Consider the following 72,089-nt stretch of genomic DNA (forward strand, 5'->3'; position numbering starts at 1 on the left):
AAAAGAAAACACTTACATAGAAAAAAAAATCCAAAATATATCAGAACAAACCCCTGATGCTTTAAATCTGCAATTTCTGGTAGGACAGCCCAAGATGGTGATGGCTTCCTCCCACAGAGGACTGGCCTGAGGGCCCTGCAGTATGCGATGATCTGGCCACCACAGTACCAGAATGCTCAGCAGGACCTGAAGGAATGAATGAGTGAATGACAAGGGGACAGATGAGCGGCTCTGTGCTCACAGCCTGAGTTATCTGTGACTCTAGGCTGAGGGTAGAGAAGTCAGAGCCAGGCAGTTCCCAAAGGGAATGAGACCTGGTGTTTTCCCAGTCACTGATTCGTAGCTGTTCACACTCAGAGGGATGCTTGCTTTGTGGTAGTCACTGTCATTTTTCCAGCTAAGGAAAGAGTCATTAAGCACAAAACTACTAGTGCTGGCCATAGGGCTCTGAGCAGAGCAATACTTTCATAAACTGCACCCTTCCTATTCTCCATGAAGGAACTTTGAGAGGATGCCTGTAGTGTTAAGAGGGGATACTGGGAACACAAGGGAACAAGCTAGGGAGAAGGGCAAGGACACTGGGAGAGGAAAAGGCCAAAGAAAAGCTCATACCAAAATAAGCACTTGTGAAAACGACCAAAAGGAAACCAGTGCATTTGTATGCAAATTCAAAAATGGCTCGCCTTGAAGAGCAGCAGGTTGAGAACAAGGCTATTTTTAGAGGCTTGCTGCCCTCTAGTGGCTGATTTGCAAAGGGACACGTACTGGCAGCCACTTGGTGAGCATGATGCTGTGGACAATAAAAACAAGTCCACAAATACATCTTTCAATCTACTATCTACCTCTCTCGCTCTCGCTCTCTTCCTCCCTTCCCTCTTTCTGTCTGTTTATCTATCATCTATCTATTATGTGTATGTGTATGCAAGAGACACATGGCACGGCACGTATGAGCAAATGCAGGCGTGTCCCATGTGCCCAGTGATAGGTTCAAGGGCTTGAATTCACATCATCAGGGTTGCACAAAAGACTTCTCAGTGTTTAGTCATCTTACCAGGTTGTTCACAAATACTTTACTGAGACAGGTGGGGGTGGAAGCATTTAGAGCTGGACATGTCCCAGTCCTTATCCTCCAGGCTGGACAGTCCTAATCCTCCGGCTTTTAGAAGAGTCCAGGACTGAGGGACTTTAAGGAAGTTCTGTTCCTATGCATCAACCCACTGAATTTGTTGGAGAGGGTGAGGGCGAATGGGAATGTTGACAGTAACATATGGAAAATAAACTGATCACCATGGAGACAAGGTGCTACACATAAGTGTTATATACCTGCAATCTCAGCACTGGGACATAAAGGAGGAGGGATTGTGAGTTCAAGGCCAGCCTCCACAAGTCCTTGATTACAAACAAATAAACAAACAATAAAAACAATCGGATTGAGAACTTTTTCAGTTAAAGTGCTCTGTGATGGTTTGTATATGCTTGGCCCAGGGAGTGGCACTATTTGGAGGTGTGGCCCTGTTGGAACAGGTGTGGTCTTGTTGGAGTAGGTGTGTCACTGTGGGTGTGGGCTTAAGACCCTACTCCTACCTGTCTGGAATTGAGTCTTCTGCTAGCAGCCTTCAGAACAAGAGTTAGAACTCAGCTCCTCCTGCACCATGCCTGCCTGGACGCTGCCCTGCTCCTGTCCTGATGATAATGGACTGAACCTCTGAACCTGTAAGCCAGCCCCAATTAAATGTTGGCCTTCTAAGAGTTGCCTTGGTCATGGTGTCTGTTCACAGCAGGAAAACCCTAAGGGAGACATGATCCTTCAGTATCCTTTTCCGAGACACCAGATGTCTGCACTATAATAAACAAGGGACGATCAGCTGTCTGGGAAAGAACCTCCAAATGCAGTGACAGATGTATACACTTAGCCGGAAAACCCTTCCTTTGAGGACATACTCACTCTCTACAGTAGGTTCCTCTTGCAGTTTATGGCTTTACTGTGAAATGTCCCAACTAGGGCTGGGTCTTTGAAGGCTATGCCGGCCAATGGCTCCTGTCTAGCTCCCTCTCTCCTGGTCTGGTAGCCATGACAGACTGGAACTACAAGCCAATATGGGATCACTTTCCTCCCATCTTGTTTCTCCTAACCATCTTGTCCCAGTGCTAAGGGAAGCCGCTGACACAAAGGTATATACATTCATACCACATATTCAAGTTAAGATTTACTGGTGGGAGACTTGAAATAAATCCTACGTCAGAGGTCACTAGATCAAAGCTGTGGCTTCATAAGGCCTGGGACCTTAGCGTCTCACCTGCCAGAGTACTCTGTGCAGGGCCTGCTTATGGGACCTCACGGCTTGGTGCAGTCATCATAACACAAACAGACAGACAGACAGACAGATAGCCCAACAAAACAACAACAACAACCAGAACAAACAGCAGAAGCCAGGAAGCCCAGGCTGAAGAAATCAAACTTAGACTGAGGTAGAATCCAGCTGTATGAGTGTGTATCGGGAAGCAAATTGTTCTATTTATATTTCAATTGTTACTATAGACATCTTGTAACTGCTCACACTTCTCTCTTAGCTCTCTTTACATTATCAGTTATGTGTGTCTGTGTGGAGGTGTTTGCCTGTGAGTGTGGGTATCTATGGAGTCCAGTACAGAGCAAAAGGGTCACTTGAGGTTGGAGTTATAATTGGTTATGGCCCACCAGACTCAGGTACCTTAGACTAACCTCAGGTCCTCTACAAGGGCAGTATGTGCTCTTAACCATGGTGGCATCTCTGTAGCCCTACACATAGGCTTTCCTTAACCAACATTCTGCCACTCATTGGTTTTTCTGATTGATTGATTGATTGATTGATTGATCGATTAAGATAGGGTCTCTTATATTGCCGTGTGGCTTCCACCTTGCTATGTAAAAGATGCCCTTGGACCTCTGAGCCTCTCCCTTGGGAGTAGAGCAGTTTTGGATGTGTGCCGCTGTCACGCCCAGTTTATATGAAGCTAGAGATCAAACCAGTGCATGTTGGGTAAGCCCTCTCCAATCTGATCTAAGGCCCAGCCTCTCATACTTCCTTGATTTTTGTGCTTGTCATTTCGCTTGCAGCAATAACAAAAGTACTTGTGGGGAGGGTGTCCATCTGGAAATGGTAGTGTGCTTTGTAGGGTCTCCTCACTGTACTCAGGTCTGAGACTGTCTGCTTCTGCCTCTAGTTACTAAAGGTTGGGTAAGAAGGGCTCTAGAGACACTTTTGGACTAGTGGTGTCTGTGGAGGCATCCCTGTCTGTCCCTGAGGCGCCCCGATCTAACCTAGGTACGGGCCGCATTGATGTTGCCTTTCTGCCTGTTCCTCTATATGAGTTCTGAGAAGAGCACAGCTCTCAGAATGCCCTCTCTCCTCTCCCTCTGGTGCTAGTCCTTACTGTGGCTTCCTCCTCAACTCCATCTTCCCCTCGGGAATTTTGGATGGCTTCAGAGGATGAAGCTTATCTTGTGTGATGTGCTGAGGCCGGGGTTCTGTAGTTACAGGGTGTTCTTGTGGGGAGCTGCTTTTTTACCACTGTTTTCTCAGGATGCTCAGTGGAGCCCTTGGATAGATTTGCGGGCATGGTTGTGGGAAGCCCTCACCTCTGCTCTCAGAGTACAGTGTAAGTACCCATCTCACAGTCACAGGGCTCCATAAGGGGCTTCTGTCATCTCACGCCGCTGTATAGGCATGGGAACGAGTCGACAAGGCTGCTTCAGACTCTCACTGTCTGTTCCTGCCCTTTCTCTTCTTCCTTTGCCTCCCGTCTGCCTCTTGAGCAACAGGACCACCTTAATGCTTTTAAAATTTACTTAGTTCTCACGTTGTCCCATCTCTGGATCATCTCTCAGCTACTGTTCCAGTGTCCTGCCTGCCTGCCTGTCTGCCTGCCTGTCTGATGCCGTGCTCTCTGCTGTGATGGTCATGGACTCCAGTCTTATAGAACTATGAGTCCCAAATTAAATGTTTTCTTCTGTAAGTTACCATGGTCGTGGTGTTTTGTCACTGCAATAGGAATGTATCAGCAAGAGGATTGACCTCTGAAGTCATTCAGATGTGGAGACAGTGAGCTCTACTTCCTTCTCATGTTTCCCCGAGTCCAACCATTCCAGTGAGGCTGTGTGGATGAGTCAGCGACCTAGAGCACCTCAAAATAGATTCATAGCGGGAAGTTTAGGGCTTGGGGAAGTAAATACAAGAGGATCACACAGGTTCAAATAGACTTGAGGCCCCTGCATGGCCTATTAGCTTCAAAGTATGGGGCTAGGCGTGACCATGGTAACATTAGGAGGGATCTGTGGACCTGTGTGCCCTATAGTCCCCTGTCCCTGCCTGCTGCTGTTTTATTAAACATTCCTTTATTGTAACAGCATTTATGAGGATCTGTTTGCAAAGAGGAAAGGGTTATTTTCACTGTGGTTTCAGATGACCTTAGAATAAGCATTCTATTGCCACCCAAGAAAGGACTTAAGACTCAAGAGAAAAGCATTGCTCTACACAGGAAGGATTCATTATTACGAGCCCAGACAGGCAGAGGAGACAGGGGCAAACACATGGCTGGAGGCTGAAGCAGCTGTGGACTGTGTTTGTGTGGGACATCAGCTAAGGCGACCGCTAATTGACTTCACTTCATTATGATGGCATCTCCATGTCATTAGCCTGGCAGGTTGTCTGTTCCACCACCCATTGGATGACACACATAAAAAAAGGAATACAATCTATTCTAGAAAAAGCCAGTGTCCCTAGGACTCTGCGTGTGCCTCCAAACAGAACCTCTCCTCCTCTTAATTCATGGTACCAGTCACTTGATTCCCAAGATGTTTTACTTTGGGGTCAGATATTTTAAAATTTGTTTACTTGTCTACTTATTTCAATTAACTAGCTACAGCCCTCCCCGTTAGCTTTCTAATTTGGACCATAAATAATGCTTGATGGAATTTAATAATAGTGACTGCCTTCTGTGCATCTATGATCCCCCTTGACTGTAGAGCCTGCCTGAATAGTGAAGAAACAAGCAGTCACTTCTGTTTGTGAAACACAGGCTAGTGCCTTGGGTGGGAGAAGGAAGGGTCTCCTGTTCTTATCAGGCAGAGGCAGAATGTCTTATGAGACCCTTTCTTTGCCTCCTTCTATGCTCTGATGCCCTGGGTGATACCCCAAGGTCTCTCCCCTATACCCTATAGCTTCCCTCACAGTGATGTCTCCTATACCCCAAGCGTCAGAAGCACTCAGGATAAATATTGGAATGGCTTCATATAGTGGGTGATCGTGTCTGCTTCAACTCCAGGGGCTGCTCATATCACATTGGATTTGTAGGATCTCTTAGAGAAAGAGAGCTAGAACTGACCTGAAAACTTCTTCCCTGCCCGTTAGCCTTCACGGTGTTATGCAGGCTTCTCAGGGGAAAAAAGCCACCTGTGGTTTTTCCAGTAGTGGCCCCGACATCCAAAATGTTCTCACTGGTGCAACGGGGTATGAAGGTTATGGGGTAAGCAACTGCTTTCGGATTGGATGTGAGGCACGCTCCGCAGGAGGAATTCACACCCAGTACAGTAAATCTGGTCAAAAGCCCATGGCTTAGGAGATGACAGGCTCTAGAGGAGACCTATGGTTGTTTTACTAAGTTGACGTATTAAAAAACTGCCTTCTAAGTATTTATAGACTGCCACTGTTGTCAACCCTGACCAGGGAAACTTTGGCTAAAGTGGGCAATGGTTAGAGCAGAGGAGAGTCAATCCCTCAAAGTGCTGAGATTGGCAGTCCAAGTGCTCAGCTTTGAGTGAGATGCCTATATCAATTTCACCAAGGCTGAGGGAACACCGCAGAAGAGAGGATAGGAAGAAGGTAAGATCCGGAGAATGCTGCAAAGACTAAACCCAGACTCCCTAGATCTGATCAGCCAACACACTGGTCCGTAGATGACACTTTCATAGGCTTCAGTGATAAGAAATATTTCTCCAGAAGAAGATCTGGAACCTTCCTCACAGTGCCTGGTAAAAACACTAAGGGGTCCAGAGCAAGAGCATCCAGACAGTTACAGGCATAGCCTACAGGTGTCCCACAGAGTGGAAGAACGGGACAGCAGTGGAACTTTTAAAGGACCAGAGGGCTCAGAAACCACCTTCGTGTAAGCTGTAAAAGAGGGATGCTTGAAAGACAACCATTTCCAGCCATGGAGCTCCCTTCCCTGCCCAGGGATTTCAGAATTAAGAAAGGGCTGTGTTTCATTCAGGGTTTGAGAAGAGTTGTCAATCTTGTGGCTGCTCCACCAGCAGGCTCCCCCAGGAGTCAGCTGCAGTGAGGACGGGCTGGCTTCGGTTCCCCATTCACTGAGATCATTGAGACCTACCGCCTCCTTCTAGGTTCTACAGACGAGGAAGGCGGCCCAAAATCCACCATAGGTCCCATTCACCACTGTTAGACACTCTGAATACTGGAGCCATGGTAAAACCGGGATGGATGTTTACAATTTATGATTTATGACATTCTAGGGAATTATGGGAATGAAAAAATACATTGCTGAGCTGGAGATGAGGCTCAGCTGGTTAGAATGCCTAGAATTCAATACCTAGCAGGACCGAAACCAGATATGAAGGCCTTTAAGCCTAGTATGAAGAAGTGGGGGTGGGGGGCAGGAGGACCAGAGGCTCACGGCGATCTTTGGTCACACAGACAGTTCGGAGCCAGTCTGGTTTATATGAGAACCTGTCTAAAACCATGAAATAATAACAAGAAAGTAAGTTGTGGAACTTCTTTGGAATTAAATTGCAAGGCAATTTATAAAATTTCTGGGTATCTTGACTGGAAAGTATCCAGCTAGTACACAGCTGAGGGAAGCCTCTGCCCTGTACACACAGTGACTGGCACTACCTCCATTGTCACCTGACCCATCTACATCCCACTGTTCTTGTTACCTAAGAGGCAGCCACTCTTCCTCTATCGCCCAGCAAATGGTTACTGTATATTCTTCATGCCTGGTACTGTGGGATCTGAATACAATGACAAGATCCCATTTTCCTCCATTTGACTCACAGGACGCTAGAGGGAGCCAAATATGTAAGTTGTCTGTGGATGGTGGGGGGTGGGGGGAGACAGAATTGGTGAGGCGAGAGAAGGAACAAGGCAAATCTCATTCATGGGTCTCAGGTAGTCACATCCTCCCGAAGCCCCTGGGGCTGCCCTGGAGACTCCATTCCAAGAATGAGGAGGTTTTAGTGAGGCACTAAATCGGGTCAGCCCAGAAATGACCTTTTGTCCAATTGTCTGGTTCACACCTGTGCCTGGTGGCACACGCTACACACTCAGGAGAAAAAGAAGTAACAGAAACAACCCTGAGAGTCTATCAAAGATTCCTCAGGAAACAGCACACGCCATCAAAGCCCGAGCTCCCAGCAGAAACACCTGAGCATCATGGTTATTAGAAATAGTCTCTTCTTTATTTCGTATAAAAAGTTTTGAAGTATTTGGGTTGGTAAAAGAAAAGCCACGGTAATATAAAGAGAATTATAGGAAGTTTTAAACAAAAGATGTTGGTTTGGGCGTTTGAGAAGGCAGTTGTGAGATTGCTTCTTGGTTTAATTATCCAGGCGGTCAAAGGTCTGGATCTGGAACTCCTGGAAGTCCTCTGGTATGGTGTCTGCAACAAGAAGGGTGGTGGTTAGGGAGGCTCCTTCCACACTGGAATCACAGCCCACTGCAGGCCACACAGGCCTCCTGTAGGGGGCGCTGTCTGCTCGCACAAGACTCTCACAGGCTTGCAGCCATTTTCTATTTCAGGTTGCTTTGTTGTACATTGTTGGCTTAAAGCCCAGCGGGGCTTATTCATAGGCCTAGGGAAAATTAGCAGGCAGAGTGCCTTTTCAGTCTGTGATTATGTTTGAGTCTGATGAAAAGAAAGGCTGCCTGTAAATTAAACTGACGGAATTTCTCGCCGAACCCCTAACTCTAAACCATGCAGTTAAATTCTATGGGTTTCAATTTTCAGATTTGGCATGTTAACAGGAAAGCCCGGCTCTGCCTTTCTCTTATGTTATGCAGGGAACATCAGGTTTTAGTGAGCACGTGGTGTGAGCTTCAGGCTTTGGGGAGGATGTGTGTTACAGAAATGAGATCCCGTCCTCTCCTGGCCATTCCCTGTACTGTCGGTAGGCGCTAAGCGTGAAGGCTACCTACCGTTACAGCGGTACTTGAGGTTGGACCAGATGATGTTTTCCTGAGAGAAGCAGAACACACCCAGTCGGCCTCCGCGCATGGTGGTGTCTATAGTGACCCCGGAGTCAGCCACCAACTCTGAGCCTTCATAAAACCGCACCCTACAGAGAGCACAGGTATCCACGGTGAGGACGTGAGGACGTGGCCCCACTGCTGACTACGTACTCACCTCTTTATTCAGGCGTATTGTTTTCCACTGACTCTAGCTGGTCCCTCCCCAGTGAGATTAGAAGCTCCCCAGGAGTGTCCTCGCCTCCCTAACTTGGTTTTTAATAGGCCCAGCATGGCGTCCAGTGCATAGTTCCTGGATAGGTACTTGCTGGTTCCAAGGGGGTGTTTTTGCTGTCTTCTGGTGTGGCTGTGCCCAAGCATTTCCTATTTGGTTGTAGAGCAATCGATTCTTAGTTCTCTGCACTTTTAGGTTCAGATTGACTTTTCTAAAATTATATACATAGAGAGGTCATATTTTCTGTGGTTTCATTTTGGGACAGAAAAGGTACATTGAGCTCAATCAGGTAAGAACATGGTCACCCCTGTGGGCAGAGTCAGATGACACAAGACCACGGAGAACAGAACGTGAATTAGCTCTCACCACCTTATTTTCACTAGATGCCTCAGCCCATCTGGCGCCTTCCTGCCCTGACTGGCAAACCGTAATCCATACCCCTGAACACACCACACAAGCGCTGGCAAGTCTAGGGCCTGAACACTGACTGCATTTCAACAGGAGCACTTGATCAAACAAACTAACAACAGAAACAGTCCTACAGAGAAACAGAGGCCTTCACTCCAGTCGCAGGATGGACAGCTCATGCTGTACACACACTGGGGAACTCAAGCTGGGCTGTGTGATGAGCACTAGTTGAGGCCCAGACACTGAGGCTGCCCTTTTGGAACTTATGACCCAGGAGAGAAGACAGACTGCGAGGGGCTCTTCAGTCAGTGTGTTCTGCACATAAGGAGGGCTCCATGGGGCCGGGAGGAGTCTCGGGATGTCTGGGTACCATCTCTTCTCTGCTGATCCCCCCACCCCACCCCCGCCATCCCTTCCCTCATCAGCTCCTCTCTCACACTTCCCTAAGAGCACACCCATCAGCTCCTCTCTCACACTTCCCTAAGAGCACACCCAAGGCATGGCGGACTTGGCTCTGCAGCTTGGTCCTACTGTCTAGGGATCAGTTAAGCCTGGTGCCTTTGCCCCACCTGTCTTCTGGAAGTCCTGCCCCGAGGACTCTCAGAGGTTGGAATTGCTCAGGGAAGGGGAGATTCTGGTTTGCAGAGTATACTGAGTGCTTCCCTCCCCACCCACAGCAGAAGGGCCCTCAGCCTACCTGATGTAGCCCACCTGGGGCCTATGCTGCAGGAACCAGCGGTAGGACACCTTGTCCTTCCAGCCCACATTCCTGGAGTCCTTCCACAGCAGCCTGACCTGGTCGCTGGTGTCCCCTGTGTGCCACAGGGAGTTTCGGAGATGTTCCCCTGGGCCAGTTTTAGACTTCACGGCCTGGACAAAGACATGAGGAAAGCGTTAGGTCAGGACATGAAGAGCCTCTGTGCTTCAGATGTCTGAGGTAAACATGGAGGTGAGTTCATGCTTACTGCAAGGCTACATAGTTTTGTGCTGGCAAAAGCATAAACCTTCAGTGTCATTTTTACTGAGCTGGCCCCAGCTCTGTGGAACTTAGCAGTGGTTGGTGGCGTTATGCTATTCACCGTACCTTTTTCCTGATATAAGTCTGTAGCTCTATTTGCCTACTGTGGGCTCCCAATAGATGTCACACAGAAGTGTGCTTTCTGTCTTAGTGGGAGTGACAGAAGTAGCTAGTCGTTCATGTACAGCCCATCTCTTTGATTGAACACGTTGGCTAGCTTTTAACATGGTCTGCCTGAGGTATGCCTTAAACCTTCTCTGCCTCTTTGAGCCCACTCAGCCTGACATTTGAAGGCAGACAGGGTTGTCGCTCTAGTCTCCCCGAGCCAAGCATCACCATGACTGTATCCATTTCAGTGACTTTTAGGAGAACTCTAAAGTTAAAGGGAGGTGAAGGGTCCAGAAGCAAGAAGGCATGGGAATCCAAACCATTACCTTGAGCTGAATACCAGGTTCTGCTACTGCACGGAATGGCGTAGCCTGCCAGTATGTCTGCTCTGTCTGTTTCCACATGACCACATAGAAGCTGGAACTGTCTTGGTAACCAAAAATAAAGCCGGCATAGTCGTCATCTGTCTGGGTGTTTACGTGGAAGGTCCCTTCAAAGTCAACTCCATTAAATGCCGTGTACCCTGCGGAGATGAGGTGCAATTAGAAAAAGCTACTCTAACAGCTGGCAGGATTTCTACACACGCAGTCAGAGGCCCAGGACGTACCGACTGCTAGGCCAGGGTCACTGTTCATGGTCTGCACAATCTCCATGCCCTGTGGAGAGAGGGGAGGGAGTTCAGGACTTGAGGGGGCTGAGAGAACGTGGGGCAGCCCAGAACCTCAGGCTCCGAGGTGACTATGTACAATCCAGTCCAGAACAAGCATTGTTCTGTTTGATATTGACTTAAAGGAGGTGCATGTGTGGCAAGAAGTTTTAAAGGAAGATGAGTGTCGTGAGGAAATACTTTTGCTAATACTGTCATATAAGCTGACTTGATAATCCTCAAACCAGGCAGGATGTGACATACATCCTGATGGACACGGTGATAACTAGCTTGTTTTGTCAGTTTAATGCAATGTAGAATCACCTGGGAAGAGACGCCCAATGACAGACTCTAGATTAGGTTGTCCCGTGTACATACCTGTGGGGTAACTGTCTTGATTATGTTAGTTGATGTGGGAAGACTCTGCCCACTGTGGGTGGCACCCTTTGCTGGGTTTGATCTAGGACTACATGAGAAGAGAAAGCAAGCCGGGTACTTGGCATGCACACATGCATTTCTCTCAGCTCATGGCTATGGGAGTGACATGAGGAGCTACTTCAAGTTCCTGCCTTGACTTCCTCCAAACAATGGACTGTAACTTGGAATTGTGAGTGGAATTAAACCCTTCCTCCTCTAAGTTTCTTTGGTCAGAATATTTTGTCACAGCAACAGCAATGAAACGAGGGCCACTGTGGTGTGCTTTGTGACTCTGGAAACTACTAGCCACTTCTGTGCCTTCTTCTTCAGTGGCTTACTTAGGGGCACGCACGGAGGCAGACTGCGGAAGGATGGGAACCATAGCTCATGGGTCACACTGTCAGAGCTCCTATTCCAGCCATCTCAGCCGCCTCCTGAATTGCCACAGAAGTTTTGGGATGAGTCAATTTCAACATCTATGAAGAGTGTAATACCTCAGGGCCACGAGGTGGAGCATATGCCAAGAGAGTAGAGCCATGTGTGAGTCGATGACCTCCATATGGAGCCCACCATTCCCAGGAGGTCCTAGGCAGAGGGCTGAGTAGAACTGATGCCAACATCGAATGCATACCTGGTTCAGGACCACCCAGTTGGGGTCGATCTGGGCATCCCCTTCAGGGTCCAGGACCACAGTCTGATAGGCCCTGAAGTCAGTCAGGGTGATCTCCGCATTCTCAGGACACACATCAATGCGATCAATGACCTTGTCCTGGTCGAAGTCAGCTTCACAGATATCTCCTACTCCATCATCTAAGGGTGAAGGGAGGAGGCAGGGGTGCTGAGGCTCAGTCCTCAGTAGGGAAGGGGACTGGGCAGGGACCACACTCCCGCCTTCAGGCCAGGGATTTTACAGTTAGGAGAGGAATGTTGGGTTTGTTGAGTTATCTGGGCCACATTCTGGAGCCCTTGTGACAGTCAATCAGGCCACTCAGAAACCACCTGGAGTTTCTTGCAACATCAGTGGAAAATTTTGCCCCTTATGCTTAAGTTTGGCCTAATGCTACTTGTATTCTAATGCTAATTTGGGGCGCCTAAGACTGGTTACCCCAGAGAGAGTCTGCAGGACACTGATTGACCTAATCCCCAATTAATTGTGATTGGTAAACAAAGATGCCAACAGCTGATAGCTGGGCAGAAGAGACATAGGTGGGGTTGAGATTTCATGGGCTCGAGAAGAGAGGACCATGAGGAGGAGGCACAGGAGGAGGAGGAGGAGGAGGAGGAGGAGGAGGAGGAGGAGGAAGAGGGAGAGGCACAGGAAGAGGAGGAGGAGGAGGGGGAGGCACAGGAGGAGGAGGAGGAGGGGGAGGCACAGGAGGAGGCACAGGAGGAGGAGGAGGAGGAAGAAGAAGAGGAGGAGGAAGAGGAGGAAGAGGAGAAGCAGCAGCCACAAACAAATAAAAGAAAAACATGCAGGAGGAGAAGAAAGGAGAGTGGCCATGGGATAAGAGACAGGACAATGTGGTCCTGATGCTGTCCAATTGGAGCTACAAGCAGTCCAGATGAAACGCAGTAAGCAGTAACTCAGGGTGTAATCGTTAGAAAAGTAGATTCTAACAGCATGGAGGGTAGGCAGCTGCACAGCTCTAGTGATGCTTAGCTTATATTGTAATTATAAAGGCTGTGAGTGTGTCTTTCTGCTGGGAACTCAACAACCAAAGACAGGGAGAAGCCCCGGGCTGGGATTTCTAATATTGTTTTTACTACAGCCCCCCACTCTTTCCCAGACAGTTCTTACACACAGTTAGGCTTACCACCTGGTAGACCTTAAGCCTGAAACAAATGTCTAACACGTGCACAAAATCAGAATTATCATCACCAGAATATCACTACGACTAACTTTGGTGTCCCCTACAGATGCCTCCAGGTACATTCTGCTGGGCTCAGATGACACCTGAGAGACACTGCAGTTGCTTTGCTAGCATGAGCCCTCTCTACCCGTGTCAGTTCGTATCTGACTGGATGCAAGCGTCTTTACCCGCCTAGCCCCCACACAGGTGGGAGAGTTTGTGCATCTCTTTCTGATGGTTCCTTTCCCCATTCCCAGTGGCAGGAGCAAAGAAGACCAGAGCTGTGCTGAGGGCCTCTGGGGATCCAGCTCTAGCATGCGACTGGGTCACATTCTATGTGATCTCATCCCAGGCCAGCTCAGGAAGCAGCCAGGCGAATCAGGTCCAGGGCAGTGGCAGACTGCTGTCTACGGATGTCTACTGTCTATGCAAGCTGGATTTGAAGCAGAGGCAGGCGGGGAGCAGGAAAGTGAAGGTTCCCCTAGGGAAGTATGCATCCCTTCATGTGGCTACAGGGAGTCTAAGGCTGTGTGTCTCAGGCAGCCCTGGGCCAAGCATGCTCACTGTTGCTATCTTCCTGGGCTGGGTTGGGAACAAGCCTGCAGTTGTCTGGGCCAGGGGGAACCAGGTCTGGGATGCCGTCATTATCGTCATCGTCATCGCATTCATCGCCAATCCCGTCCTTGTCGGTGTCCAGCTGGGCGCTGTTAATGACGGTGGGGCAGTTGTCTGTGCTGTCCTGGTGGCCATCCCCATCACTGCAGAGCAAAGATTAGTTTAGTAGGAGACTGAAGCGTCTGCTCCCAGGCAGGAGCCTGGGTGGGCTGTCAGCAGGCTGGGTTTCAGCAAAGCCTATCAGGCCTTTCTCTGATAAAGCAGCTTCAGAAACGACTCCCTCGCTTCCTCTGCGTCCTGAAAGCAGCCAGTCGGTTCCGGGTTGGGAAGATAAGAGTCTATTTCTACAGTCTGTGACTCTCTAAGGACTGCCAGATGACACCTTGCTCCAAGGAAGTGTGAATGTGTAAGGTAAGGGGTGTGGAGATGTGTGGGTCCTGGCTCAGGCACCCGGTGAGCTGTGGCCTCAGGCACGATGCTGGGCCAGGGAGGTACACATTCCTCATCTCTTAGATAGCAACACAAACGCAGCCCACCTCAAAGGGCAGCTTGGAGACTGAGTCAACTCTGACACCCGTAAAAAGCATCTTCTAAGCGCCTGGCTCTAATGGTTAAGTCCTCTGATGCTTCCTGTTACATTGCTTTTCACCGTTGCCATCTCATGACCCCATGAGGACTCTGACCTGAAGAGTCTTTCCCCAAAAATGGGTACCCTAGAGCTAATCCAAGAAACCTCTCAGGAAGCTCTCTGCTCTGCCTCTCGGAGGACCATATCTGTCTTCAGGGACCTTCTATGGCTACAAGGGATCAGAGGATTCTCTTCTCACTCTGCCTCACTCAAGACCTTGCTGGCCTAGAGACTGTGTATATCCTCTAGGGAGGTCACAGAGGGAATCCCTCCTTTTCATACAGGAGGCAGAAGGGCCCCAGAGACAGTGAGTTCGACATGGACACTGGAATACTGCAGAAGCTGAATTTCTGCACTTCTCCTAACACAAGAGTGAGCTCATTGGATCAGCACCATTTGCAGAACCCTGTCACCTATGTGGAGAAGCAAGCAGTTCCCAGCCCCCCTCCTGGTAAGGCTCAAGTTCATGGGAATTAAAATGTGGCAGAATGAGTCATTTGTTTTAGGCAACTATCTAGAGGCTGGTGGGATAGGCTATTTTAGACATTTCTATAGCTGGTAATCAGAGTACACGCTGGCCGGGGACTGGGGATGTTTCTGATGCACACCACACATTGTTAGGGTAGTTGTGAGAGCACCAGTCCTACCTTATGCTCTGAGGGACAGACAAGCAACATCAGACTGCATCACTGACAGGCTCTCCTGTGCTATGGTACCAACAGCCACCATTTCCCCAAAGTTGCCCAAAGGATGGCCATACTGTGAGTTTTCATGTAACCTAGGAGGTGTGGTAATTGTCTCTGCTGTTCTGATGAAGCAATGAGCTTCGAAGGGATGGAGGAACTATTCGAGTTCCCTTGACGAGGATGCACACAGCAGTAAGGACAGAGCACAGAGAAGATGGGACCTCGAGGGAGCCGCCCTGAGCAATGCTGGGTGAACTGACTCTGCTACGGTTACTAGAAGTTGAACAGTGCTGTCCTGCTTTGCTTTGGGGGATCCTTACCCTTTCAGGCCGGTCCTGACCACCTTTCTGAGAAGCACCCAAGGAGGAATGGGGATGAGTAGAGGGTAAGAGTGCAGACGCCTGGTGCCGAGGGCATGTAGCTACACTTTACTCCTTCAGCGCCAGCTCCACTCTGCATCCTGTTCTGTTTCCTTCCTTATGGTGCTGCCCATTGCACTCCTGACCCAGCAGTGCTCGGTAAAGCATTAATGTCGAGCTGGGTCCCCAGCCCTCCCTGGTCCTCACGGAGGACTCTACACGGGGCTTGGAAGATCTTCGGAATGTTCTCGCATAGAATACCCTCTCACAAGACAGAAAAAGCATCAAGGACAAGGAAAGACCGGTGTCCCCCAGCACGCCCCTCTGTTAGGGGGTGATGGACTTTTCCTGATATGATAGCAAAGGGGTTAACATCTAATGAGAGCTAGCTATGTAACAGAAACCACCAAAGGCATGCTTCCTGGGCTAACTCAGTTTTATAACAGCCCACGAGCTATATATCTACATCCACTCCCATTTTACAGGTAAGGAAACTGAGGTACAGAGAGATTAGGTTATGAATGACACCTGGATGTTTCACTCCAAAGCCCTTCTGCAGGGTTCCATGATCTGATTTCTCTGAAAATGGTGTAAGTGCTGGGTGGGGCTGACATCGCTCCTCCTTATGTAGCACTTTCAGGGAGATACAGGGGCCTGGAGCAAAGGTGGACTGACTACCTCCCTGGAACCCGATCCATCCACAGATCCTGGGCACATTGCCAGCAAAAAGTTCTGATAATTCCCACAGTCCCCAGATTCTACCTGTTTCCCCACAGTTGGGATGCATGCCATACCTGTCTTGGTTGGTGTCACAGGAGTCCCCAACCAGATCGTTATCCACATCCGACTGCAAAGAGAGCAGAACACATTATTTACCACTGGGCCTGCATGTATGGACTGTTCCCAAGAAGGCAAGCCTGCCTTATTGTCACTGGGTTTCAGGAATTGTTTCTCGGGAACTAGGCTGGCATAAAGCTGCAAAAGGACAACACCATATTGGTGTAGGCACAGTGCTGAATTTTCAAAAAAGCCCTTTAAAATATCGAGCTTCACGGAGGGGCTGCCCACACACCAGCTGAGCTGATCGGGAAGGGCTCTGGGTGGCGCACTGGCAGGCAGAGCCTGGGTGCTCTGGCTGGGTCAGGAGGGAGCCAGGCATAGGCATGGCTCAAAGCACATCGACCCTATGTTGCTTCTGCCCTTCGGAGTTGAGACAGGACAGGGAGTGAGTGAGGCACAGTAGGCAGTGGGGACTCCCATCTGTTTCAGGCATTCAGAAACAGACTGCACACCGCACCCAGGGATCCCAGCAGCAGGTATACGGGAAGAGGAACAACCTACCATTGACTGAACTTAATCTGCAGTGCCCACACGTAGACTGAGGAACTGAAGGGCCATGTGACTAGGCTCATACCCATGTTTCTGTTTTCTTTGACAGCAGAAACTTGTTTGTGGATTATTAAGCTCATGCACCAAATGCCATCAGTGTTGGGTGCACGTGCACTCCCAAGGGTCTTGGGAGTCCCCATCCTGACACATCAGTGTGGTTGTCAATAACTATCTCAACTGGATCAGTTTAGTCCCATCCTTCTAGGCCCTAATGCATGCCGTTTCTCCACCTGAGCCTTGACACAATAGCAAGGAACTGGTCAACAGCAGGGCTGAGTTTCTCTGGATGCTGAGGAGTTCGGTCTGCAGTGTGACCCCTGTCTTACCAACCTGGTTAGGGTTACTGACATCAGGACAGCTGTCACAGGCGTCTCCGACACCATCGCCATCCCGATCCTGTTGGTCGCGGTTGGGAACTCGGGGACAGTTGTCCAAAATGTTTTTTATTCCTGTAAGAATGCTACTTCGGGTCAGGAGACAGTCATAGGACAGGGTGGAAAAGAGAGACTTGAAGAGCTGAGAGGTCAGGCTGTGGCGCCTTACTATGGCTGCACCAGCTGTATCGTGTCTTTAGTAGAGCCTGGAGGGGATTTCAAAACAGGGATTCTGGGAGCCTCAAGCATGTGCAACTCTCTAAGGCACCTATCCGATGAACTCACTCTTAGTTTAGCTCACCCAAGGTAAGCCTGCTTTAGGGGAGATGTGTATATCATGGAGGAGTGATCATGTACATTTGAAGGGATAGCATTTTTAAAAGGAGTTTCTTCTGGTGGTATGGTATGTTTTCAGAAACTCGGATTCTAGGCTGCCTTTTTATTCTATAGTTGTCATATGTTATGGACACAGTATTGAATAAAATGTCCTGCCTCAAGCTCCACGAGACTTTCATAGCTGCTCCTGGCATGGACCTCCCAGAAAGCCCCTGTGGTAGAGTCCCAGAGAAGGGCAGTATATCCACCATGACATCCCAACCCTTCCCAGAGCAGGCAGGGGCTGGCCACATCTTCCTGGCCTGGTGTAGTGTTTGACCCTATGGAAAACTCAGTTCTCTGTTCCCATGATGAGGGGTGGGGGTGCGGGAGGAGCCAGGAAGGCAGACGCCCTATAGAAACAGCTCTGGCAAGACACTAGTGAAAAGCACGCTCACAGTGTTCCTGCTGGTGATCTAAAGCACCAGAGACCTCCAGGGTTACTGGACCACCAGACATAGTCCGAGTGAACGATGGGGTGGGGGGTTCTGAATCGGCGTGTCTATTCCTGCATGTGGGGAGGGCAGAGGACAAAGGAATTCCAAATAAAAGACTGAGCGAAACAATCCTACCGTCTCCATCCATGTCGTCATCACAGGCGTCTCCTTTCCCATCCCCGTCAGTGTCCTTCTGGTCATTATTCAGGACGCCCCGGCAGTTGTCACAGGCATCCCCAAAGATATCTTTATCAGTGTTCCTCTGGTCCACATTGTGAGTCAGGACACAGTTGTCCTAAATGACGAGAAGATGGGATACTTGCTCAGACTTACTGACGCCTGTCCCACTGTTGTGGTTGGCCGGGTCCGCCTGTCTCATATTTTTAAACACTCATGACAGGCGTGTTTAGGAGAGGACAGGACATAGCTGCAATGGTGTGGGGACAGACGGAGGTCTGGGGTGATTAGCATCAGCGACTGGCCTCAAAGGCTTGCTTCCACCGTCCACGGTGTGTTTCAGTGCACGTGCTGTCCTGACAGAGCTGGTACCTGCTCATTCAAGATCCCGTCTCCATCCGCATCCTCATCACAGGCGTCTCCAATGCCATCTCTGTCTGCGTCTTCTTGGCCGGAGTTTGGCACATACTTGCAGTTATCCTGACGGGGGAAACAGTTCGGAGTCATGTCCCATCCATCTGCCTCCTGTCGAAAAGTACTTCTGCCCTCCAGACTGGGTAAGGCTGCCTGGCTTGGCTACTGGCTCTCTCATTTGCTTCACGTGTGAGGCGGCTACTTCAAACATTTTGAATAGAGTAAGAACAACCTTCCCAAAGCCGTCTAAGACATGGCTTTGGAGGTCCACAGGGGATCTCTTCCTGGAGATCCTGCCTTCCTTACCTTCTTGCAGTTCCTGGCTGAGCACGGCAGTTCTTCATCGGGGTAACTGTCGATGTCCACATCCTTTCCACAGACATAGCCGTCGCCGGCCCAACCAACACCGCACTGCGAAGGAAGAGCCCGTTAGAGCCCTGAACAAAACACTCCCTAAGGAGGCAGAGACCGATTCCGTCTCTGTTCCCCTGTGAGGGTCCGCAGGGGAGGTCCAGGAGCCTCACATCCTGCTTAGATGGGATTTAACAACTCAGGTGTGCTGAGTATGGTGGACCACGCCTGTAATAACTATCAGGAGATGTAAGAGGTACAGGTACAATCTGCTCAAGGTCATCCTTAGATACACAGTGAGGTGAAAGCCAGCCTGGGCTCCATGAGGTCCTGTTCTGCCCAGAACAAGGGCTGGAAAAGATGCTTCAGTCTTTTAAAGAAGATTTATTTATTTATTTTATGTATATGAACACACTATCGATGACTCACCAGAAGAGGGCATCAGATATCATTACAGATGGTTGCTGGGATTTGAACTCAGGACCTCTGGAAGAGCAGTCAGTGCTCTAACCACTGAGCCATCTCTCCAGCCCCAGATGCTTCTGTCTTAATAAAGTGCTAGCTTCACAAGCCTGAGGCCCTGCTTCGGTCCCCAGTCCCCACGGAAAAGGATAGGCAGAGCGGCTCATGTCCATATTTCCAATGATGTAGGGCTGGTGACTGAAGCCTCCTCAGGGCCTGCTGGCCAGATAGCAGACAGTCACTGAGCTCCACATTCAGTAGGAACTCTGCGAGCCCCCTACACCTCAAAACAAACTAACAAACAAAGCAAGGAAAACCCAAAACAATACAGAGTTACATGGGAACGGATTAGATTCTGAAGTCCAAAGGCTCGCAGGGAAATGGGCCCTCTGGCTCCTGTTCCATGGCTCAGCCAGGCACTGGATGTGCCTTGATGGACTCGAGGGGCTTTCCACTGGGATGTTGGGCTCCTCATGGCTTTGTTATGGCTGGCAACGTTGCCTCAAGTCATTTCCGTGCATTTGTCCCGAGTGAGTACTCGGTTAGCTCACGGGATACTGGCTTCGTAGGTTGATTTATTGGTTTAACCTGTGTGGATGTGTGCCAAGAGCATGCATGTGGACCATGCATGTGCATGTGCCTTAGAGGCTGAAGGAGACATTAGATCCTATGGAACTGTAACTAGAGGGACCTGTGATCCACACAAGATTGGTGAAATTTTAACTCAGGTCTTCTGCAAGAGCAGCAAGTGCCCTTAATTGCTGGGCCATCTTTCCAGCTCCAACAATATTTTGGGGGGCCGATTTCCTCCCAAAGAGGGAAACTCCAAGGTGTGTTATCTCTATTCTAACCCTTTCGGTTGAACAGAGGTGGCTCCCACTGGTGCTGTCAGTGCCGGGCCTCTGGCCCTCCACCCACCCCGTCACCCCTAATATGTCCCCTGAGCATCCTGCTTCCCAGAAAATCAACAATCACTGCCAACAGGTCAAGTGGGAAGTACGATTTTGTTTCGGTTTTTAAGAAAACATTCACAGTATTACATGAAAGGGCAGAAGGTGAAAAGTGTGTGTGTGTGTGTGTGTGTGTGTGTGTGTGTGTGTGTGTGTGTGTGAAGTTAGTGGTTGGTACTTTTACCTGCTGAGTCATTTTTCTGGTCTATCTGCCAATGGTTTTTCTAAAGTGGATTTTCCTAGTTTTCTTCAGTCCTTAAGAAGACGCTGCAAGGTCACTGCTGTCCCGTTTATGCGAGAGTCACATGACTCTCGCTGTGCGCCTGGGTCAGCACCTTGCTCAGGCTCTCAGAATTGGGAGCATTAACCTCATCTGTCCTCTTCCGACTTTTACCCCTCGCATTCAGCTAATGTGCACTTCTGTGTTCTCCCTTGTGTAAAACTCAGATCCGAAGGTGCCCGTCAGCCAGGACGTCTGATTCACCAAGGAAAGAGGAAGCCCTTCCTAAAAGCTGTTGGGTGTGAGGTGGGTCTTGAGAAGCAACTCAGGTGCAAGGAATGAGGGCCGGGGAATAGGGGTGGGGAGGTGGGAACATGGTTGTGGAGGTTGGGAGGGAAAGACAGAAAGAGAAAGAGAGGAGATGCAGACCACACGGAAAGCCAGGGGGTGCACCGATTGCAGGAGAGGGAAATCAGACTTGATTTTCGACTAGAACTGAAAGGAGAGAAGAGGGAGGAAGCTGAGGAGACCAGCAGCAGAGGACCCCCCTGGTGCTCCCCACCTACCCTTCCCTCCCGGACAGCCTGAGTCCTTCCCACTGTGCCTCAGGCCAGAGGCTCCTCCCCGAGTCCCACTCCGCAGCTTCCACAGCTCGCCTTCGAAAGGCCTGGAAAGTTCAGCTGTGGGTCCGATTCGCTACTCATTTTAATGAGGAGAAAATTTCCTTTAGGAACAAATACATTTTTAATGAGCCATTTTCTGGCAGATTAAATTATTTTAGTAGTCACACCGAGTTTACTAATCCTTTACCATCTGTCGTCGTGCCTTATTACAAATTCAAAAACATATTAAGAGCCCCATCGCCCACCATCCCGGAGGAGCCATAGATTTGTTCACAGAAAATGAGAATTTAAGCATAGATATATACTTGCTTTTCAATGACAATATATATATATATATATATATATATATGTAATAACATGCCCAATCATCAGGTTTGGGGAAAGAGAGGTTTTTTCTTTTCCTCTGTACTGCCGTGGAGAGCTGGCATATATATATATATATATATATATATATATATATATATATATATATATATTTCAGTCTTATTTTCCAATTTGATAAGGATGATGGGGGAAAAATTTCCAGCCAGAAAGATAAAGAAATATAAGTTTGAGGTGGATGAAATGCGGAAGAAGAGGAGTTGTTTTTTTTTTTTAAAGCAGGGTCTCCCTGTGCTCTGGACGGCCTAGAAGTAACTCTAAACACAACAGGCTGACCTTAAACTCACAGGGATGGGATTACAGATGTGTGCCACCACACCTTGCTCAGAAGAGGGGAGACTTACTTTTATGTTGCTCAGAGGGACGCACCACGGTCATGGGAGCATAGGCTGAGGCTCTCCTACTGTGCACCCGGCGCCCATAACATAACGAAGCAAGCGACTGAAGCCAGCTGAGATGTTAATGCGTAAGAACCCTGAGGACTGGGATCCTGGGGTTTGGGAACGGGTCACGTGGGAAGAAGGCTTCTTTATAAAGGGCTCAGCTAGGAGCCAAGGCACCGGGGATGGGAATGGGTAGGAAGACTGACCATTCATTGAGCTGTGCCTAGGTTAGGGTCAACTTAAAAGTTCCAACTAAGACAGGCACAGAATATGGCTCGGTTAGGTTTCTGAGCGACAATCCGAGGCCCAGCTGACCCTGCTCTCCCCTTTCTCATCTCTTGGCTGAGGAGTAATCAGCCACTTTGGCACCTAAATGATGGAGCCCTTATGGGGCACCAACTCCTTATGACCTTCTGTGGAAATTTTGCCTAAAACGCCAGCAGTGGAGATGTCCTGCTTCTATACTCTCTGGCACAACTATTGTTATTCATAACTGTCCCCACCTTCTAGATGCCCAGTGTTAATCTGACCCGAGGGTAGAGGCGGTCTATACTTTGAAGCTAGAAGAAACTGGGGAGGGTTGTGCTTAGAAAGAAGAGGGAGAGCAAACCAGGCACTTACCACACACGTCACATCCCCTTGCCGTTCCTCAATGCACTGCGCATGCACACTGCACGGGTTCTGCTCTGGGTTCCGGCAGCTCCTTTCGGTCCTGCATCCCCTCGTCTGGTCACCAGTGTACCCTGGCTTGCAAGGCCCACAGCGGTAAGAGCCCTACCGAGACAAAGATAGGATGATAAGGCGGAATCGAGCAAAGATCATTGATCTTCGCTCGGTGGTACGACTGAGCATAATGACCAATAGCTCTCTGCGATCGGGCGTGCCTCTTAACCTCCTTCCTGGGCATGTTGATGAACCTACCACCAGGCCGGAAGGGCCAATTGGCTACACAGACTGAAGGTGGAAGGCTACATAGTAACCAGCAGTGTTCTGACTTACCAGCTCTACCCTGGAGGGGAAGCTGGGAAAAGCCGAAGTTTACACTGGGCATAGAGAAATAGCTTGATTAAAAAGTTAATTTAAAAATAACAGTTCCTCCAATTTTTATACACACAGAGATGTGGTGATGGCTCACGCTGGCCCGTCCTGATGAGGTGCATTACCAGGGAGGAGGCAAAGAGGTTGCTGGCTCCACAGAGCTCTTCACAGGCTGGGGTGGGGGGGGCTCTAATTGTCTTCAAAGTTAAAATATATCAATACAGATAGTTTTTAGACTTGTTTTTAGTATTCATTTATTTATTTCATCCATACGAATATTCTGCCGGCATCTTTGTGTGTGTAGTGCTCCGACTTACCAGCATGCCTAGTGCCTCCAGAGGCCAGAAGAGGGTGCCAGAAACTCTGAAACTGGAGTTCCAGATTGTTCTGAGGCCCCATGTGGAGGTAGAAACAGAACCCTGGTCCTGTGCAGGAGCAGCAAGTACTCTTAACCTCTGAGCCCTTATCAGCATCTCAGAGAGCTTTTACACATCATTTCTGCTTTATTGGGATTCAATTAGCAAATAAAATCATATATTAAATATAACATATCCAATCATATTATATATGAATGAAGAGCTATAAGGTGGTCACAGGTGCCATGGAGTGTGTGTGGAGGTCCGAGGACAGCTTGTGAGAGTCAGTTCTCTCCTTTCACCAGGCAGGTCCTAGGAACTGAACACAGAATGTTGTTGGCAGCAAGCACCTTTACCTGCTAAGACCTCTCTGTGGCCCAGAAACTCTACACACTTAAACTATTCAGTGTGATGGTCTGATATGTGTCTGCCTTGTGAAGGAGTTTCCACATTTAATTTACATAGCACAGCTATCGCCTGACTGTAATGACTGTAATTGCTTGTTTTGTCTTTAGATAAAGTGTCACTTTATAGTCTAGACTATACAGATTTATGCCTAGGTAGCACAAACTAGTCTTGAACTTAGGGCGATCTTGCTGCCTCCGCCTCCTGGGTGCTGGTGTTATAGATGTGACTTTCCCTCTTTCGGCTCAAATGTTTGTTTTACATATATAGTGCAGCACTGTAAAATATGTCACACTTTCATGACAGAACGTCAGAATGTATTCATCCACAAAGCTTAAGTGATTGAATCATTTACATTGGATAACTGTCACCAGCTACAACTGGATGACTTTGGACCTTTCCACTGGCAAGGCCAAGTTTTGTTTGCCAGTATTTTAGAAATAATCTCTCAGCTCTATCGGAGATGCTGTCAACTCCCAGGGAAGAGGCTAAGAGTGTAAGTACCATCGTGTTCCAAAGCAGGAATAGCATCAGGGGGATGTCTCAGGTTCTGCAGCAAGACTGGAAACCCAAGGAGCTGTGTGGCCTCAGAGTAATTGTACAGCATCTCGGTGCTGTAGTCTTTTAGTGCACAGACTGGGCACCACATACTGCTGGGAATTCAAGGGTATCAGGAGACCTACGAAGACTTTCACTTGTAAGGACATGGGGAAGTTAGGAACTAAACGGCTTTCCCAGAGAACTGTGGTGAGTTAGAAACAAGACTTTTTGTGCAAGTTATAATGATTGAGGCGAATCGGAGCTTCTTTTGTTGGTATTCAGTTCTATTCCATCCCCTATCTTCACAAAGTTAATACAAGTGTCCAGAAAGAAAGCCTAGACCAGAATATTTAAATCACAGAATCCCCTAAGCGCTAAACATTCAAATTTAATGCAAATGTGGTTCGAAAAGTTTTTTCTTTAAAAGCATGAAGACGACTGTTTGATGACCTGTTGTCATCAGTGAAATACGGAGCCGTTTTTCTAACCTGATAGGCTCCTCTGCTGAGGACGATGCTGATCTTCACTGCCAATTTGGAATCCCCTAAGAGAGCCAGCCCTTGGTGTACCATAGTGTGAGGCATTTTCAAAAAAGATTTAACTAAGGAAGGAATACCCAGTGTATGCTTCTGTGACTTCATCCACTAGGCTGCAAGAGGGGAGCTTCCTGAGGGCCAGCGTTCATCTGTCCTTGCTTGCTGCCTGTGAGCACCTAGCGACCAGCCTCTCCACATTCACCGCCCCTCTTTACAGGCTGGCTGTGTGACCTCTGAGCCAGAGGGAGCTTTTCCTCCTTAAGCTGGTTTTGACCCGTAACTCTTTTCACAATGATGGGATGGCAACATAATGATCAAAATTCAGACAATTCTGACAAAGGATAAAGAACCTGACTTTTAATATAAAAATTAATTATAAAATAGTGACTGTAATCGGAAACACGCTTTCAGCATAGCTTCTGCCCTCGCCCTTTCTAACAATCAAAAGGTACGCATGCGCGTATCGTCTGTGTGTTTGGAGTTACGATCCGCGCGCACCCACCTGCTCCTGAGCCTGACCCCGCTTTGATAAAGAGGCTGTGAGAACTACTTACCAGAGTGTTAATGCAGATGGAGTTCAGAACACACGCTCCGTTCCGACACTCGTCAACATCAGTGCACACCTAGGCATAAAAGTTCAGAGGCGTTTCAGACCCGCCGCTTCAACAGAGGGCAAATGTCCTATCGTGACACTTTTTGGGAAAGACACAGAGTTTCAGGTAGAATGGTGGGTGCATGAGGATTGTCTCAGCTCTCTGGGCATTGGTCCCTTTAATCTAATCGCAGATGCTTACTGTCTTCACACAGGTTAAAGGGGTTCAGAGAAGATGTGTATAACTTACCTGTTAGTAACCTTTAGTCAGGAGAGCCTTTTCCTTACCTTCCCACTTGGTGCCTAATGCACCTCTGAGGATTCCTCTCCCACCTCTGAGTTTTCCTCTCTCACCTCAGGTTCCCTGTCTTTTTTCAGTTCTAGAAAATTCTCAGCTTCTCCCCACTTTTGTTATTTCTAGTCCTTCTTTGGATCCACCGTCAGATAAATCTTGAATATTTTCACAATAGTTTCTTTCGATCCCTGCCCTCTTGCTTGTTTTGTTGTCTTCGCTAAATTCCAAGAGGCAGTCTCCAACTCCCTTCTCAGCTGGTGAATCTGCAGTTAACTGTGTCTAATCTGTTTCACCCATTGACTGTGTTTTAAAAAATGATTTTTTTTACCATATATTACACATAATGATAAGATCCATTGCAACATTCTCATACTGAGTTATTAAATCCAGTGCTCAGACTTGTAATTGACAATACTTTCTCTTTCTTTAAAAGAAGGATTTTATCAAGCTTTTTGTTTACTTTTAAGCATTTTAAATTTAAATAGAACTACACCACTTCACCTCCCCTTCCCACCCTTTAGCCCCTCTAAAGTCCGCTCCCTTGAGCCCTCCCCATGCTCCACTGCTCTCAAGTTATTAGCCTCTTTTTCTTGGATGATATTTGTTACATGCGTGTATATGTATGTATGTGCACAAGTATACATAGATGACCCCTGCATGTATGGCTCAGGGAACATTCGAGAAGAGGGGGTGGAAATATTATAAGAATACTAAGAAGTCTTCTGTGGAAACAGTCACTCCTAGAAATGGCCGCATAAGTAAGGCCAGAACAACAGCAATATCGATGGATATATTAAAGTGGAAGGGGGAAAATTTCCTGGTGTCCCACCCCTGGACAAAGAGCTGTAGGCCTCCGTTGACTCCTAGGAGAAGGGGACTTAGGTTCTCCCAAGTTTGAGTCCATTGTTGGTTTGTCCAGAACAAAGTGGTCAGCCTTGAAACCATCCACAAATAGGGATCACAGTTTTATTTAGATCCTTTTCACACTTGTCCTATTTCCTAACGGTATCCTTTACCTTAAGCACAGCACTGATCCTTTTGTAGGCAGTTGATGTTTATCAAGTTTCCTTATCAGTTTCTTTACAGCAGCCCTGATTTTGCCTGTGGGCACTGAGGGGCCTGGTTGTGGGCATCTGCACACACCGGACTATCTGACTGGCTGTGGCTCTGTGATGTAACTCCGTCTGAAAGGTTTTATGCAAATAGGTGTGTTTTACTGATAACACAGACTTGGAGTTTATAACTAAACCGGGTAAACTTGGTGCTAGGCTGAGCAGTAGATGGTTTTCATGCCTCGTAGCCAGTTAAACTCTCTTGCTCCTTTGAGCTACTAATGTGTTTTCTATCTTTGTGTCATGGAGAAGGAAGTTCTCTGAGGATCCTGGCTTTACACAGGATAAATACATACATCCTAAAAGGTCCCCTAATGCCCATGGCCACTGTTCTCATGTACACATTGAAAGTCCTCGCTCCTGATGCCCAGGAGCTGGCATGGCACTGATGCCCTTCATAGCCCTAGAAACAACTCTTTCTTTGATTCATTAAACTTTATCATAAAGTTTTAGCAAAGTGACTCCTTCATACACACATATGTATGCACAATCAGGATTCAGAATTCATATATATTCATATATATGTGTGTGTATGTAACAGATATGGATTCATATGTCCATTAGGAAGTGTCCCATACAAGCTTATATTAAGCATTTTATGTGGCATTTTGTCTCTTTTCCTTGGTTTAGTCTGAAAGAGTTTGTCCTTACAAGAGAAGAAAAACTTGGCTCATTATCCTAGCAGCTCCTTGTCAGTCCTGCATCCAGTTTGCTTTCTTTTTCTAGCCTGAAAATGATTCCCTCCAGAATCCTTTGATAAGCAGCAAGGAAACTACGACCCCCTTGCCCTTCTTCAAAGCTAATCATCTCCCCAAGGTAGTAAAATATATTTATAGACCAACCATTTTTTAAGGGCCAAAACCATCAAAAAGCATTTCACAGCCAGTCAGTTCAATAATGACCAGATACCGTCCAGCATTTGGAGATAAATGGAGACCATCATGCTGTACCGAGATGCTTTCTGGCAATTTATTGCTTATCTAAGGGAAAAGGTCGGCTTCCTCGGGGGATCATCTCGCCTCCTCAAACCCTCTCTTCTTGAAGCGGATTCTGATTGGCAATGATGGCACCATAAAGTGATCTAATTTCCCCAAGCTTTTATTTGCCTCTCAGATTCTCAATTTATTCTGCAGGACAAGATGTCCAAAGGCTATCAACCAAGCAGGCCTGAAATCATTCTGCCACCCTCTATTCTGCATTTACTGCTTTCCCAGGAATACTCCATCACCCCAACTTCAACAACTTCTTCTTTCTAGACTTTATGGACATATGCCCTCAGAAAAGAGTCACAAAACAAAACAAAACAACCCTTTAGTATTCCACAAGGCACCAGCAGCTCACTGTGGTGGAGGGTTATGCTGAGAAGCTGGGGAATTATCTGATAATGAAAAAGGAATAAAAAAAAAAAAACCAACTACCATTTCTGCTCACCTGCTTGTTTGTTTTGGCAAAGTTGATCCCCACGCCCTGCACCATGGGCCCCGTGAAGCCTACTGGACAGGCGTCACATCTGAAACCCGGAGCCAAATTTGTGCAGCGCACACCAGGGTAGCAGGGATGGTATTTACACTGGGGAGAGAAAGTGTTCCATCGTTAGCTCTTTGGGGAAAGTAACTTGGAGCTTTCCATAGTCTACTTGTACACCTTACTTATTCCTTTATATACGTGGTAAAACTGACAAAAGGAAATTAAAATGTCCCATTTCATCATTGCCTGTTGAGCCCCTTAGCCAACCACTCTGGTTAGTTGTTCACTATGTTACAGATGATGCCGTGTCAACATTAAATTCATCTTTCACATAAACCCGTCTCCATCCGGGTATGGCAAGCTCCCCAGCATTCCAACTTTCCCCGGGAAAGGCCTGTGTCACTGCAACCGTTCTCCTGAGGACACCCAGAGCATCTGTGAGCCGTCATGGAAATGGAGGCAGGGCAGGAGTTTCTACAGTTAGACAGGTCCTTCATGGAGAACCTGCCTCTCCGCCAGACAGTCCATGACTATTCCAAGGCCTCCTAAAAAAAAAAGCCTACAAGATGGTTCTGTTATCTATTAAAAAAAAAACAACTTTAACTAATGTAAAAAACATGAGCATTTCCTGCCATTTCAAAAAGGAAGAAAATTCCAGCCCACAGATAAAAACCAGAGACAGTTCTGTGGAACGTGTGCAGGATCTGTTCTCTGACCGAGAGATTCCTAGAGACCAGCCTAACTTCGCATTAGCAGGAGTTGGGGCCTGTGGGGGTGTTGAGGGATCAGCTGAGCAGACATTAGCCTTCAGGGCCCTGTGAGAGGCATGATGTCTCTTCTCCTTCCAGCTGCCTTCTTGCCGGGATAGGAAAAGGCACATTTTGGGGGCAGCTTTGCTACCAGCCATGGGCACCGTTGCATGACCAGGCTTGGACCAGACGATGGCCCTGCTGGTTTCCTTCTGAAGTTCTGCCTGCTGGCTGTATATGGTCACGGGCTCTATCCTTGGGTGCTTCAGCTGCCCTCAGGCCTCCCTAACAGACCTGCTTGGTGTAAGATTCCCTCTGCTCCTTACTTTCCACATGTGTAGGTTTCTAATATATGTTGCTTCAGGGAAATAATCAACACGGATGTTGGAGTGGAAAGCAGAAACTATAACAACGTAGCGACATAGTCAGGTAAAAAGCTGGGAGCACAGAAAAGTGACAGTCCTGGCTGCGGCCGTGTGCTCGGCCCTCCTGCTGCCACTCGGGATGTCTCAGGGACTCTACACATCATGAAGGAAGCAGTTCTCTGGAGCCTGGAGGACAGCTCAGGGGGCCCCTGATACACAGTAGGGCTTCTTGGTCCACAGTGGCATGGAAGAGACCTGGAGAGCTCCCATTCTGTGCAGCTGAGCGTTACCTCATCCACGTCAGAACAGGTGATCCCGTTCCCCGTGTAGCCATCTGGGCAGGGTCCACATTGGAAGCCGTCCCTGGTGTCCGTGCATCGGACACCTCGGAAACAAGGGCTGGAGTCACAGCGACGTGTTGGTCGGGTTGGGGGTGCTGGAGGAGCTATGGGCACCAGCGTGTTTGGGGTTGGGGACTGGAAGCTGAGAGGGCCTAGGAAACAAGACCAGTTAATCCATGGGTTTACTGACTCATGTGGAATACGTAGGATGCAAAGTGAAATGTGGCTTCCCCATGAATCTCCCCCCCTTCCCATCAACTCTTGTACAGAACTGCCAGATGCAGTCACGTGGCCTCACTTCAGACCCTCAGTTAGCCTGCACCGCCCCGATCAGGAGGAGCCGGTCACCACAGAAGCACTTACCACAAGCCTGGCACTCAGCAATAGTGTTTCGCAAAAATGATGTTTCCTTGACCTTTAGAAACAGAAGGAAGACACTGCAAAGGAATACTTGGTACAGCCCAGAAGGAAAGTATCCCTGTGAGGCCACCCAAGAAAGGTTTCTGCAGTATTAAAAAAGCCTGTGATGGCTCCTACTACCTCAGCCATGGAGGCTCAGGGCTAAGTCCTACTTCCTTGCCTGTGTGGGTCAGCCACTCCACCCACCAGCACAGAAAGCTGCTATCACAATGCTCTGGTTTGCCTCAGGATAGATAGCCTCTGTTCCTCACCTGCTGCCTCAGAAGATCTTTCACCTCTCCAAGGAGCTGGTTTAATTGTGTCATTTGACCCAAAAACTGTCGATTAAAGTCTCCTGTAGGAATAACCAAAGGTAAGGAATGGTCAGCCAGTGTCACTTGGCAGGATTGGGATGGAGGGCCTTGTGCAAAATTCTCTTCCATTAAGTCACATCCCTAGCCTGTGGGCTTTTCTGAGACAGGGTCTTAGTATATAGTCCAAGCTGGTATCAAACTGGCACTCCTCCTGCCTCAGCCTCCTGCGTCGTAGGAATAGCAGCATGCATGTTCTTGTCTGGTTGATGACAGTCAATTATAAGTGATTATCTGAATTCAATTTAGGTAATTTATTTAATTCATCTAACAAATAATGCCACTGATGCTGTTGGTCAATTGATCCATATTTGTGAGCTACAAGAATAAAAGGGCAGTGAAAAGATTATGTGGCTGGACTTTGTCCAAGAGCCTGATTTGTACAGACGCATTCTCAGGGGCTGCTGTGCTCCCAGGACATGTCTGGGTTAGAGGACCCAGCCCTTTAGGAGCCTTGACAAGTGTCCATGTCGATGAGAGGTACACACTGTACTCCCAGGAGCACACACCTGTGCCTGTGGCAGCCAGCGGCTCACTCTGCTGCAGGAAACAGTCTTGTAGGCTGGCCACCTGGAACAGAGAGCCCCTCACCACCAGCTTCAGCTCTTCCAAGAAGTCCTGAAAGGAAAAAAAATGCATGCATAGATTGCTGATAGGACAATTAAAATTCTCACTAACATGGCGTGAAACAGAAGACAAGAGTTGATGGGATTTTTTTTCCCCTTTTTTTGAGGCTGCATTGAACAGAGCTATTATTAAGCTCATCTTTGCTAATGAATGGTTTGCCAATATCTGTGAAGAAAGATATTGTTACTTGTGCTTCTCCGCCAATGGCAGTTCTCTATTCTTTGACATTCTTGTTATTTGCATGGAAAGAATAACTAAATAACACGATTAAAGGAGAGAGCGTACATGATCCTGTCAGAGATAATTTTCCTAACTTTAGCTACGCCTTTTAAATGGAGCAACTATTGGAAAAGTCACCTCCAAAGAGTTTACTTATTTCATCTGAAACAGAAGTCCTTGATTTTGACTTCATATTAAGTGTGAATTTTTAAAAAAGATGCCAAGGCATCAGACCCCAAGACTCCGATTCAATTTGTCTTGAGGGGAGCTGTGCAGCACATATTGTGCGATTCTCCAAGTGACTCTAACACGCAGCCCAGGACCAACAGGGACGAGCTGACACTTTCCTCAGCACAGACCTTTGTACTTTGGACCAGCACAGCCCATTTTCCACCCTGCAGAATTGTTCATGGGTTCCTACCTGGGGCTTCCTCTGGAATGTTCTCAATTCAATGGCCTGTGGGTTCTGGGTGAGACCAGAGAAGGCTCTGGGGAGGTTGTTCACTGAATCAACCTGGACACAGTCCAAGTAGAGTTCTACGGAGCCGGCCCCTCTCTGCAAATTGCTGAGTCTCAGGAGAATCCGGTGGCGCCTCCCATCCGCCAGCTGCAGGTTGTTGAAAACCACCAGATGAATCTTCCCATCATCCTTTAGGTAACGGAGGATGGCTGTGGCCAAATGCAGAGCAAAGACATGGTGAGAGGAAGGTGGTCCTGGGCTAAGTGACTGTCTACTCACAGGGCTGGGACGCTGGATCTCAAACATTGATTTACCAATTTTTGTGTGCCAGGTCCTTGGCACGGTGCAGCGCTATCGGGTGACCTACCTTTCTCCTGAGGACATTTTGTGAGCATGAAAAAAACACAGAAAGCTAGCGAATCCAAAAATAAACACTAAACTTTAACGAATAAAGAGAGTCTTCCCCCGTCGGAGAGTAGGATAAAGTTCATGCACATGCTAACGGCATATATTCATTAACTCACCAAGCACAAGTACCCCCAGGACTTCAGGGCAGTGAGTGCTGTTCTCAGTTGCTTTAGTTTTATGGAACTAGAGTAAGCAAGTGAGGCTTAGGCAGGAGCTTGCTCAGGTCACCATGAGGCTGGGACTAAAATCAGAGCCCCAGTGTGCTGTGTTCCAGGGCACGGCCTGGTCTTTGTAAGCGTATTTCACATCATGTTTTAAGATGTAGTGTTGTTCTTCAGCAATCCACCCCCAACAGTCTAGCAAACAGACTCTGAGCAGGACCTTATCGTCTGTTCCCAAATGCAAAGCACTCTCTCTTATTCTGTGCACTAACTAGAGACTCATGGGACAGCCTTGCTTTTTCACCCCATCACTGCCTTAAACGTATCAGGACCTGAGTTGGAACCTGGTCCCGAAAGACTACATTTTGTAGGTGGAACCCTTTGGCTGAGTTTTGCCAGAAAGACTAAAATGATTTGTTTCCAAGGTTTTGATGAACCTGCCAAGACACTTCATGAAGAGAGGGGGTGGGGAGAAGACAGGGAGACAGAGACAGACAGAGAGACAGAGTGGATGGTTTCTATATGCTTGGCCTGGGGAGTGGTACTACATGAGGAGGTGTGGCCTTGTTGGGGTAAGTGTGTCACTGTGGATGTGGGCGTTAAGACTCTCATGCTAGCTCCCTTGGAGGCCAGTCTTCTCCTGGCTGCCTTCAGAACAAGAGGTGGAACTCTCAGCTCCTCCAGCCCCACATCTGCCTGGATGCTGCCATGCTCCCACCTTGATGATAAGGGACTGAACCTCTGAACCTGTAAGCCAGCCCCAATTAAATGTTGTCCTTAAAAGAGTTGCCCTTGGTCATGGCGTCTTTTCACAGCAGTAACCACCTAAGACAGAGAGACAGAAAGACAGACAGACAGCAAGACAGACAGACAGCAAGACAGACAGACAGAGACAAAGACACAGAGAGACACAGAGAGAGCTGAAATTAAAGTAAAACTTTTTTAAAAGCTAAGAATGCTCATTTCAGGGCCATAGAGTGGTTCACTGGATATACATTCTTTTTTTTATTAATTTTTATTATTTATTTATTATTTATTTTTTATTATTAATGTATTCTCTCATGTATTGTATCTCTTCCAGTCCTTCCCCCCTCACCTCCCCACCCCCAACTACCCCTCTTCCATTTCCCTTCAGAAAAGAGCAGGCCTCCCGATGATTTCAACCAAGCATGGCACATCAAGTTGCAACAAGACTGGTCACATCCCTTCACATTAAGGCTGGCTGAGGCCACCCAGTAGGAGAAAAAGGGTCTCCAAAACAGACGAAAGCATCAGAAACAGCTCCTGCCCCCACTGTTAGGGCTCCCACAAACCCACCAAGCTACACAACCATAACACAGGCTGTTATTCCTATACTAATGACCCACGTGGTCAAAGACGGGAACCAACTGTTGAGATGACTTTCTAGTTCAGATAAGACAGCTGATCTGCGTGCAATGGCAAATCATGGAGTGTAGTAAAAATGGTTTGAAAATGTTCATTTAAAGATGTTCTTTGTTAGTAAACACTCTGCACAGCGCGTATGTCTAGAAAAAGTTGGGCTCTTTAAATAAAAGTACAATCATAAAGCAAGTCCTCGTGGAATAGATCCGGGGATAGACAGGTGGCCCCGCAGTTAGGAGCATCCAGATTTGGTTCCCCTCACCCACAGGACAACTCACAACTCTCTGTAACTCTGGTTCAGGCAATCGATGCCCTTTTCTTGACTTTGTGGTCACCAGGCATGAATAATGCACTCATACATGCAGGTAAACACTCGCCCACACAAAATAAATCTTTTAAAAAATACAATATTTCATATAAAAAGAATAGAAAAAAAATTCTTGGCATTCAATGAAAACTGAAAGGTGTAACCATTTCTTCATTCAGAAAACTTGTACATGTATATGTGTGCATGCATATATGCACGTGTATGTGTGTAAATACATATACGCACACACGCGCACACACACATACACACACATATGCATGGTAGAGAAAATTGTCAAAGCTAGTTGGGTAATTTCTGAGTGTTTGTTGAGTGTATTTTCCCTTTTGCTCATCTTGAGTGCCTAAGCTTCCTCCATGAAACGTCCATTACTTACACATAAGAAAATAGAATGGAGCCACCAGGACAGTTCAGCTGGTAACAGCACACATTGTCGAGCCTGACAACCTGAGTTCAGTTCACAGAGGCACATGCACACGCATAAGCACACACACACACACACACCCATGCATACACACAAACTCACACACACGCACACGCACGTACGCACACACACAGATCCAACACATTTATATTAGAAACTAGGAAGTGGAAGCTAGAATACGTATTTAAGTCTCCAGTGCCGTTGATCTGTGCAATTTGTAGCAAGCCACTCGAAGTGCCTTCCCTTCGGCCTCTTCAGCCAACTGCAAGCGCCAAACCAGAGCTGCCACAGAGGGCAGCTAGGCAACAAACTAGTATGTGGCAGTGTGGCCAAAGAAAATGATACATTTTAAAGCTTTGCCCAAATCACACTTTCTAGGTTCGTTTTCCTACCTCCTCTCACATGTTCTAGCTTTGCTTTTCTATTTGGCAATCGTGAGTGGAGATGGACAGAACCGGCACTGTGTTCTGTGACATACGCATGCCAGGAGGGGGTCTGACAGAACTTTCCTTATGTCTATGAGGTCACTACTCTGTGCTTCTTGCCCAAAGAGAACTTGTAAGATGTGGATCTTCTATGGGAGCTCAGTGCTTCCGTAGACGTAATACTAAACACGGCAGGAAAAGACAGAAGATGGCCGCAGAATACGCACAAGGAGAAACTCCCTCTGTGCTCTCTACCTCTGCTCTCTTTCCTCCTGAGTTTGGGGGATTAGAGATGTTGAGTCACTTCCTCTGAGAAGAAAATGAAGATTTATTTCTAGTCTCGGATGCAGCAGGATCTTTATCCTTTTATTTACTACTGACTGAATCGGGAATTAATTTAAAATAGTGGCTTCAGGGCTTGGAAGCGGAGACATACAGTAACTAAGAGAAGGAGAAATTAAAAGCAAACCCAAGTGCCACTTCACTTTCTGAAATGTCAACTGCTTCACTACTCAGAGCAGTTCCCAAATACCTGGTGTTTTACGAGCCAATAAAAACACCACTTGTCTATTAAACTTGAATTGGGTCATGCACGCTTTTCGCCAATACGCCATCATTCTAGTGAGGGCCATGATTTCCCCTTCCTGGATCAACAGTTGAAGAAAATAGACGTGCATTTAAGACACGTAATTAAAACACATACTCTAGATTTTCCTCCCCCAAACTAAGTTTTCCGTGGACTTTAAAGGAAACATCCTTTAGGCGCAATGCCACTTTTAACAGATCTTTGCAGAACCCGTGGGTCATGGTTTATTTTCATGACTGAAGAGCTGAGATGAGTTTTATAAACAGTACGCAGTGAAGCAGACGCTGCGAGTACGAACTCTCAAAGTACTAAATGAGCGCATTTAAAACTTTCCACATGAATCAAAGCCGACAGAGCAGCGTGTCTCCATCCGAGGCCAGCAACAGACCCTGCCCGTGTGCCGGAACTCCGGAAGGACAGCTGTATTTCTGCCTTGTGTCTTTTGTGCAGATGCAGCAAAGTCTCCCAAAAGACATATTCCCGCAAGTGCCTAGGACTTGTGACAAGGGGGGGATCAGGGAGGATCATGGAAACTTTCACGGTGTCTGTTAGAAAAATTACCAAGTGCTCTGACATTTACCGTTCTTCACTCTTGATCAGTGGTTTTCCTTTTTCATTTTTCCTCTTTTATGGCAAATCCCACACTCCACTGTCTCCATACTTCTATATTACATCCTCCAAGCCCTAAGGCCACCCCAGAAGGCAGCCTCGGAAGCCAACTTGTCCTCATCAGTCACAGAGACCCTCGAGCAGCCATGAATACTGTCGCTGGAGACCATGTAGCCTGCTGAGTGGGTGCCTCCTGACCTCCCAGAAGCAGGGAACACACAAGCTCTCTTCTCAGAGCTCCTGGGATCTGGAACCCAGCCCCTGACCCCGGAACACCACGCCTCTGCCAGATCAGCACTCTGGGGGAAGTTCCCTGGGTACCGTTCTGTTTCTCCAGCTGCAGCATTCTCAGTTCCCAAGTCAGTTGGCGGTCCACTAATCCTGCCGGCTCATGCCTACAGATGCCTCTGCCTCCGTCTGCTGCCTCTCTGGGTTCCTCTGACTGACCCCTGGCTCCCCCTCCCATGGTTGATCCTTTTTGTACAGTTTTGAGACTGGAGGTTTTGAGACTGGAGGACTGAGTGTCCTAGAGGATTGTTCTGATCCAAATCTTGCCTGTTTATTTACTTGTACTTGAGTTTACTTATAGTTGTGTAAGTGTTTTGTACCGATATATGCTACGTGTGATACATTTGCACTTGGTGCAGGCGGAGGTCTGAGGAGGGCATCCTCCAACTTGAGGTAAAGACAGTCGCCAGTTGGGAATTGTTTCTAGGACCTCTGTAAACCGAGTGCTCTTAACCTCTGAGCCATCTCTCCAGCCCAGTTCTTGCCTTTTTAAAGCAAGCACATTAATAAGCACATGGATTTGTCCACTAGATCCCTAGTGGCTTCTGACTAATTCTAAACTCCTTATGCCAGCACAGGCCCAACCCCAGTGTCACCTCAGTTTCTTTCCATACTGCTAAGTCTACTTCCTCTGCCTTTTCTGGTGTCTGAAAGGGACTGAACAGCTGTTTGATGTTGTCACATGCAATCACACCGTTTAAAAAAAATGTGGAGGATTTTTCTCTCTAAGCTTAGCCTGTTTGTGTCCTTAACAGTCTTTGGCCCAATCTGAATGGCCCAGAGCTACGTCTGCTCAACTGAGTACCAGGTGACACAGGACCCAAACTGCTGAACCCATTAGATGCCATCTTTGTGGTTAATAAGAAAACAAAGCCACTGAACCAAACCCTAGCCAGGAGGATTTGAAGTTCTGCTATATTGGGAAGGAATTTTCAAAAAAAGTGCTTTCGAAGAAATGGACCTTGGAGTAAGAATGTTATAGAATGCTGACTTTTAAAGCAATGAGGCAGGGTGCCAGCTTTCAAAACCTGGAAATGACAGCACTTTGTCTGCTTGGGAAGTGGAGTCGAGAGTGCTGGCCTGCAGGCAAGCGACTTTACTTTAGTCTTGGTACTTAAAAGTCTCTGATGAAAACCATCACTGTGGACTTGGGTCATCCTTTTAAGGTCATTATACATTTGTAAAATGGCTTCTTGCTATCAGCGTCCTCTGTGGCAGACTCTGGTTTGTCTTCACTGATTCATTTTTATGGGCTATGTACCGGGTCATGGTAACTTCTATACTGTGGAGCACCACACAAAAGTAAATCACCAAATAGCTTTTCACTAATAATCCTCTGGGTGACCGTGGTAAGCCTAGCCTGTTTCAAAATGTCCTTCTAACAGTTTTCACATAAGTAAGGTTTTCAGAGGCTGGGTGGAGGGAGAAGACAGAGAAAGTTAGTAGAAGGGAGGCATGTTGGCTATACACAGCATCTGAGGAGGGGGTTATTTTAAATGATTCTGAGAGTCGTCATAGTACAAAACGTGTTGTCAGTGACAAAGCTGTGAGGGGTGCAAAATCCAAAGGTCGTGTTCTAAGGACAGTCACAAAGCCATTTCCGCAGCACCCTGGCCATTCCTAGCTTTTACACAATCTCAGAATATTAGCAGGACAAATCATTAGCTTAATATCGCTCTTCACAAATCCCTTCAATAAAAGGCAGCTGCCACCAGCTCGGTCTGGCCACAGGGAACTCATTAACTCCCGGAGAAATGTGTGCAGCTCTGTGATGCCTTGCCCGGTTTTCCTAGTACAGGGTGAGTATCTGTGTCCTCTGAGTCCCACCGATCGGTTCCAATCTTACTTCTCAGAGCTGAACAGATCTAGCCCAATCCTGATGTCAAACAATTCCCTTCAAACACTCTCACATCCTTTCTTACATCGCTCCTGTCTTTTGCCTGGCTCCTTCACTGCAGTAGTGTGGATGTGGCTTGGACACTGAGGAGGACAGTGGGACTGTGAATTCAAGTAGCCCTACCACAAATGTCTCTTCATGGTCCTAAAGATGCAAAGACCTTTTAAAAAGAGTTAGAGGGCTCAGAGCAATGGCCCCTTCCAGAGACCTGGTTCGAGTCCCGGCACCCATGTGGCAGGTCACAAACATCTGTAAGTCTAGTTTCGAAAAATGCATCTCCTTCTCCTGGCCTCCATGGGTACCAGGTATGCACGTTGTACATAAACCATACATGATGCATAAAGATGCATGCAAGCAAAACACCCATATGCATAAAATAATGAAGAAAATTAAAAGCAGATCTTTCATTCAGCAAATAATTTTGTATCTCTACTACACATCTAGCATGGTGCTCAACACTGATTGGCTCTCGGTGCTATTAACAAGGGCTCCTTGATTAGCTCTCCCATATCCTACACTGGCAATCCACTTTTCTCTCCGGAGAACAGATTTACATTTGTACTTATTCGTTTTAATGATCGACTGTGCGCTGTGCCGCCTTGCAAACGCTGACGACATTTCCCTTCCACATGCTCCATTCCGCTCTCTTGCTTTGTGCTACCTGTAAACACAACAGTACCGTCCCCTACGGCACCACATTGATTTCTGGCTTATTTAACCCTAGTTGTCTTCTGGCATATTCATGTTTATATCATTTAGAAAGGCAAATGAGATACTTTATGAAATTTTTCTGAAGTCAAGGTATGTTATTCTTACAGCACCGACTTGAGCTTCCGCCTTGGAAATTATTGTAAACAGAGAAAGCACGCCGTGCCTTATTCCTATTGGCCCTGTTTTTGTGTTCAGAAATCCCAGATTTCTTTTCCAGGCGATCCTAAAATATGTTAATAATGATAATGATAATAACTTTATGGGTTTGATCCAAAGTCATCACTCCGAGGCTTTCGGGATCTACTTCTCTCCTCTGTAGAAAGACCATGTACACTCTGTTCCCTGTGACTTCCAAATGTTGCCAACAGTGGCTATGCTCTCACTTTCTCTACCGAATCCCTGTCTATCATCTACCTGGGCAGGGACAACTAGGTCCATTCAGGGAAGCGTTGCTCTGGTTTGGACTAAGCACACACATATTTGTGCCCCCTCTTCTCATCTCTATCCGCACCCCTCACACTCCAGTCTCTATTTCAGAGTCATGAATGTTGGTTCTGGTTTTTGACTCATTTAGTTTAAGCAGGGCTAATCTGTGTGACCATCAGATTAGAACTATGTATTGGATACTGGTGGGGTCCTCGGGGGTAGATAACTAAAGCAATGCCCCCGCCATTTCCTTGACACTTTTGTTGATTGGTTGGTGGTGCTGGGGACTGAGCCCAGGCTGTTGAAGAACAGTCTGGGAAAGCATCCCACCTCTGAGCTCCATCTCCAGCCCTCTTTTCACTTTTTTATTTTGAGACAGAGTTTCACTAAGGTGCCCAGACTAGCCTTGGGCTCACTCTGTCTCAGCTTACAGAACATCTGGTATTGCTGGTATGAACCAGCATGTCCAGTTTGATGTTACTGTTGTGTATTTTTTGTTTGCTTTTAAGCCTCCTTGACAGTTTGAAGAACATTTGGGGGTTTGGGGGTACTGGGTAAGACAGAAGCACGAGTCAACTTCAGCTAACCTTAGACCTCTGGTAATCTCGCATTACGTGTTCCTGACAGTGGGCTTATTTATTCCTTCTCCTTCTTTATTCCAAACACAGTCCAAATATTCTCTTTATTATCGAGTGTGCAAATCAATAACATCAACTCAATTTGACCTTAGCCTTTTCTATTTTAATTTTTATAGTTTTAGAAAGGTTTTTTTTTTAAATCTTTCGCCTTTTGCATGTGACCATGCTAAAATTGAGCTCAGGCATGTTTTGAAATATGAAAGGGAAAGTGAGTGTTAGGCCTTTCCCACTCGGCATACTGTGACGAACCTTCTGCATTAGAGTCTGAGTCTTCCCACTTCCCCCTACTCACTCTAGACCCCTACTGGGTCTAGAACTCACTTAAAGCTCCTCCTCTGTGATGGTTTGTGTATGCTCGGCCCAGGGAGTAACACTATTAGAAGCTAGGGTCTTGTTGGGAGTACATGTGTCCCTGTGGATGTGGGCTTAGCACCGTCATCCTAGCTGCCTGGAAGCCAGCATTCTGCTAGCAGCCTTCAGACGAAGATGTAGACCTCTCAGCTCCTCCTGCACCATGCCTGCCTGGATGCTGCCATGGTCCTGCCCTGATGATAATAGACTGAACCTCTGAAACTGTAAGCCAGATCCAATTAAATGTCGTTCTTATAAGAGTTGCCTTGATCATGGTGTCTGTTGACAGCAGTAAAACCCTAACCAAGACATCCTCCCTCAAGCTATACTGGTCTTTAGCCTGTCAGATTCAGAACTGCTACCCCAATCCACTGTACACTTCTGATCCTTAGACTGAAGAGTATTTCTGACTCTAGTCATGGTAGCAATTTCCTGGGGTGTCCTTCCTTTCAACACCACTAAGTTGGACTTGGTCACAACCAAATGAAGACTAAGGGGACAATTCTTTCTCACAGGCAAAACTGCCATCAAAACAGTTGGGTGAATAACAGGCATCTGTCCTGTCCACCCATCCATCCTATACTATTTAAAAACCTGAGGTTTTTGTTTGAACACCATAGGCTAATGGGGTTCAGTATACACTTTCGTTCTTGGGGTCACTCTGAGATGACTATAATCACCTTCACTGTAACTGGGAACTGTGCTGTCAGAGTCACAGATGTACTCATGGTGACTAGTCCTCAGGACTTTTAACTGGGACTCAAATCTGGGATGCTAACAGGAAAGTTGTCTCCATGCCAGACACTAGCATAACTTCAAACATATCAACCACACAGTTTCTGCAAAATATTCATTTGCGTGAAGATCGTACCACCTGTGTTACTAAGAATTTGACAGGTCATTTTTACCAGAAACATTACCTATATCTTCCTGTTTGCAGACGTTCTCCAACATGGATTCATTAAAAAGAAAGAAAGAAAGAAAGAAAGAAAGAAAGAAAGAAAGAAAGAAAGAAAGAAAGAAAGAAAGAAACCTCTTTTCAAACAATTTACACTATAATTCCATAATTTCCACAAAATGTTGTGTCACTGTTTATGTTATTCAACTTGCACATATGGAATCTGTTTTCTTTGGGGCCTTGCTGTAGTCCCTACAAAGTGTTGTGGTCGTAAGGGTGTCTTGTCTCTGCTGAGAAAGAGCTCATAGCATATTAGAGGGACTTGTAAGCAATTAAAGCACTAAGCACAGCACAATTAGTCCTTTCTTGGCTAGGAAGCATAAAGTCAATAAAGGAAACCGAGATGGTGACTGGATGGTTCTTCTGTGTGCAGGATTTTGGTATTTGGAGATGGTGCAGGGCATGTAATGGTTAGAACAGAGGACAGGTACAAAGGGACAGAGACAGAAAGACGGCGTGAGTGGGCCCGATACTCTTTCTAGCAGAAGCACAGACTGCAGACAAGGCCACCATGAGGTATGATTTGGGAAGCACAGTTGAGGGTTATGTGGTAGAACCTGAAGGGGTGAGGCAAAGGCACCTCATACATTTTGGAATGGGGACACTGCAGGTCTCTGGTTGGATGTACCTTGAGTGAGTCTGTTTTGTCAGCAGTAATGACATGGCAGGGGTGGGGTGACTTAGAGGTGGGGAGAATGGAAGCAGAGAGCTCGTTGCAGGCTCTTCTGAGGTCGTCATGAGTCACACTTGAGTTTATTCCAGGAGTTCCTCTAGGACCAGAGGGCCTGATTCTGTTCTCTAATACTATCTCTACCGTTATCTTCCGGTCCCCATCTAATGCTCAGTCAGGCCTGTTAACGGGAGAGGTGGGCTTTACTTCCTCTCAGGTTCGTTTAGTCGGCAGAAATGCATTTGGCTTGCTTCTGAGTGTGGTATTGTTTTTTCTGCAAACTAACTGAAGGGAGACCAGCTAAGCCTTGGTCAGTTGAGGGATGCCTGGAAACTACTGTGCAGGGAGACAACTCTCTCAAGGCTCTGCGAACTAAGTCAGTAAGACTGCCATTAAATGCTTCAACAAAAAGTCATAACCACATGCCACCTCTTCTTGGACCCAGAAACTCGCTGACTCTCCTTCACTGTGCAGTTCATCATGGATGCCGCTCCTTTCTACTGCTTTGGATTCAGCAGTGGTGGCAAATGTGTGTCTTTTCCCTGCTTTTCTAGAGAAACAACTCAACGTGAAAATTTCAACTCCCCAAGCTTTAATAGCCATATAACTTCTCTTTACTCTCTGAGAACCCTCATTTCCAGATCCTCCCAGGACTCTTCCTGCTGGTCACATTTTTCTAAGAATCACATCGTTTCCAACAGGCTATGACAAAATGCCTGGGACCAACAACTTAAAGGAAGGAAGTTTATTTTGGCTCACATTTGCAGAGGTGCATGGGCAGAGCGCCGTGATATGGAATATGAGGAGGAGTGGAGTGCAAATTGGTCACTTTATGGCAGAGAGAGAGAGAGAGAGAGAGAGAGAGAGAGAGAGAGAGAGAGAGAGAGAAGGGGGAAGGGGAGGGGAAGAGGGAGAGAAGCAGAAATCCGGAGTGCCCATGTCCCTTCAAGGGTACGGCCCCAGTGACCCAACTGCCTTAGCCCCATGTAATACTCTTCCAGTGGCACAAAACCTTAGCACATGGGCTTTAAGGAACATTTAAGATTTGAACCAGAAGAGGAGGGTTGGGGATGGAACTTATTGGTGCAGTGCTTGCCATAATGAAACCTCAGGTTCTATCTCCAGCACGGGGAAACAAATGAGTGAAGGTTTCAATCTTTTCTCTCCTCTAAAAGGTTGACCATCTAGAACTTACAGCCACATGACATTGCCAGCTTCTCTTGGGCGGAAACAGTAGCAAGCCCTCCGCGCATTTCTAGACACTCCGTGAGTCTAGTGTTACTTTGGCTTTGAGAGTAAATGGGAAGCATCAGTTCTGGAGAGATTGTTTCCACACAGAATGGCTGCCAGTGAGTAACAACAGTTAGGAGCAGCTTTTCATTCTCACTGTTACGCTGAATTGAGCAGGAACAAAGTCTTCCAATGCATCTGAAATAGCCGAAACCTTATCAACTAATTCGAGACATGTGAGGAAAATGGAGCTGCTGTCTCATGGGAGGTGGGGGTGGGGGTCAAGTTACCCTTCATGGAAGCATGGAAGGGAACCAGGGAAAAGAGCAGAAGGGCTGACCTATCTGCTCAGTGTGCCCCATTATGTGAAGCACACCCAGGGACAGACCGTAGGAGAAAGCCCGTAGGAGACGAGTAAGAGCCAGGAAGAGGGGATAGGAAAGGGTTACAGTCCACCCTTCTCTGGTTTTAAACTCTACTGTTCTGATCAAACAAAGGCTTTCCTCTCTCAGCCTGCAGATCTAAGGGGTCAAGTACAAGTAGGTCTAAGAGGAACGCAGAAACACTAGGAAGGGCCTACTTTATAAAGCCAGTTGAAATAGATATAAAACCCGGGCAGAAGCACTGGCTCTCCTGTTTTAGAAATTCATGAGGCAGAAAAATATGTATCTGTGACATTCCTTAATAAACAGGAACAGGTGCTGTCCCCAGAGAATGGGAGGGAGGGGAGAGGGTGAAAACCCATGACCTTTTCCTCTGGGAGCCATTTCTCAGCGCAGATAGTTACTCCCTTTGACAGGAAAACAGACGGCAGATAACAGAGTCCATTTGCTCAAGGTGAATGAGCTGAGGGCTGTTCATTTTGCCCTGCTGCTTGTGGTGTTGTCTTCTGAAAGCCTTCAGAGCACTCGCCAAGCTGTGAGTTCCATCAGCTCAGCCATGGCATCTGAGGGAACTCGGGAAGAGGGAAGTGGTCTCACACTCATCCACTGAATCCCCAGTGTGATAGCATCAGGAGGCGAGACTTTGAGAGCTAGCTAGCCGAGCCTGGGTCCTGAGGGTGGAGCCTTCTTTATAGGATTCATGCAGTTACAAGAAGAGACATGAGAGCATACACTGCCCACACATTCTAGAGACCCAGTGAGAAGATGGATGTGTGAGAAAAGCACCACGCCTGCCAGGAACTTAAACATGGTCTAAGACAGTCTCGCCAGTCTCTAGAACGATGAGAAATAAACGTCTGTTGTTCAAACTACATAACCTACACACTGATTATAGCCAAGGGTGTTAAAGCAGCAGGTAATCATCCTGCCCTCGTCCTTTCGGAACTGGCTTCAGAATTCAGAATAACCTGAGGATAGAACCATGCCAGAAGACATCTTGTGGTGAGAGAGGGGACAGGAGAGTCAAAGGAAGGGATGGAGCGTTATGGAATGCTACCGTATCACTGCAGTTTTGCACTCCCGGTACCTGTGATTACGAGACTAAGGTCTGTACAAGACTGGGCCCGCCAATATTCTGCCATAGGTTGGAAAGGATCCAATGCTTCCCGTGGATCTATGCATGCTCAGTTCTAATGGTGGCTGGAGGGTGCGGGATAGAGGGCGGCTTCTTCAGTGGCGTAGCCGCCAGCAGTCACATGGTATTCCTCTAAATGATCCCATGACCTGTGCTGCTGTGACCGATTCCAATGAAACGCACTGGCTTACAACAAACAAACAAACAAACTCCTCGAGACATGGACGCAGAGGACTGGGTGGGACAAGAACGGGAACCAGTGTGACAAGAGCAGGCAGTGTTTCGGTGAAAACACATTCCATGCATCTATGTTAATGCCATAGTGAAGCCTACTGTTCATGTAATATAGTAACAAAAGACATATTGGCCATAGCAAGTCTTCACCTATCTCTCTCTCTCTCTCTCTCTCTCTCTCTCTCTCTCTCTCTCTCTTTCTCTCCCTCTCCCTCCCTCCCTCCCCTCTCCCCGCCCCCCCCCACTTCATACAGGGAAGTGTCCAGCGAGAACATGGCACCCAAAGGGAAGCTCAGTGGAAAGCAGACCAGGAGGAGCCCTCCATGGAAATTCTGCGAGCCGGCTCACCTTTGTTCAGGCGTCCCATCACAGTGAATTCAAAGTATTTGCTGTTGTCACTCGAGGAGTAGAGGCCAAAGATGGTGGCTGAGCTCTTACTCTGCAGCTTGAAGGTGGAGATGACATAGAGCTCGTGCAGGGTGGGGTCTGTCAGGACTGGCTGCAGGGCGGCCGGGTTCAGCCTCTGGCTGGAGGATGGCAGAAGGTCAAAGACTAGAGAGACGAGAAGGAAGTGTGTAGTCACTGAGGACTAACCTAGGGCAGGTGCTCTTCCTTTCGTTGTTCATTGGCGGGGGCGCACTTGACAATAAGCTCCGAAACAGCGTGAGCTCATCTTGCAGCTCCCTCTCCCCCTCCCTACCTCCCCCACCCTCCCCCTAGCCACCCCTACACTGACAAATTCACAGGTTCTTCCTGTCTTTAATGGCAGCTGGACATTTGAAGCAGAAGGAACACAGCACAATAGTTTTGACTTGCTATAGCCCTAAAGAGAAATCTAGATTTGCAAACACAGAATTGGATTTGGCTGAACAAGTGACTCTGAAAATGTCCACTAGGAAAAGAACTGAAAGCTTAAAGCACAGGGTGGGACGGAATGAGAGCAGCCAGCTAGGTGTTCCTCTCGTGTCCTCAAGCAGCACACTGCACTAATGAGGTCCTTTAGGTGCCTGCTGGGCCACAGCCAATTGCATCTTCAGTTCCATGACTTGACAGGGAGGAGGCAGAGCCCATGCCTGTGGTGGCGGACAGAGTATAGCAAAAGGACTAGCCACTTCTGTGAGGGCCTGTATGATTTTCCAATATTTCTGTTAAAAAAATCCCACCGAGGAAACAAAACAAAATGACGTGTGGTTTATTTGACTCAAATGTATCCAGAGGGACGGAGCTGGTTACAAGAGGTAAGTTCTGCGTTTGTATACTGTGGACTGTTTTTCGTCATGGAGGCAGAACTTTCTGAGCACCACTGATGTGGGAAGGGAATGTCCAGAGCCACTGAATTCTCCCTGTCAAAGCTGACGGGGACAACTTACAAAGAGTGCTTACTGAGACACACAGATATCGCTTGAACACTTCCCTGACTGGCTTGGAACTTCATCACCTACAGCTGTCTCTTGTCTACAGTAATCTGATTGTTAAAAGGGTGACGCTGATGGCCGACGGAGAGCTCTTACCCACCAGCAAGATGATAAGCATCCTCACAGAAAAATAGGCAATGCTTGTATGCCCGTTTAGTTAGTAATGACACAATTGCTAACTTAAACAACAGTATTTTTGCTCTCAAATTGGGAAAAGTTAAAAATACAGTAATACCTGGCACTGTAGGTGGGAGTTCAAGGTGTTCTCACATGTTCTGTTCAGTGAGACTTAAATTAGTAAAAATTCTCTTTTTCCGGTAGTGGGGATTGAACCCAGGGCCTCATGCACATAGACAGCTTCTCTATCACTGTGTCATGTCTTCAGGTCAAATCAGAAACATTCGGAAGGTAGTTTAAATAACAGTATCAGAGACTCTGAAACACGATGCCTCTTGACCCAACAAATCTACTTTAAAAATGTATTGGAAGGGGATATAGATAACAGACTTAGGCACAATATACTGACACTGTGATCTATAGATTCCTTACAGGTGTGTAAGGGACTGGGTGAAACTAGAAACTGGGAATATGGAAGCCCTCTGGGCTGAGTACTTTGCTGTGAAAATGTCAAGAGAAGGACTTTACAGTCAAAGCAATGGCTGGTGTCAGTCCAAGCCGTCAGTTGTCCAATAAGATGCTAAGTATTGATATCAAAACACCAGTGACAAATTTGGTGTCCTACACTACAAAACAGACTAAATTAATTTTGGCCCAGGATTTTTGAAATGCAGTTAATTCATACGGAAATAGGAAAATGTTCGTGGTAAGTTTTAAAAGTTACAAAATTATATAGATGTAGAACATGCTATCTTTAGTGATTTATCTGTTTGGACAAATATTTAAAACAAAAGTTAATTCGATAACATCTTCACATTAACTGTAGCTACTTGTAGGTTGTATAAGGCTTTTTTGTTTATTTTCTGGCAATTGTAGTTAATTTCTTTTGACAATGAACAAGCATTGCTTTCTACTAAAATATTAATAAAATTTTAAGGCAAACAGGAAAAACCGTAGTTACTCGAGAATGTCCATTTTTTTTTAAACAGATAATTTATTTCCAAGCTGGATCTCTGCCGTTTCTTTCTCCTAGAAGCCCTCACATAATAGTGATTTTAATACTAAACAGGTTGAAAAGCAAAGTATTTCATGTATCCTAGTATCCCACATCCTCAAGCTACAAAAATAGGTTTTTAATTTCTAGAGAATCGAAAATTTATCATTCCCACCAATGGGGGATAAGGTTGAACAAAAGCGATGTACTTGAAAACTCCGTTCTAGATAAGAAACGGATGTAAAGGGGTTGGGGATTTAGCTCAGTGGTAGAGCGCTTGCCTAGCAAGCGCAAGGCCCTGGGTTCGGGCCCCAGCTCCGGGAAAAAAAAAAAAAAAAGACGTAAATTCAGAGTTTGAGAACTGTCTTCAGAGCTGGACTCCTGATGCTTCCTGCTGTTCCAGCTCGGTCAGGCCTGTGATCTAGCTGGCTCTACGTGAGAACTTCAGTCTGCCTGGCTCCTAGTCTGATTCATTTGTTGCTCTCTAGAGGCTGAGCTGGGCTTAGTGAGCAATGACTTCAGAGAGCATTTTGAGGAGGAAATAAGACACTACCGTTTCCTATTAATGCTAGAACAGTTCAGTAAAAGTACCGGGATCCAAGCAATGAGCCTTTAGTGTTAGAGGTGAGATTACTGCTACTGATGAGCATGGAAATTGAATACCTGCTAATTTAGGTGTAGCAGCTTGCCTCAGAGGGAAAGGAGATAAGTGAATTAAATCAGTTGAGCTGCTGATTGCCGACTTGATAACTCTATAAAAGAATCTACCAGAAACCTGACTTAATCAGATTGTCTACAGCAACTAAGTTAACGGGGTAAGTTAAGTTATAACACTTGCACTCAAGTCTCCACAGAACTGTCAGGTCTAAGAAGCAGAATCCAAACCTAACCTACACCACAAAGTCGTGTGCTCCAATGTCAAGAATTTATGTAACAGAAAAATATTATATAATAGAAAATAACCCCTGGACTTCAGTGCAGTGAGTGGTGGCCACTGTGGTGGCATAAAGGGAACACAGGCTGCCTGCCCTGGCATGCTTTGCTCAGCCTCGGGAAGGAAACATTTTACTCCTCCCGTGTTTCTTCTAGCTTTCTCCATTCTCAGTCCATAGTAAAACGACCCGGGCGCACAACCCGGGCGCCCAACCCGGGTCAAGAGGAAAGCCAATGTGCACAGTCAGAGCCCTGAGATCCTTCCTGGCTGTAGCAATTGCTTCCTTGTGATCTTTACAAGAAATTTTGCTTAAACTTAAGTGCTTTCTACCTGAAAATTATTCCAACTCCTTGTCAAATATTGATTTTTTTTAACTTTTCAAGTCCTGGGGGCGGGTTTTGCGGGGGGGGGGGTTGTTAAATTAGCCTTTGAGTATAAGGAGAAGCGCAGGAAGGCGGGTAGAGTAAAGCAGTGTTGCTCTGAATTGTCACTTAGTGCCAGAGCTTCCGGGAGAGAAGGGACTGGAGGGGACAGACACTGGTCTGCAGCCAACTAAGATTCCATCCCCTGCCAGAGGACCAAGGACCCTGTGGCACATTCTGCAGTGAATGATGAAATAAGTTTGCACACCCTCCAAACTATAGTTCAAGGAATTGGTCCTGTGGTTGGGTAGTGGAATTGGAGAAAATTCTAGACTTTCATCATCACTTTCAATAATGTTGTACTTCCTTCCATTCTGGTCCCAGAGGAACAGAGAGGTGCATGGTGAGGACCCAGGAACCCAGGCAGAGCAGCGAGTGGCCCCTCTAGGTGATCTCGGGACAGCGACAGCGGGCTGGGTGCAGAAGGGACCAGGGGAGGCCACTTACCCTGGGGTGTGGCCTGGGCGCCCGCCCGCTGCCACGGCTGCAGGACCAGGTGCAGTAGGAGGAAGGCGGCCGCGCGTGGGGCTAGCATGGTCACTCTTCTGCTCCCCGAAGGCTGTACAGGCGACAGCGACAGCCTCTGTGTGGCTCTGCCGGGGTAGGGCGCTGTCAGCTGGCCTCGGGCAGTGAGCGGAGCAGGTGGCGAGCAGGGCAGCGCGCAGCCGTCGGAGGGGCGCTGGCTGCTGGGTTCCGCGGCCGCAGCCCGCGCTTTATGGTCCAGCCACCCGGAGCGGGGGGGAGGGGTGCGGGGGAGGACCGAGTCGGGGCGGCCCCCTTGGCCAGGATCCCCCATTTGCCAGGAAGAGCAGGGGCGGCGGGAACCGGGAGCGGGGGGCCACCGAGGGAAACGCCGGTGCGGAGACCAGACAGAATGGAATGAGGTGGACAGTGGGAAGAGGTGGGTGAGGAAGGGAGGGATTTGAAAGGAAGAATAGGGAGCAGAGGATGGGCAGAGAGGACCACAACGGAGGAGGCCAGTCCCCAGCCTTGAGCTCCTCTATTTTTTTTTCCTCTTAACTTTTTATCTTTTCTACAGAAACACCACTTGAACATGTCTCTAAAGTCTCCGATTGCTTTCCCGACTGGTCTCGACTGCTGAATCCCCCATAATTCTGCTTCCTGTGGTCCAGAGGGCAGTAGGATTTGTGTATTTCCACAAGCTTTTCTTGAAATTTTGAAATGATGACTTTTTTTTCACCAAGTTTTGAGACACAAAGAACGACAAGCGGAAAGGGTTTTTATTTGTTTGTTTGTTTTGTTCTGTTTGTTTGTTTGTTTTTTTAGGAGGGAGGGGTGGAAATAAAAACATCTCAAGGTATCCAGGCAGACAGTCAGGGATAGAGATGCCAAGCCTCGTGGATGATTTACTTCAGGCTACTTTGCAAAAGTACCCACCTTGGGCAGCTCAACGTCTCTAAGGTTCCGTTTGAAGTATGGAGGTAGGAAGACACAGCAGGGGCACCCGGTGGCCTTTCTTCCTCCAGGCGTCCTCAGAGGATGGCATGGATTAACTGAAGGGAAAAGCATTTGCAAAGCCGCAGTAAACATATTCCCTGTGTAACACTCCCCACCAGTGCAGAGGGCCCTTCAGGGTATTTCTAGACCTATCTCATTCGTCTCAAAGAATTCCATTTGTAGACTATCTACCACCAGCTGGGTGGCTAACCCACCATTCTCTCTCCACGTTTGCCAGAGTAATCCCTCTCCGGTTCTGATTGTGTTTAGAGCTAATAAGCCGGGGGCCTGAGCTGTCCTCCCAGATATCTTCTCTTCCGGGTCTGGTAACGCCTCCTCTGGGCTTTCTTTAATGTTGTTTCATCTAGCACATTAGACAGAATGGGTCACCATATGCCTACCAGTTAGAAATGAAAGCACACAAAAGGGGCAGGCATGCGTTCCTATGCACTACGACTGTAAATATGAGATGGGCCAGACTGTGGAATATCTTTTCAGGTTTCCAAACCGCATCTCGAGGTTAGAGGGGGTGGAGGGCTCCGGCCTATGCTATAAACAAAACAGCTCTGCCTTTCAGTGTTCTGTACGATTCACGCAGAGTAAGTTTTCCTTGAAGCGAGTGTATGAATATTTACATGTTTGAAAGCCAACATTCAGCTGGATGAATGCATTAAAATCTTTCGGGAGGTTTACACACACACAGACACACACACACACACACACACACACACAGACACACACACAAAATTAGGTGACTACAGGGCACCAAAACCACAAGTAACAAAGCTTATAATGGTACATGGACATAATCCAAGGACTCAGAGCTTCAGAGAGGCAGGAGAATTATGAGTTTTAAGCCATTCTGGGCTACAAAGTGAATTCGAGGCTAGCATGTATTATATAGTGATACACCTTCCCCTCCCCCCAAAATAAAGCCAAGGGAACAATTGCTGTACTGCCTAACACCACAGCTTTCTCTGACACAGGATGGGACCACTCCCTAAGTGAGTCAATGAGCAAGGATCTCACTGTCCTGGGTGGTTTTGTTCAGTGTGTCAGATGTTGCTGTCCCCTCTCACTCAAATGCCATTCCTCCACACGCTGGCCAAGAGTCCGGATAAAGTGAGAAACGAGAGAGCACTGAGAAGGTAGACAAGAGTATTTCCATATCTCTGATCTGATGACTGTACCTTCAGTGTGATCCTGTAGTTCAGATCCACCATAGACCGAGCTCGTATCCTAGGGCTGTTTTCTCTCCAGCCACTGCCCCATGGCTCTCTGTTTGAAATCTCCACTCCTCATTTATTAAGCATTTTCTGACACTGAGTTTTTCCTACTTGAAATATCTTGAGCACTTTCTGCTTTTCTCACACGAGGAAGACTAAACTGTAAGATTTGGTACTGAAGGTTGGTACTGTTTGGTCTCGCTTGTTTTTTAAAGTGACCGTGTAGCTGTCTTAGAAACCTGTTCCTAGCAGGTTCCTAGGAAATCAGCTTGCACATGTAAGCACACAATGCATTTTGATTGAACTTGACTCTTAGGGATAATGGAGACATGAGAGAATGAAAGGACTTCCTGCTGGCTTAACAAAGTTATCTAGGGTTGCTTTCGGGGAACATTCACTTTCAGAAAGCTAAGCACTGAGGGGTCTTGGGAAGTTTCTCTTCACGTTGTCATAATCAAAAGGAAATGTGATTATAACAAAATGTATTAAATTAAAAAGCTATGGTGGAGGCATGCCTGCTACTACGCTGTGGCTGGCAGGCGGGTGGGCGCCAACGGTGAGCAAGTCCGTGTTGAAGAAGTGGGAGAGAAGGAAGCAGAACAGTTTGTGCACTGTGAAGAGAGTAGGGACTGGAAACATGAGGTGGGTGAGGACCGGCTTGGTGTGAGTAGCCTACTAGGCCACCTGAGGCCATGGTGACCCAAGGCCATAGTGACGTTCCTGGTCTGGGCTGCTGTCTAGGGCCATGTTGATGTCCAAGGGCAGCATAGAGCTGGTCTTGCCCCTCTCCTGGGTAGCATGGGAGATTTAGCTCTGGTGGCATGGGTGCAGGAGAGCTGGTCCTGCCCTTTGCCACCTGCTGCCGGCCAATGGATGGAACAGTCCCTTGCCTGAGCAAAGCAGGAGAACTGTCCCTCGTTGTGTGGGCAGAGGAGAACTGGTGGGCTCAAGAGAAGAATGTGGGCCCAAGCTACCACCCAGACCCGGATCCAGGGCTTTGAATTGGCCCACCCTACCCCATCTACGATCTGCTAGAGTGAGTAAAAGGGCAGGTTCTGCAGATCCAAAGCTGCAGGATCTCCATGACACAGGACAACAGGATATCCAAGAGGAGTCCCTGTGAGGATCCAGTGTGGAGAGTGTAGCAGAAGCCCGAGATCTGGAACCAGACCAATGACTCATTGCAATGAACATGTGTAAGTAAGGCTAAACAGCAAAGAGATGTGCTGGCACCCTGTGACTCTCAGCTGCTGTGCTGAGGTGTTTTATTTACTTTATGTTTTCTTTGGGAGGGGGGAGGTTGCAAGGGCAGAGGATTGATATGGAGGGACAGGGAGATGAGTGGGACTGGGTTGGATGATGTGAAATTCCGAAAGAATCGATAAAAAGTTTTTAAAAAGTGGCGAAGAAGGCAAAAAAGAGTCAATCAGTTTCATGCCCGTGTTTCTTTGTTAAGATATTCACGGTTCCAAAGTAGATCGGAGACCTCAGTGTAAGACTGGAAACTGCCAGAGAACATTAGTATGAGTTTTTCAAGATACGGGCAGAGGCGGGGATTCTGTGAAAAAGACTCCACAGCATTTGTTAGAATCCAAACGCCACTGCGCAGCAAAGGAGACAACCACCGGAGCGAAGAGACAGGTTCAAAAGTGAGGAGAAATGTTTGCCAACCACACATCATCAGGGGGTTAATAGCTAGGATATAAAGAGAACTCCAATAAATAAACAAATTCTCTCCCTCCCCTGTCTCTCTCCCTCCTCACATAAACACCATCATCACCACCACCACCACCACCAACATCAACATCATCATCATTATCATCATCACCACCACCACCACCACCAACATCAACATCATCATCATCATTATCATCATCACCACTACCACCACCACCATCATCATCCAATCAGTAAATGGGCCAGTGAATTGAACAGACAACTTGAAAGAAGAAACACATTTGACCAACAGATAATGAAAAAACATTTAATAGTCTTACTCATCACAGAAATAAAAATTAAAACATCTTTAGACTCCATCTCACCCTAGTCAGAATGACTGTCATAAAGAAAGCTTGATAACGAATGCTTCTGAGGATGAGGGAAGGGGAACCCTCTGCCCCGTTTGCTGCCACATGTTCACATAGCCAGAATGGATCCTGACTAGACATCCACCAACAGCTAAAGAGATAGAAGAGCTGGGCTGCATATATACAATGGAATACTCCACTACGAAGAAAAGTGAAACAATGAAATTCAGGAAAATGCATTTAACTGGAAACCATTATGTTAAAAGAAAAAAAGAAGCCAAGCTCAGAAAGAAAAATAGAATGTTTTGTCTTACACGCAATACCTGGATTTAAAATTTCTCTCTGAGTGTGTGCGCGTCTGTGTGTGTGTAAATCTGTGGTTGCACTTACACTGAGTTTTATCTCGTTATTTTAATAGCATCTGAATTTATTTGTTTAATTTTCCCAGCATCAGGCTCTGAGCCTCTGGGGATCATCTGATTACTTTCGAAAGCACCAGTGCAGTGTCCCATACTCAGTGATGATAGATCCTGGCTTCGATGTCTTTTTCTGAGCACTGTAACTGTGGATAGCAGCTATGGTGACACTAGTAGTCTGTGAAAATACGCAGTTGTTTAGAGACGTGGCTGGCCTGCTCAATGGGCTTTTAGCCGAAGTTCTGCAGAGTTCTCAACAGCACTGTCACGATCGTGTTTGCTTGCACCAACACCTTGCTAGCCTTGAAGAGGAGGCGTGTACAAAGTGACATGACCTGAGGCTAAGCTAACCTCGATCTACGGAGCGCTGACTCAGACAGAATAGCCAACCCCACGTGTGAGTTGCAGACCTTCATCACCCATTGATGGCAGGTAGTTCATTAGGCAGAGTCGTCATGGCAATGGATTACTAGTGTACACTGTTTTTCCTTCCCCACAGTATGCCATAATGAACAGCACGACTCAGTTTTTGATGTTTGCTGACAACTTTCAACTCTGTAACTTCTTTCATTTCACCCAACATCTAGGTAAATATGTTAAAAATGGGATCCACCCTTCGTTGTGTGCCTAGCCCCAGGTATGGGAACCAACCTCTCCCTACATCAGCAAGAGAACCCCACAGCTGTTCTCCTCTCCACTCTCTCTTGGGTCACATCTTGACCAGTGAGGGATCCCATGTCACTCTTTCTGAAGGAAGGCCTTATCAGGCAATCAATAAATATTTCCATGGCATCCTGCACAGCACATGTGCCTGGGATGGGGGACAGGGACTGGGATTGTGTGGGCCGTGCTCAATCTACTGTAGGGTGCCTACTGTGGGACAGTTGGGAACCTTAGCACATTTATTGTGCACACACACAGGAGGAAGAGTTATCTGATGTCAATAGGAGCTCTTGGGAGGAGCATAATCTCAGGCTGTAAGCATCTCTGAGGAGGAAGATGGAGTTAATGTTTCTGTACATGATGTCAGCATTTGCATGTGGACCAGAGCAAATTTTTATCAACTCCCATGGGTCTGAGGCACTGGGGTCCTTGACAGTAACATATATGGCTCAGGACTGACTTCCTCCGCCCTTCACACATCTCAGCCAAGCTGTGTGGCATCAGCATTGACCACAACATCCACACTTGGGATAAAAGCATCCAGGCTCCTCCCATAGGACAGCTATAACACTTCTTCATTAGTGGGAAAATGCACCTCTATTTGATACAGCTAAGTGGATGCTTTATACATTTTTGTTTACTGATGTATGTTACTCTCACTTATGCCAGATTTCTACTTGAATTCTAGAATGGATTATAAATGGGAATTTTTAACACAAAATGAAAAAGCTAATATGGTTTACATTCCCCTATGCGATGACATTTATACCAGAGCACTGGCTGTATGTGGATGCCGAACTCTTCTTTAGTTGAATGTTAATAATAAAGGAAAGGAGACTTGATGAAGTGACGGGAAAATAGCTTTCCTAGAAACTATTTAGCCCAAATAATGGTCCAGGAAATGGAGAAGGGGGTTTTTGATTAGTACACAATTAAACAGAGATTTTTTTTTTTACTCCAAAATTTAGCAAATGCTTTGTTATAGCAATTAAGCATGGAGGATTAGGGAAACATGGAAAGAAGAGTGTAAAAATCACTCATTTTCATCCTCACCGGGGGTCTCGGTGGACTCTGCACAAAAGCTTGTCATTAAGCTTCTTTAATATGCGTTACTAAATTGTGTGTAAAATGCCTTAGAGAAAGAGCCCGAGATGCCGCTGTGAGCACATCTATTCGGCTAATAAATATGCTCACTGAACTCTCGAAGCCCAGAGAGTTTTGACAACCGGCATTTCTTAAATTAGCTCTCTCTTTCATTAGCCCACCGTCAATCCATCCACATGTGAATTCTGCAGTGGGGATGATAACAATAACAATGGTGTAGGAAAACCAAGTCCCGTGCCAGGTTTCCGAATGCTTTTGTTAAGAAACATGGCAGGGATGGGGTTGGGGATTTAGCTCAGTGGTAGAGCGCTTGCCTAGCAAGCACAAGGCCCTGGGTTCGGTCCCCAGCTCCAAAAAAAAAAAAAAAAAAAAGAAAGAAAGAAAGAAAGAAAGAAAGAAAGAAACATGGCAGGGCGTGTCTGTAGGGCATACATGAGAGCTGCCTCCAAGTTTTGAAACTGCATCGTGTAGCTGAGGATGGTCTTGAGGTTGCTAGGTAGCTGAGAATGGTTCTAAACTGCAGACCCTCTTGCCTCCGTCTCTTCTGTTGGGATGACAGGTTTGCATTCCCACACTCAGCTCAAATACGCGTGAATCCAAGGAAAGGAGTCCAGGAGTTGGGATCATTTCTTTTGATCTGTGTTGAGGTTCAACAGCAGAAGTTGTAAGCAAACGAAACAGTACTGCATGAGCTCTTAAGCATATATATTTAACCTAACTAAAGTCCTAGCACCCAAGAGATATTATTAGTCAGCACGAAGATTGCCTCTCTCTGTAGCTCTAAAGGACTTAACTAGTTTCCAACTCTCCATTCGAAAGTTATGAATTTTGCTACCCACTAATTGACAAAAGTATTACATTCAAATGGAAGTTTGCCAGTTGAGCATAGAACGCTAGTTTATTTCTATTAATATTAACACAGTAGATTACCCAGCAAATTAATTGCTATGCGTCTATCCACTCAACTTCTATTGACATTCTTCAAGAATGTACCCAGTGCTGTTAGGCAACAGACACACAATGAACGGAGTACAAATTCCGCTTCCAGGCCACAGCCCTGGTCAGGCAAACAGGCAATAGAAAGAATACACAGGCTTCAGGGGAGGCATGCCATAGGAAACAAGGAGGGAATCCAGGAGAAGGCACATGATAGCTGGAGAGAGTTGGGAAGGCCTCCCCAAAAGAGGTGATTTTTTTTCTTTGAAGGATGCATCCTCCAGGTGACAAAGTAGGGGAGACCGTTGTGAGCAAAAGGATTGCTTGTCACATAAAGACCATGGAGGGAGATGTACAAAACCCTTCTGGGTTTCTGACCTTGGGTGCCATTCCCTGAGTCAGGGTGTAGCTTGAGCTTTGCCATGTTGAGTTTAGGGTTCTCTTTTGATGCTCGTGAGGACTGGTCTGTGGGGTGTTCAGCGGCTTGAGTCTGTGTCTAAGTGGGGAGAATATGAGTCTGGGCATCAGTAATTTACCGATAGCAATTAAAACTATAAATATAGATGGGACAACTTAGAATCGGTGTGTAAGCCAAGAACGGGTAATGGGGGATGCTAAGGATCCCCTGACATTGCGAGAGCAAGAAAAGAAGCAGCAAATGTAACAAAACTGCAGGAACAAAATCTGGAAAGCGGTGTCAGGGAAGCGCCGTAAAGTAGTTGGGCAGGGTATGCAGTAAACACTTCTGGATGCGCCTGGGGTAAAGCTGGGCTGCAGAGTGCATGGTCAGCACCCATGAGGGCCTGGCTTCCATCCCTGGCACCAAACAACAAATAAAAATTAAAATCTACCGTGCATTAAACGATACAGAGGTTATTGTTGGCCGCACCAAAGGAAGCGGTTTGATGGAGCACTGGGGTGGGGGGCAGAGATACGCCATGACAGTGAGGGTGAAGACTTGGGAGTAGGGACAGCAGAACCCCTGACTGTCGAGAGGCATGCCTTTGGGGTGGAAGAAGGAGGTAGGGCAGTGGCTGTGGCTGATAGATGATGCCAATTGGAGTGAAGTAGACCCTCTGGGCAGGGGAAGTTCACACGTGATGCCGGTTCATCAACCACACTAAAAGAATAACCAGCAGGGTTTGGTGGCCTATGAAATTTGATACTTTATTTGTTTTTCTGTATAGTTAAAAATTTTCATGGTGGCTGTTATCTCTCTACCAACACAGACTTCACATGGATGAGGGTGGTCTGTAACAGACTGTAACAATCCCCACCGGGAGTTCATGACTTCCTTTCTCATGAAGTCCACAGGAAGACTCAGACAAGCTTCAGCCAGTTAACAGTGTTGTAATTCAGGTTCAGCTACTGAACTTTCCTCACAGCTGCAAGATTGGGGCTGAGGCTCCCCCCTCCCTCTCCCTCTCTCCCTCTCTCCCTCCCTCTCTCCTCTCTCCCTCCCTCCCTCTCTCCCTCTCTCTCTCTCCCTCTCTCTCCCTCTCTCCCTCTCTCTCCTCAGAACTATCCGCTATTCCACCGGACTCCAAAGGTCTTATTGTCTAGCACTGAGTCATCGTCACATTCATACTTTTTCTGCCACAAAAGGAGAAGGTGACGCCTCTGCGTTTATATTCTCTGTTATGTGAGGTGGATTCCATCAGGAAGGGAGAAGAGAACAGACTGTCAGCTCCATGTCCTCCATGACCACTGTGCTCACTGGGTAATTCCTGGCGGGTCTCTGGTGAATGGTTTTTATTTTCCTGGGAGGTTTATAGTGCCATAAAACAGATGTGAGGTTTGAGAGGAAAAAAATGTTCTGGTCAATCAGGTACAAGTGAGAGTACGGGGAAGAAATAAGACAAGGGAAAATAGAGGTCAGAAAGAGAGAAGATGGATTCAATTTCTGCCATTTAATTAAAGAGGATTTAATGTGGCTCATAGGCCAAATATAGTCATCGCCTCTCTTACTAGGGCCAGGAGCCAAGAATGGCTTTAAATGGTTGGCGGAAGAGTAATATTTCTGACACGTGAAAAGTATGTGAATCCCAATAAAGGTTGATTAGACCCAGTTATGCAGCTCTGTCCATAGCTGTTTGAGTGACCCAGTGACAAAGAGGAACCGTTGTAGAGAGTCTCAGGCCTGCAAGAAGCCAACAGAATTCCTCTGTTCTCCTCTTCGCCAGGAAAAGTTGCTGGCCACAGCAATCCCTGTCTATCAATGAGACACTGGATGGCTAAGCAGAATACCTGGGAAGGAAGGGGAACCAGAAGCCAGTGGGCCTCTGTGGTTGGTATTCTGCCAGCTCCCTTCCTAAGTTCTCCTCAGGCCTCGGGCATGGGGCTGACGTCACCATCTGACTTCCTGGTTCCGCAATTCTTCACTCCTCTCTCTCTAGCTACTATATTAAATATTAAAATGGGCCAGCTTCATATCAACAGAGGAGAAGTGGGAGAAGCTGATCTTCTGATCTATCGAACGGGAGAACAGACTTCATCGTTTCAGTTGAATTTATGACTCTTTGAGATCATTTTGTCATGTATGTTAGTTAAAAAGGAGTTTTTTATTTGAGAGATAGAAGAGGAGAGGAAAGAGAGAAGAGAGAAGAGGGGAAAGAGAAAGAGAGAGAGAGAGAGGGAGAGAGAGAGAGAGAGAGAGAGAGAGAGAGAGAGAGAGAGAGAGAGAGAGAATAGTTTTCCATGGTGGGTATCACGAGGAGTCATGGTGATTATTCTAGCTGACACCTTTAAAAGCTGGCTGGCGGGGAAGAAAACACATGTGGCAAATCTAATGAGATGAGTTTTAGCAGAAAAAAGCATGGTCATTCATTCATTCATTGTTCATTCATTCATTCATTCATTCATTCATTCATTCATTCCTTTCTCATACAATACATCCCTACCACAGCCTTCCTTCCCTCCACTCCTTTTATTTCCCACCTTGCCACACCAACCCCAGTAGACTCTGTGTGACAAGTTCCGCAGACTGAGGTGAAAACTTCAAAAGAAGGAGGCCTCTTGGAACCAGTTGTGGAACTCTTGGCTGGAGCAGAATATCGAACCGTAGTTCTCATGGCAATTTGTCTGTTCTATCTTTACCCTTTTCTCGCTCTTAATCATGACATGTTCCTGATAGCCTAGACTGGGACTTTTATGACCTTATCTATGGGGAAGGAGGTGTTTTACTTCACAAATCATTTACAAAAATCACATAACGGTGGTAAGACAGACAAAAACTTTCCCGACAATAAATGGTCTTGTATGGCTATGCGTGTGTTGTCGGAGGTGGGCTTTGGCATATTGGTAAAGAAAGCCTTATTTTAAGAGAAGAATTAAAAATATTTTAAATTAAACCTTGAAGATTTGTAAAGAGCAGGAACTAGATGTAAGATTATGATTGCCCATAAAGATGTATTAACTTGTTTAGGAATTAGATGTTACCTGTTACGTCCGTGATTGCTTTATTGGACACACTTTTTAGAAGTTGAATGCTCAAATGATTTTGTATCTTCTTGTACCAAATGATGATGATATTTGTTCTATTGGACTGCTTTACTGAACATCCTTTCAGAATTGTAAAACCTGTTTCCCTATGCATAAAAACCCTTGCTTGAGAGATGCAAAATACACTCAGATTCAAACTGCCTCTGTGCTTGTTTCTGTTTGTCGCCATCGGATCCTTACCCACCTAGTCTTCAAGGACCCTCGTCCCGGGGACCCCCACACCCGGCTGGGGTGGTCCGTGGGGTCCCGTGGCACCACCTCCCACCTTTGCTCTCCCCCAGATCTACTGCTCCTCCATTTCCCTTCAGAGAAGAGCAGGCCTCCCAGGGATATCGCTGAACTTGAACTGCATAACAATATGCAATAAAACTAGCCACAGACTCTCACACCCAGGCTGGGCGAGCTGACCCAGCAGGAGGAAAAGGGTCCCACGAGCAGGCAAAGGATTCAGAGACACATCCACTCCCACGAAAACTCCAAGCTAAACAACCACAACAGACATGCAGAGGACCCAGGGCAGGCACTGACCTGTGAGTATGGAAGAATATATCATTAGGAATAATTTTACAGACTTTTTTTTTGAAACCAGTCATGCTGGTCTCCAGAAGGACAGATTTCCTTCAACTGTCTTTCTGAAAGTGTCTCCCATTCCCACTTATACCTCATACCCAGAGGTGGTCAGACTAATTTCCTGGGTCCCCTGGATGGAAGGGGCCGTTCCTCCTAGCAACAGCTTCCGGAGTTCACTTACAGCTTTGGACCGGCTTCCCTGAGGGCTAAGACTCATTCCTTGGCCATAGCAGAACATTTCAACAGTGTGATCCTCTGAGGTATCAGCAGTCTGCAGACATGCTCTATGCTCTCCGGCACGACAAAATTGCTATCATATTGAAATCACTGTAGCTCCCTACAAGTTTGGACTTGTTGACATTCCCCATGGAAGGAGTGCTTTGGAGGTGCATATGGTATTGGACCCCCATCTGTGACTTCAGTCACTCCCTCCTGGCCTCGCCCCACTCCCAGGTGCATGTAATCCTGCCCCAGATAGTTCCCGAGGTGCTGGTGTTTCTAGGAGGTGGAGTGTAGGTTAAAGAAAGGGTTTTGTCTATGCCACTCTGGGGATGTTGTCATGCAGGCTGGGGTGGAACTTCTCAGTAAGACAGCTACGTTGGAGTCACCTCTGTGTCTGTAAGGGACCTGGACATTGGTTCACCATTGCTGGGCTTGAATGGAACTGCTTCTTTATCTGGAGCTGGTACCTAATGCAGGGTGAGTAGATATTTGTTTATTTCTTCCCAAGAAAAGCCTTGCAGGGGTCTGGGATTGCAAGTGCACTTTTCATATTTATATGTTCTTGTGTTCACACTTACACGTGCATTGTGTAAACACCCACCTCTCTCTCTCTCTCTCTCTCTCTCTCTCTCTCTCTCTCTCTCTCTCTCTCTTCCGTAGAAGAATGCTATAAGGTTTTACCTCTGAGTAACCCACATCATGATCACAGCCAACTTTAACTCATTCAGATCTGGAGCCCCGTCTTATACCTGGTTTCACTTAGCCTTTAGAACAACGAGGCTAAATATATAGAAGCTTTAACTTCCACCAGGCAGACAAGAAAACTCAGAAGTTGTGGAGGTTGAACCATCTTTCCCCCAAATGCCAGAGTCTGATTCAAATTTAGGCCTTCAGTCCCCAGGTCAGGCACCCTTCTACACTGCTCTCTACCTTTTGTGAGGTTCATGAATAAACCTGGGTTTTGGCTTGACCTAAGCTGAGGGCATAAGAATGAGTTTCTTGTAATTAACATAACTTATTTCTTCTAACTTAAGTGAAACCCCACATTCTATTTTTGACATTTTCTATGCTTTAAACAAATCTCAATTTAAAAAAAAATCATGAACCAAGGAACCTATTGAACCTACCATGAAAGCTATTTCTTTCTCTCTTTTTTTTGTTAGATTTTTTTTTAAATGAAGGCTATTTCTATTATGATTCCAATATATGATAGCCTCACCCTGGCCCGGGAAGGACCTCTCATGTGACCAGTTGCTTGGAGAAGCAGTCCTAAGAGAGACTCCTGGTGTAAAAAGCCCAGCCCCAGCCCTCACCAGGGGTGTAGCCTTAGGGAGTTGCTTCACTTTCCTGTGGGGAAGGAGTATCAGTATCTGTTTCTTCATTGGAAAAGGAGCAAAATCTACATTGGAGTTAAGTCACTGCGGTGGTTTGAATAAGGTCGGCCCCCATAGACTCATATGTTTGAATGCTTAGCCATCATCAGAGTGGCCCTATTTGAAACAATTAGAAGGATTAAAAAGTGTGGCTTTTTTGGAGGAAGTGTGTCATTGGGGTTGGGCTTTGAGGTTTCAAAAGCCCAAGTCAGACCCAATGTCCTCTCTCCCTCCCTCCTTCCTTCCCTCCACCTTCCCTCCCTTCTTTCCCAATCTCTTCTTCTCCCTGCCTGCACACTGGAATGCAGCTCTTGGCTATTTTTCTAGCACCACATGTGCCAGCTTCTGTCTCAGCTGCCATGCTCCCACCATGATGATAATGGACTAAACCTCTGAAACTGTAAGTAATCCCCATTCAAATATGTTCTTTATAAGAGTTGCAGACAGTACTGTCACATTGTTCTCCCAATTAAGTGATGATTTGTTCCTACATTGGCTTTCTCTGAAATCAGGCACCTGCAGCCATTTCCTGATATGTAGAATTCTGAAATACTTCTGAGGACACCCAGGTAAGCAACTAATAATGTCCTCATTAGGATTGCCTATGGCTCATTACTGCATGGCCTTGGGGAACCTTTAAAGGCTTGTCTCCCAGGGGTTGGGGATTTAGCTCAGTGGTTGAGCACTTGCCTAGCAAGCGCAAGGCCCTGGGTTTGGTCCCCAGCTCTGAAAAAAAGAATAAAAAAACCCAAAAAAAACAAAAAGGCTTGTCTCCCTAGCCTGCTGCATCCTTCTGGTGCTGGTGCTACCCATGAATGTTGTGAGTGGAGATGTTGGTCAAAGATTGAGTAAAAATATGCAAGCCTAGTATTAAAAAATCACCATTGTTGGTTAACTTGGTAGAGTACAATGTTTTGCTTGCATTCAAATTTACTAATCTAGCATACATCATATTTGCCTAGCACTGTTCCTCTAAAGTGGGAGGAAATGGAGAGGTATGGGCTCCTGTGTCAACCTTCAAACTTATGAAGATATTCTCTAAGGGAAGAGGCACCCAACCCTTTTGTAAAACATAGGGACTTGGGCAATCTTTGACCTCATAGAAATTGTTCTCTTAGGGAAGGGACACCCAACCCTCTTGTAAAAAGTAGGGAAGGACGTGGTCTTAGAGTGACTGTTACTGCTCTGATCACAATGTGTACAGCACCTTCAGCTACCGTTGCAGACTAGACCCTGAAAACCTGAGCTTCACACTCAGCAGAGGCTGTTACTACAGATAGGAACTCGCCAGTCTTACTCCAGGGCTCCTGTGGCACATGTACAGCCAGGTGTATCATCTGATCCTCAGAGGAGCAGCACAGACACGAGGTGTTGGTTTAGGTCATGGCCAGTTACAGCTTGTAATAGACATTCTAGGATAATTTGTCTGTGAGGATCCAGCTGCAGGACTTCATGGACAGTTATGATTCCGACGTTTGGTGGTTTTGAATAGATAGCTTCCTTTTCTATTTATTTCTTTCTCTTTGCGGTACTGAAGATGGGTTCCAGAGCCTTGCCCATGCTAGGTAAGCACTGCACTGCTGAGTCTATTCACCACACACTCCTGCTTGTCAATGGGGTGTAATAGTATAGCTGAGGAAGGGAAGTGCACATCCTTCTGGAGAGCCGAAACATCCAAGCGTATGACAATTAAAAACACCATAAGAATTATGGGCTTCAGTAATCTGTCCTGTAATGTAAGCCCTAAAGAGAAGGAATGTGCTGTGTTTCTCAGAGCTGTTGTCCCTGGGTCTTGTGAAAGGTGTTTACAATGTGTGCAGAGACCATATTCTGTGACCCAGAATCGTTATAGATTTCTGCTAGGGAATGTTGAATTATAAATATATAATAATCTGAATAACTAAGCTTAGTAAGATTGGTATGCTGGGATATTTTTTAATGGTGAGACAATTGTATTTGAACAGGGCATTTTAAAGGTAAATACATGGAATTTCTGCTATAAGGCCAATGGCTTCTTTCAAGTCATGTGGAAATGAATATTTCCCCTAACATTGCTTCTTGTTGTAACTAGCTAGTTTAATCTCTGCGAGAACTGGAAGAAAAATAATTGTAATTTAATTTCCATTTAAAATGCTGTTGCTTGGGCTTGTGAGATGGCTCAGCTGGTGAGAATGTCTACTGCCTAGTCCAAAGGCCCCAGTTCGATCCCCAGAACCAACAGTAGAAGGTAAGAAATCACTGCCACAAGTGATCCTCTGACCTCCACTTGCACACCATAGAACACGCACGCACGCACACGCACATCCTTATGCACTCTCACACACGCTCTATAAAGATACCATGAGTGGTCTTTAAAAGCAATGACATGTCTAGGGTAGAAAATACTCTTGGAATTCAATGAACTATTGAGACAGTGATAAAGCAGGGGATTTATAGAGGCCAAGGAAAAATTAAAGTGCGAACTTGAGATGAGTGAGCGCTCAACTGGGTCTTACCTTGAAGGTGCCAGGAAAACTCTGGGCCTTCTGCTTCTGCAGCCCAGGGATGATGGGATTCCTACAAAGCCCAGGGTTTCCTTCAGGTGAAGAGTCTAGTAGCAGAGATTGTCCAGAACTGGAGCCTTAGGGAGCCTCACTTTGGATATAAGGTAGACAAGAGAGTGCCTCTCGCCTCAGAAGGCCAGCAAGTGGGGACTCTGCTTGTTGTCATCTTGGTTGTGCTGAGGAGGAGGGAATTTCTCTGGGATCTGAAACTAGGATTCTCCATGGTGTTGGCTTTGTGTATCTGCCTTTATGCCCCCACCCAGCTTTATAATTTGAATGTTTTCAAACCTATAAAATGGTGGAAGGAAAAGAGTCATCGATTTTCCGCCTCCCTTCCCAGCCCCATCTCAGTACATTTCTAGGACTTTTGTTGTTCTTTTTGCTTAGAGGAAGATTCTAAACACAGGATGTTTAACTCTTAAGTACTCCAGTAGGTATCTCCTAGAGTAAAGCAATCTATATAATGAAATATCATTATCTCACTTGCAATAAATAATTCTGTAATGATGTTTAATGCAGCCCACATTCTAAATTCCCAATTGTCCCCCAGAACAATCTTAACCCAATAAAGCATATTATAGGCATTTGATTGCTTGTTCTGTCTTTTTATTTCTTAGCTTCTTTTAACTTAAAACCCTATCTTGCACTGTGTGTGTATGTACATGTGTGTGTATATATGTGTGTGTATGTGTGTATGTGTGTATATGTGTGCATGTGTGTGTGCATGTACGTGTGTATGTATGTGTGTATTCATATGTGTGTATGTATGTGTGTGCATGTGTGTGTGTACTTGTTTTTGTTTGTGCACATCTGTATTCAGGTGCTTAAACATATGTGTGCCCTGTGTGGCTGGGCCGGAGGTTGACTTTTGGCACCTTCCCCTTCACCTTATTCTTCGAAACAGGGTCTCTTTGCACCCGGAGGGGATCAAGGAAGTTGGTCAGAGTTACCAAGGAGTCCATCTGAGGTCAGCCTCTGGCCTCCCCACACAGGCACACTCACAAACACCCACCACACCCACCTCTTCAGATATTTGTGCATGGATAGCACATTGCCAAGTTTCAGAGATAGTGGCTTTTATTTCTCTGAATTTTCCTCAGATAAAGATGTAAGAGATTTCTGTCAAATTTAAGTGTAAAGTTTCTTTTTAAAGCCCCACTGTTTATTTGTGGATGCTTTCTTTATGGGTAATCTGGCCTTTGCTTTTGCCACCAAGATGTCAAGCCTACACACCAATCTTTGCATTAACATCCTGGTTCCTGGGGTCAGTCCATTGGCTTGGATTTAGACAGATGTCCTACTGATTTCTGTGACTATAACCACACTTCTGTCATGTATATATAATGTTCTTGTGTTAATCAGTGCTCTCAGCACCAAGGATCATAAAATAAAAATACTGATTGACTCTGACCGTCCTGTACTATCAAATATTCATCTGAGATTTAGTTTTTGTGTGAAAATCAGCACAAGCATCCCATTACTTTTTATAAAATTATATGTAGATCAAAGAGCTATTTTTTAAATCACTGTATGGTTTTCAAAAATCAACAAATGCTTGACTTGTATACCAATTTAAAAACACATGAATACCAGAATACACAGAGTGTATTGGGTGAAATGGGGTCCCAAGTGGGAAAAGACTGTTCTGTACCAACTGTCTTTTCTAAAGTTCATCCAGGTTGGAGTGACAACCAGCTTGTGTGAGCATGGGGATTTCAGTGGCTGTGAACTGAAAACCTTTAACAAGACGGTATTAATATCTTACCAGACCACCTTTCCACACCAATAATATACACATATTCTTCATCTTTTATGATGAACACACTTCTGCCTCTCTGATAAAGAACTGATAAAGAACCTGCCCTTCTCTGATATAATGAATATAATAAGATCTCATCTCACTTGATTCAATTTATTCTAAAAATAATACCTCTTCTCAGAGCAATCCCACTCAAAAACCCAGCTGAGACATTCAAAAGAACATAGAGAATAACCGTGAGGAGAAAGAACCCAGAACGAGCACTTTGAGGTTCCCGAGTAGGTGTTGACTGTGGGAAGGGAACACTGGAGTAGCCCCAGAACACGAGGCTATGGGAGGAAATGGCCTTTGTCTGTGGAGCACACATTGTGAATTAACACAGCATGGAGTCCTACCTTTTCAAGCACGGTACTTCTATCTCACATGCATAGATTAAAATATCAACATGTTCCAGGAAAGACCATTACTAAAATTTGGCGATCTGTGGTTTAGGTCCAGGAGGCAAAGCTCATTGATGATTGTTTGGTCGGTCCAGGGAAGTGTTGTTTCCTGACCCTAAACACAGGTCTTCTGGGTTGAGAGGCAGTCACGATTACACGGTGAGGTTGGGTGAACCAGTAGATTACAGGACCACCCTGGGAAGCATCTTCACTTGCTGTTCACCAAGCAGGGTTCTGTTAGATTGATGTCCTTGTCATTTGTCTGAGAATGAACTCGCTGGCTTGGTGCTGATGTCCACCTTGCAATAGATGCCTTACAATTCATTTTCAATTCAGTTTCAATTCATTGTCATTTCAGTGTCAGATTGGCTACCAGTTTACCTCCTGGCTCCGTCAGACACTGATAGGAAAGCCGGCTTTCAATTTCTCCAAGGCAGATGCTCTGACCTTAGTCTGTAGCACGTTCACATTGGAACAAAGCACTGTGTACTAGAAGCCATCCTGCCAGTCTTTCTGTGACAACTGACCTCCCCTTGGGACCTTCTCCATGAGAGCTGACAGCCAGCAATCATTTTACTAATGATGAGGATTCTGTGTTTCAGAGAAACACGTTATCAAGATGTCCTTTATTGAGGGGTGGGGAATATTCCAGAAGGTGTAGAGGGGACTCCAAACCATGGATTCTCCTCTCCTCTGACATTTCACATTTCCTCTTCACTGTAACAGGTCGAGCAGCCTTCAGTACCTGAGACTGTGGCTTCTTATCTCCCCAACTACCCATAAGCCTTTAGAAAGGGTTTTCTGTGACCAACTGTACAGATCACAAGTCAGCAGGGCTTGCCTTAGCTGGCAAATCCCTGTCTGAGATGACCAACTCCTACTTAGCTCCTGCTTCTACCAGCTCTGTACCAAAGAACCCAAAAATGTCCTCTTCCTCCTGCTGGCTCTTTGTTTTAATGCCCCAAAGAGAAGTACAACAGGGTAACACCTTCTTACACTGTCTCTTATCTAAATTTGGATAGTGTTCTAGGCTGAGAACTGAATGTTAATTATTTTAGAAGATGCAGACTTCCCATTAAAAGATTACTTACGGGAACGGTAAGCTTCAAGCTTGGAGAATGATTGTGTCTCAGTGGGGAAGGAATGTTAAGGAGACCTAGCCTAGCTGAATCTGGAGGCGATGAAAAGCATGCAGCACAGAAGGAGCACTGCTTCAGCCTGCACACTCCCTCCTGTGCATGGGAAGGACGAAGCTCAAAGAAGTTGTTACCCAATTAGCTTGGATCCAATTCGACAGGCTCCAGGTCCATGTTCTCACTTCCTCATTGAGATGTAGGCTAAAGAGGAGGCACCTAGCTTCACTCTTACAATCCCTGATGACCAACCAGAACTCCAGCACTTGTGGCTAGATGCTAGGGCTGCGGCATACAGACATTTTTCTCCTTTTCCCCAAAGGTTGAGGCAGTCCTACCTTCTTTGGCTGGAGGACAACTCCTTTTGGAACTCAGAGATCCTCAAACATCCTAAAAAATTTGTGAACCTAGGACTGTGGATGCTTCTAAGGGTCCTGCTGTAGTCATAGAACATCAAACGGCTTCTGGAGATGATGTCATAGCTATGATGGTCCACTATGATCCCTGCTGGAAATTCTCGGTCCTTTCGTTAGAAGCCAAACCACTACCCAAGACTACATGGACTGACTCTGGGCTCCAACTGTGTAGGTAGTAGTGAATAGCCTTGTTGGGGCACCAGTGGAAGGGGAAGCCCTTGGTCCTGCCAAGGTTGGACACCCAGTGTAGGGGATTGTTGGGGGAAGGGGTAATGGGGGGAGGATGGGGAGGGAAACACCCATATAGAAGGGGAGAAGAAGGGGTTAGGGGGCTGATGGACAGTAATCCAGGAAAGGGAATAACATTTGAAATGCAAATATGAAATATCCAAGTTAATAAACATGGAGGAAAAAAATAAAATAAAATAAAATAAAGTGGAGAAAAAATGAAACAAACAAACAAAAAAAGAAGTCATATATGTGAGTAGATATCATAGTCATATTAGCTAGAGATCCCAGCCATGTCTGCTGGGGACCATGTCTGATACCTTGGCTCCTGTAAGAGTCCAAAGCTGGGCTGCATTTTGCCACGAGGTTGGAGAGGTTGCTTCCCTCCCCGGCAGGTACAACAGACCTGCTGTGGGAGGCTACAGGCCCACCTTGTAGCTCCCAGCCACCAGCAGTTCTTAGCAAAACATTTCTTTTTATAATTTATTAACATTCCCATCATCCTCTAGGGCCGAGTAGTGAGTTAGTGGAAAGCCGGTCTCTGAGCTGTGTCTGGAATATTTCCTGAGGTTTTACTTCTGGATCAAGTCGACTTCTTTCTCCTTACATGAGGCTAAATTTCCTCTGAGGAGGCTTATTTATGGGCCAGCTACTGTAACATCTGCCATTTGTCAGTGCATATGACATTCAAGAGCCTGTGCCAAGAGTTAATATTACATCGGTTAATTCTCACGACAGCCCCGTGGAGCAGATACTACTGTTATGTCCTTATTTTACAAATGAGGAGGTAAAAGCTTGGTGAGGATTAAGGACTCTTCCACAGCTACAGAGTTAATAAAGGGAGCAGAGATCTGGCCCCAGACCTGTGGGAATGGGTGCCTGGTCTCCTATCCCATGCCATGCTGCTTGGTGTGAATGTCCTTGGGCCAAGCTGGCACTACCAGCTATCACCTATGCTGGTTACTGCTAAATCCCAGACATTGGTTCACTTAGACCTCAAAGAAGGGCCCTTCACGGTGATACCACTTTCCTCTTAAAATATGAAAACGCAGAGCTCTCAAGACTCTTCTGAGATTTAAGAAGTGAAACATGAGAAGGGCAAAGAGAACTTGCCCCCTTTTGAGCACCTTTAGGGCTATGTCTGTGTACACCAAGAAGTCTTCGTATTCTATTATTTGTATGTAGGAAAGGATGAGGATGAGGGCAGAGGATGAGGGTGAAGGGTAGAGGGAGAGAAGAGAAGTGCTCTCCGGCAGAAGAATGTGAGGCATGAGAGACCCTGCATTAACATGCCTGCTCCGCTGGGGTGGAGAGACTTTCCAAAGATGCTTTAATCTGAGGAAAGTAATACCAATACCCAAGGAGAAAAATGTCTGGGCCATGAATCTGGATAACAAAGCTCGACCATACTTTGTGGAAGGGAAGTATGAGGTTCCCTTGGTTACTTTTCTACTGCAGCGATAAGACAGCATAACTGAAATAGCTTGCAGGAGAGTTTATTGTGGGGCTTCTGATTTCAGAGGGCGAGCCCATGATGACCATGGTGGGGAGTGCTGCAGCACTGGAGCACTGGCTGACAGATCACATCTGAAGACACGATCGTGGGTTAGAGAGAGCTGACTTGGGGTGTCATGGGCCTTTTGAAACCTTAACGCTGGTGACACACCTCCTCCAATGAAGACAGCTCCCTGTATCCTTCCCAAACGCTTCCACCAAATAGAACCAAATAATCAAATACCTGAACTTATTATAGGGGCAATTATCATCCAAAGTGCCACAGAGGCTCTCTCAGTAAGTTTGTTTACCACTAGTTATGGGATGAGTTTGCCTCAAGTGGTGGATGCTGGAGTGAAGGTGAGATCAGTCAGTCAGTGTCTTGAGGGAACCACCTATATGGCACAAAGCTCTAAGACTTGATAACCTTTCCAGCTTCAAGTTCTTATTTATCTCTGGAGAAGAGACCAAAGTGCTTCCATTGGCGCTCCAGAAGCCTGGTCCCAGAATTCTGCTGTTAGGATTTCTATAGCTTCACCCTTTTCCCCATTGCTTATCGACTTTTAAAATCTTTTATTCAACCTATAACTTAAAACTTACTAAATCTTTCCTCACTGAGACAGAAATACCTGGCATGAATGACTTACAAAGAAGAAAAATTTGTCAGGGCTCATAGATCCAGAGATTTCCATCCGTAAGTGGCTGGCTCTATTGCTATGGACTTGTGCAGAGAGAATCATGGTGGAAGGACACAGAGAGGATTGCTTTCCTCTTAGCAACCAAAATTCAAAGGTGAGCAGGGGCTGGTGACAATACATACCTTTTGAAGCCATGCCTAGAGTAACTTACTTCTTGCAAATAGGCCCTACATACCCACAGTCCATTCAGCAATGAACAAATGAATCCACTTATGAAGTCCAATCAATTCTCAGTTGTATCCTTAGTTTGGGATCGTGTCTTCAATACATGAACCTTTTGTGGGGGCCACTTCGAAGTCACCATACTGACCAGGGTCATGTGGTTGGTCAGTGCCACACTGTGTATGAATACCACCATCTAGTCAGAGCCTGACTATCAAGCTCTCTGTAGACTGCCGATCTCTTCATGATTACCCTAGAAGTGGGGAATTTTTCAACGCCTGTGAAAGTCAGTGCAGCAACTGGCCTTGCTCGTCTGTTTAGGAAGAGATATGTATATAGGCCCTTGAATATTTCTGCCTTTCTTCTCACTATCATTATGTTGAAACTCCAAGTAGTGTGAATGGAAAAGGGTACCTTTGCTATTTTGGGTCAATATAATAAACATTTTCTTTGTAGAAACAGAATCATATTTCAGTCCATTTACTTCCCCTTCAGTTAAAAGTTTGTTTTGAAACAGGATCCTGTTACAGAACCTGTTATCCATATACTCACTGTGTAGCCCAGAGTAACTCCCAGACTTAAAACCCTCCTGCCTGAGCTTCCCACATTGCCATACTTGACCTGTATTTTAATAGACTTCACTCTTTACATAAAGTCACTTGTCCTAATATGCATCAGGTCTTAGAGAACTAGCTAAATACATGCTCTTTGTATGTCTTGGGGTTTGGGAGAACAGCCCAGAAGTGAATCCTTAGGAATCTATTTCTGCAGAGCTCTGGAAACTCAACCCTGGCCCATCATGAAATCTAGCTGAGTTCAAGATGGCCATCTATTCAAAGCACGTCACCGGATGTGAGTATCCTCTCTTTTGCTCTTGCCCAGCTTTTAGCTCCTTCGGACTCTGAGAGTTGTAGGTAGCCTATACCTCAATGAAACATTTTTGCTGTAGTCCATTTGTTAAACAAACTGAAACAGTTCTTTTCCCTCCCATTCCCTCAC

The 72,089-nt window shown here is 46.5% G+C and overlaps 1 protein-coding gene across 1 annotated transcript; it reads right to left on the reverse strand.

Annotated features, from left to right (window-relative positions):
• Positions 1-7,430: 7,430 nt before the first annotated feature.
• On the reverse strand, positions 7,431-49,430 carry Thbs4 (thrombospondin 4). Its single transcript, NM_017133.1, is given in 22 exon segments — positions 7,431-7,653; positions 8,190-8,329; positions 9,560-9,732; positions 10,315-10,511; positions 10,596-10,644; positions 11,683-11,861; positions 13,466-13,659; positions 15,984-16,036; positions 16,909-17,027; positions 17,900-18,059; positions 18,314-18,421; positions 18,662-18,766; positions 22,347-22,499; positions 25,155-25,223; positions 28,031-28,168; positions 29,471-29,673; positions 29,885-29,936; positions 30,193-30,275; positions 30,801-30,909; positions 31,559-31,806; positions 45,188-45,391; positions 49,169-49,430. Coding segments are annotated over 22 exon segments (2,886 nt in total). The 5' UTR covers positions 49,257-49,430; the 3' UTR covers positions 7,431-7,591.
• Between the last annotated feature and the right edge of the window lie 22,659 nt (positions 49,431-72,089).

Source organism: Rattus norvegicus, chromosome 2 (genome assembly GCF_021556685.1).
Source record: "Rattus norvegicus strain SHRSP/BbbUtx chromosome 2, alternate assembly SHRSP_T2T, whole genome shotgun sequence".
NCBI lineage: Eukaryota > Metazoa > Chordata > Mammalia > Rodentia > Muridae > Rattus > Rattus norvegicus.